The 72089-nt window shown below is 38.8% G+C and overlaps 1 protein-coding gene across 5 annotated transcripts; it reads right to left on the minus strand.

Annotated features, from left to right (window-relative positions):
• Positions 1 to 11664: 11664 nt before the first annotated feature.
• Positions 11665 to 54769, minus strand: PRRC1 (proline rich coiled-coil 1). 5 transcript variants are annotated; one of them, XM_033405827.2, is made up of 10 exons: positions 54411 to 54769; positions 53260 to 53470; positions 49874 to 50009; positions 48384 to 48773; positions 45878 to 46038; positions 43207 to 43309; positions 40759 to 40922; positions 34008 to 34111; positions 26922 to 27024; positions 11665 to 14615 (listed from the first exon to the last, which is right to left on the minus strand). In XM_033405827.2, the coding sequence occupies exons 3-10, from the start codon at positions 49986 to 49988 to the stop codon at positions 14406 to 14408; spliced, it is 1350 nt and encodes a 449-aa protein (XP_033261718.1). In that variant the 5' UTR covers positions 49989 to 50009; positions 53260 to 53470; positions 54411 to 54769; the 3' UTR covers positions 11665 to 14405. The 5 variants fall into 5 exon arrangements, with proteins under 5 accessions (XP_033261718.1, XP_033261717.1, XP_004279911.1 ...); XM_033405826.2 differs by having other exon boundaries at positions 53260 to 53496; XM_004279863.4 differs by lacking the exon at positions 53260 to 53470.
• Positions 54770 to 72089: the final 17320 nt, after the last annotated feature.

The raw sequence follows: 72089 nt of genomic DNA on the forward strand, positions 1-72089 counted from the left end.
GGTCTCTGCACGTGCTGTGAGTCCTGTGGGGACCACTCAGACTCTGATCTTGCCCAGTTCCTGCGTGTGTTGCCCCCAAAGTCCACAGCTACCTGAGCTAGACCATTTTCATTTGTGGGAACACTCATTGTCTACTCAGATATTCCATAGATGCAGGGTCTACCTAGCTGATTGTGGGGATTTAATCTGCAGCTTGTGGGGCTGATAGAAAGATTTTTGATCCTTTTCCTTAGTCGCCCCTTCCCTGGGGTTCAGCTTTGGTTTTATCCCCACCTTTGCATGTGGTCCACCCACAGGAGTCTTGTCCTGAGGCTGCCTTGGAGCTCTTGGGTCTGCCCCATTGAGGACAGGGCACAGAGGTGGTACGATTTCTTGGATCACATGAGCCCTGGCAATGTCAAATGTGCAGGGAAGCCAGCGGTCACGGGCACAAGAGATTTGGCCCTAGTGAGGTCCTTTTCTGGTGCCCACCAGAAGACGCATGAGGGCCAGCCCTGAGGGGGCTTTTTCTATTGCTCTGCAGCCAGCGCATGAGAGCCAGACCTGAGAGGGCTTCTTTTATTGTCCGTCAGCAGGCGCCGGCGTGTGGGGAGAGAGAGGCTACAATAGTGGCTCCTCCCCCTGTGTGTGACTAAGCAGCAGTACCCTGCTTCCCTGGTGCAGATTTCCTCCCTCCCATCCCCTCAGTCCATCTCCCCACAGCCAATAGCAGTTCTCGCCCTAGGTCTGTTCTCTAATCCCCATGCTCCAGTTTCCAGCCCCCTTGCACACCTGTGAACACTCTTCCCAGTCTGGGGCATATAGGGCTGTGGTATGGACTGTCTGTGTAGTTCTCACTCTGTCCCGTCTGCCACAGATCGGCCACTTCACCCACTTCCAACAGCATCAAATGCTTCCCTTCTGTCCCAGTCGATTTCCCCATCAGAGAGGGGGTTTCCCCGAATTCGGGAATCTCTCCTTTGCTTCAACTCCCCTGCCCTGGGGTGCACGTCTGGTCCTGCTTCCTCTCCTCCTCCTTCTCCCTTCTTTTTTCAGTCCTACTCAGTTACCCAGGGATCTTTATAATCCTTTCCAATGTCCAAGGTCACCTTCTAGTGTTCAGCTGGTGTTCTGTGAGAACTGTTGCAGCTGTAGATGTATTCCTGATGCATCCGTGGAGAGATGAACTCCACGCCCTCCTACTCCTCCGCCATCTTAACTCTGCCTCCAGGTTCTAAGAACATAAGATTTTGGAGGGGCACAATTCAGCCCCTAAAATTTCTGAAGATAACAAAACAAATATTAAGTTCAGTCTATTCTGCTACCATCCGCATTTCTTTAACAATTAGCATAAACAAAATTGGTAAATGGGTCCATGTTCTCTGTGTAAACTAGAAGTCTTATTGGTTCATGGAAATAAGCAATAGCACCTAAATGTAAAATCACAGAGATTGAAAAACGGAATCTCTGGAGTGTACTACACTGGTTTCCACTTAAGCAAATGTTTTTCTCTTTGGCTTAGATGAGACCCTTGCTCTGATTTGGAAGAGTTCATTGCATTGTTCTCCCTGACCATTCTGTATTTTGTCCTTTTTCCAGAACTCAGCCTCCCCAACCCTTTATTAGTCCCCTCTCTTTCCATCAAGCTACCTCCACCATTTTTTAAATTAAGATATAATTGACATATATATTATAGATAATTGACACTTAATAAACATATGATTTCAGGTGTACAACATAATGATTAAAAACTTGTGTATATTGTGAAATGATTACCACAATAAGTCTAGCTAATATCCATTACCACAGAGCTAAATTTTCTTCTTGTGGTGAGAACAAAGATCTATTTTCTTAGTAATTGTGCACTGGTACAGTATTATGAACTATAGTCATCAAGCTGTATATTAGGTCCCAAGTACTTACATATTATAACTGGAAGTTTTAACCTTTTACTTCACGCATTTCACCTGCTTCCCACCTCCCAACACTGGAAACCACCAATAAGTTCTCTTCATCTATGAGTTTGACTTCTTGGGGTAGTTTTTTTCAGATTCCATATGTAAATGAGAACATAAGGTATTTGTATTTCCCTGTACTTGACTTTCACTTAGCATAATACCCTCGAGGTCCATCTGTATTGTTGCAAATGAAAATATTTCTTTTATGACTGAATAATTCTCCACTATATATATATATATACCACTTCCTCTTCATCAGTGGGCACTTAGGTTGCTTCCATGTCTTGGCAATTGTAAATAATGATGCGAAGAATGTGAGGGTGCAGACAGCATTTCGCGTTAGTGTATTTGTTTCCTTTGGATAAATGCTCAGAAGTGGAACAGATGGATCCATGAAATAGTTCTATTTTTAAATTTGGGGGGAAACCTCCATACTGTTTGCCACAATGCCTACAGCAATTTGCATTCCATCTAAAGGGCACAAGGATTCCCTTCTCTCCACATCCTTGCCAACACTTGTTAATTTTTTTCCAGTTTTATTGAAGTATAATTGACACACACCACTATATACATTTAAGGTGTACACTACTACAGTGGTTTGACTTACCTATATTGTGAAATGAACACCGCAGTAAATTTAGTTAGCATCCCTCATCTCATTAAGAAACAATAAAAAGAGGAAGCAAAAAAGAAAAAAAAACTGTTTCTTTTTCCTTATTACAACTCTTTAGGATATAATTTCTGAACAAGATATATATATATATATATATATATATATATATATGGTATATATATACAGTGTTAACTATAATCACACTCCTGTACATCATATCCCTAGTACATATTTACCTTATAATGGAAGTTTGTCACTTTTGACCACTTAGATCCAGTTCCCCCTTCACTCAACCCCCTGTCTTTGGTAACCACAAATCGCATCTCTTTATCTATGAGGAGTTTGGTGGTTACTATTGCTGTTGTGATGGTGGTGATGGTAGTTTTGTGGTTCCATATATAAGTGAGATCATACAGTATTTCTATTTCTCTGACTTGTATTATTTAGCCTAATATCCTCAAGGTCCATGCATGTTGCTGCAAATGGGAAGTTTCCTTCTATTTCAATAGAATACTTTTCCATTTGCGTATATACACCACATCTTCTTTATCCATTCATTAATCCGTGGATGCTTCAGTTCCATGTCTTGGCTATTATAAATACTTCTATGAACATGGGGGTGCTATTGTAAACAGAATAATATTTTTCATTTCTTTTTCAGATAATCATTGTTAGTGCATGGACACATTATTGAATTTTGTATGTTAATTTTGGGTCCTGCCACTTAATTCAGGTGGATGATTAGATCTAAGAATTTTTTGAATTTTCTATATGTAAAATACTGTCACCTGCAAATAGAGACTTGTTCTTCCTTTCCAATTCCGAGGACTTTTATTTCTTTCTGTACCCTTTTTTCTCTGGCTAGGACTCCCAATACTATGTTAAATACAAGTGGTGAGGGAGCATCCTTTTCTTGTGCCTGGTTTTAGAGGAAAAGCTTTCAGACTTTCACCACTGAGTATATTACATATGGACTTGCCATATATGGCCTTTATGTTGACATGTGTTCCTTCTATATTGAATTTTCCAGTTTTTTTTTATCATGAAGAGATGTTGACTTTTGTCAGTTTTTTTAGATGATCATGTGCTTTTTTTCCCTTCCAATTTATTAATGTATTGTAGCACACTGATTGCTTTTTGTATATGCTGAACCATCCTAGCATCCCAGGGATAAATCCCAACGGATCATGGAGAATGATCCTTTTAATGTGCTGATGAATTCAGTTTGCTAGTATTTAAGTAAGCATTTTTGTACCTATATTCATTGGGGATATTGGCCTGTACATTTCTGGTAGCATCCCTGTCTGGCTTTGGTATCGGGGTAATGCTGGCCTAAAAACATGAGATTGGTAGTGTTCCTTCTAAGATCTTTTGGAAGAGTTTGAGGAGAATTGGCATTGCGTCTTCTTTCAATGTTAGGTAACATTCGCCAGTAAAGACTTCTGGTCCTGGGCTTTTCTTCATTCAGAGGTTCTTCATTGCTGATTCAGTCTGCTTCCTGGTCTGTTTAGATGTTCTGTTTCTTCATGATTCTGTCTTGGTAGGTTGTATGTTTCTACGAATTTCTTCTTTTCTTCCAGATGGCCAGTTTGTTGGTATACAGTGGCTCATAGTAGCCTGTTAGGTTCCTTTGTATTTTTGTGGTATCAGTTGTAATGTCTCATTTTTCATTTCTAATTGTGTTGATTTGGATCCTCTCTCTTTTTTCCTTTGTTAGTCTAGCTAATGGTTTGTCAATTTTGCTTATCTTTTCAAAGAGCGAACTCTTTGTTTATTCTTTCTATTGTTTTCTCATTCTCTATTTCACTTATTTCTGCTGTAATCTTTATTATGTCCTTCCTCGTGCTAATTTTGGGCTCAGTTTATACTACTTTTTCTACTTCCTTAAGGCAGGAGTTAGGGTGTTTTTTTGAGATCTTTTGTTCTTAAAGTAGGCACATATTGCTCTAAAATTCTCTGTTCAATCTGCTTTTGCTTTATCTCATAAATTTTGGTATGTTCTGTTCCTATTTCCATTTGTCTCTAGACATTTATTTCTCCTTTAATTTCTTCTTTGATCCATTGGTTGCTCAGAAGAGTGTTCATATCTATGCATTTGTGAATTTTCCCATTTTCTTCCAGCTATTGATCTCTAGCTTCATACCATGGTAGTCAGAGAAGATAGCTGGTGTGATTTATTTCTTCTTAAATTTGCTAATGTGGTCTCACACATGATCTATCCCCAAAAATGTTTCATGATCGCTTGAGAAGGATGTGTATTCTGATGCTGTTGGAAAGAATGTTCTATACATGTCTCCTAGGTAACTTTGGTCTCTAGTGTTGTTCAGATGCTCTCTTTGCTTATTGACTCACTGTCTGGATGACCTAAGCATTGTTGAGAATGGGGTATTAAACTCCCATTTATGATCAGGAGGTAGTTCTATTTTTAAACTTGGGGGGAACCTCGACAGTGTTTGCCACAGGGCCTTACAGCAATTTGCATTACCATCAACAGTGCACAGGTGTTACTTCTCTCCACCTCCTGGCCAACACTTGTTAATTTTTTTCCAGTTTTATTGAGGTAAAATTGACATACACCACTATGCACATTTAAGGTATACACCATTACAATGGTTGGACTTACCTATATTGTGAAATGAACACAACAGTAAATTTAGTTAGCATCCCTCATCTCATTAAGAAACAATTAAGAAGAGGAAGCAAAAAAGAAAAACATATACTATTTTTTTTCTTATGATAACTCTTTAGGATATACTTTTCTTAACAAGTTTTATATATATCACCCAAATGTGTTAACTATAGTCTCCTTCCTGTACATTGTATCCCTAGTACATATTTATCTTATAACCAGAAGTTTGTCCCTTTTGACCACTTTGATCAAGCTCCCCCTTCCCCTAACCCCCGTCTGTGGTTACCACAAATCTCATCTCCTTTTCTATGAGGAGTTTGGCAGTTGCCGTTGTTGTTCTGTGGTTCCATGTATAAGTGAGATCATACAGTATTTCTCTTTCTCTGACTTGTATAATTTAGCATAATGCCCACAAGGTCCATCCGTGTTGTTGGAAATGGCAAGATTTTTCTTCCTTTTAAATGGAGTAAAATTCCATTGGTATATACGCCACATCTTCTTTACGCATTCACCCGTCTGTGGATGCTTCCGTTGTTCCCTGTCTTGCCTATTAGGAATCATGCTGCTGTGAACATAGGGGTGCTGTTGTGAACGGAATCATTTTCTCCATTTCTTCTTCGGATCATCGTTAGTGCATGGACACATTACTGAATTTTGTTTGTTAATTTTGTGTCCTGCCATTTAACTCAGGTGGATGATTAGATCGAAGAATTTTTCAGACTTTCTCTATATAAAATACTGTCTTCTACAAATAGAGACAGTTGTCCTTCTTTCCAATTCCAAGGCCTTTTACTTCTGTCTATAGCCTTATTTCTCTGACTAGGACTTCCAATACTGTGTTAAATACAAGTGGTGAGGAAACATCCTTTTCTTGTGCTTGATTTTAGAAGAAAAGCTTTCATCCTTTCACCACTGTGTATGATATTACATATGGACTTGTCACATATGGCCTTTATGTTGAAGTGTGTTCCTTCTATACTGAATTTTCCAGAGGTTTTAATTTTTTTTAGTTTTCCAGTTTTTTTTTAAATCATGAACAGTTGTTGGATTTTGTCAGTTTTTTTAGATCATGTGCTTTTTTTCCCCTTCCATTCTATTAATGTAATATAGCATATTGACTTATTTTTGTGTATGCTGAACCGTCCTTGCATCCCAGGGATAAATCCCAGTGGATCATGGTGAACGACCCTTTTAATGTGCTGCTGAATTCAGTTTGCTCATATTTAATTAAGCAATTTTCAGCTATATTCATCAGGGATGTTGGCCTGTACATTTCTGGTAGCATCCCTGTCTGGCTTGGTATCAGTGTAATGCTGGTCTCACAATATTAGTTTGGTAGCGTTCATTGTAAGATTTTTTGGAAGAGTTCAGTTAGAACTGGCATAGAGTCTTCTTTAAATGTTAGGTAACATTCACCAGTAGAGCTGCTGATGTATAGCTATTCCTGCTGTTGTATTCTTTCTGGGGTTTTTTTTGGCTACCATTTGCTTGAAATATCTTTTTCCATCTCTTCCCTCACAGTCTCCGTGTGTCTTTAAAGCAAATATAAATCTCTTATTGGCAGCATATCATTTTTCCAAGTTTTTTATCCATTCAGCTATTTAATGTCTTTTGATTGGAGAATTTAATCCATGTATGTTTAAAGTCATTATTGATTGGAAAGGACTTACTATTGCCATTTCCTTCATTTCTTCTTGCTGTGGTGTAGACTCATTCCTGGTTTCTTATCCTGTTGACTGTTTTTTTCTGATGTCTTTTGGAATCTGTATGCTTGACCTCTTTATCATGTTCTTTTGTGCAGTTACTATAGGTTTCTCCCTTCTGGTTACAATGAGTCTTACATAAAATATCTTAAAATTATAACAGCTTATTTTAAACTGGTAACAACTTAACTTTAATAGCACTCCTAAACTTTACACTTTCTCCTCCCCTCCACACTTTAGGTTATTGATGTTACAGTTTACATATTTTTTCTCTTCTGTTAATACTAACAAATTATTGTAGTAATTGTTATTTGAGTTATGATTATTGAGTTATTTTAACTTTTAAACTAGAGTTTAAGTGCATTAAGCACCTCCTTTTCATTGTTACAGAATCTAACTCTTTGACTATATACTTACCATTTCAGTTAGTTTTACACTACCTTCTTATTGTTTTATGACATTAATTGGCCGCATTTTACTTCCGTTCAGGGAACTCCCTTTAGCATTTCTTGTCAGCAGGTCTAGTGGTGACAAACTCCCTCCACTTATGTTTGTTTGGGAAAGTCTTTATCTTCGTCATTTCTGAAGGACAGTTTTATCAGGTGTAGAATTCTAGGTTGATCAGGTTTTTGATTTCAGTATTTTGAACATACCATCCCATTCTCTCTAGGCCTGAAATTTTTCTGTTGAGAAATCTGCCTGTTACCTTATGGGGATTCCCTTGTATGTAACTTCTTTCTCTTGCCATTCTCAAAATTTTCTTTAATTTCTGCCAATTTAATGATAATGTGTTGTAGTGTAGCCTTATTCAGGTTCAACCTCTTTGAGGTCCTTTGTGACTCACAGATCTGGATGTCCATTTCTCTCCCCAGGTTTGGGAAGTTTTTGACCATTACTGCTTTAAATATAATTCCTGTCCCTTTCTCTTTTCCTTCTGAAATTTCCTTCTGCCATCATGCAGATATTGTTTCTTTTGATGGTGTCCCATAATTCCTGAAGGTCTTTTTCATTCCTTCCCCCCTCCCAACTCAATAATTTCAATGTCTTGCCTTCTAGATCACTGATTATTCTGCGTGGTCAAGTCCGCTTATGAACCTCTCAATTTAATTGCTCAGTTCAGTTATAGTATTTTCCTGCTCTAAGATTTCTGGATTTTTTTAAAAATTTATTTATTTATGTTTGGCTGCCTTGGGTCTTCGTTGCTGCACGTGGGCTTTCTTTAGTTGCATTGAGTGGGGGCTACTCTTTGTTGAGGTGTGCAGGCTTCTCATTACAGTGGCTTCTCTTGTTGTGGAGCATGGCCTCTAGGTGCACAGGCTTCAGCAATTGTGGCTCGTGGACTCTAGAGCGCAGGCTCAGTAGTTGTGGTGTGTGGGCTTAATTGCTCCGCGGCATGTGGGATCTTCCCAGACCAGGGGTCAAACCCATGTCCTCTGCATTGGCAGGTGGATTCTTAGCCACTGCACCACCAGGGAAGCCCTGGATTGTTTTTAGTGGTTTTCATGTCTTTGTTGAACTTATTTGTTCATGCATTGTTTTCCTAACTTGGTTTAGCTGTCTGTGTGTTTTTGTAGTTCACTGAACTGCTTTGAGGGTTAATTTGAATTATTGGTCTGATTGTTCCTAGATCTTCATTTCTTTAGGGTTAACTTTTGGATCTGTATTAGTTTCCTTTGGTGGTGTCATGTTTACCTCCTTTTATGTGATCCTTGATTCCTTACATTAGAATCTGTGCATTTGAGTAAGTGGTCCTCTCTGCCAGACTTTACAGGTTCCCACTGTCAGAGAAAAGTTAATCACCGGTCAGCTCAGTCTGGGCTGCTGGGCATGTCTGCTGGTGATATTCTTGGGCAGGTGGTGCTTGCTATCTTGGTATATTTTTGGGTGTGACCGCTGCCAAGTTCTGAGGTTCAAGGGGTGGGTGCCACTGGCTGAAAACAGTTGCATAAAACTGCTGGCTTGATTCTCTGCTCAAGTGAGGCTAGAGGATGGGCTCTGCAGTTACCTGAGTTCTCTGGTCAGGCTTACTAGGCAGTCAGGATTGGGTACTATACACAGCAAAGGTGGACCTATGAATTAGCTTCCCTGCTCCGGCAGGATAGCAGGACTGATCTCAGGGCCTGCACAGCTTGTTTTCCGGAGACCCGAATCAGGTGACTATGTACTGAATTCCCTGGTCAGGTGGGGCCAATGGTTTTATTCTGCAAAAACCATGGGATGTGCTGTGTCAAGCTCTACAGCAAGCATGGCTGTTGGATGGGCTCTACAGCTTCCGTGTGCTCTAGTTAGGTTCCCTATGGGTAGGCTGAAGGCTGTATTCAGGAATTGGTGGGGCTGCAAATGTTCCCCTGTTGGGGCACAGTGGGAGACCCAACCGCAAGGCCAGTAAGGCTCTTTGCGGTCTTGACTCAAGTCATCCTGTGCCCCAAGTTCTCTGGCTGAACAGGGCCACTGGATTGCTCTACAGACTATCAACTCTGCCTACTGATCCTCTACTTGTGCTGCTGGGCTGTGCAGCTTCCAGGCATTCATGCCAGCCTTTCTGGTTAGGCAGGGCCAAGAGCTACACCCAACCTGCCAGCTGGCCTGTGGCTAAGCCCCCCTGCCTGGATTGGGGCAGAACAGGTTCCACAACTACTGAGGCGCTTCATTTGAGGGCCTGAATCAGATAGACATGTACCTGCCAAGTTCCTGGTCACATTGCTCCACTGACTTGGTTCTGCAGATAAGCAAAGCTGCTGTTGGCACTTGGGCACTGCAGGTATGAACTCAATCTCTCAAGATCTGAATGCTGGTGATTTTAAGCCTCTCCGCCTTCTCCATCACAGTCAGATTCCCAGTGGTCAACCCCTGAAGATTCTCCTGCACCCTCCATTGGAGACCAGAATAGCAGCTCCCACAAAGCAACCCACAGTGCTGGGTGTCACCTGGCCTCTTTTTTTTCCACGACAGGCTCACAGCAAGGTGCTGCTCCAGCCTGCTGGGGGGAGGGGGGCGGGGGGGGGGACAGTGCAGTCAGTGTGTATCCACTCCTCTTAACCATCTAATGTGGTCTGTCTTGGTCTCTGTGGCACTGGGAGATGCTTAAGCCTCATCTCCATGGCCTGGAATTCCCTCAGTGGCAGCTTGTCCATGAATAGTTGTTAGCTGGCCTTCTTGTGAGAGGGAGCAAAGTCAGGAACAACCTATGTTGCTACCTTGGTGACATCACTCTCTCTAAAATACCTTAGTATATGCAGAATGAGTCAGGATTTGTATTACAGCAGTGGTTTTCAAAGTGTGGTCCCTGAAGCAGCCATAAGTATTTTTACAGTATTTAAAAACGTATGTGGTCAGTACCTTGCTTGAAGACTAGCTTAACAATAATGACATCTCTGGCTTTTATCCTAAAAATACTAGAAGGTAAACCTAGTTTATGGTTTCTCAATTTTGGGAGTTAGAATAACCAGTTATCACAAATATATTTTCATACCAGCAGCAAAGCCAAAGCAGCCCTCTCACACTAAAATGAAAAGCAAGGCATAAAATAGTTTCCCTTGAACATAATATTGTAAACTTAAAAGTATACTAGGGCAAAGTCCTCATGCCACTATTTGAATTCAGTTAAATTCAAAAAATAATTATAAGTGATTTACCCATAACTTCCTGAAGCAAATATTCAGGACGTTTCGGAAGAGAATATGGTTTACCAAGTTACACATTCCATTTGACTTCTATCTCTGTAACTTGTTTGCTGGGATGATCCTGGATAAGCAGCTTAATCTGATTTGGTTATGTCATCTATAAAAATAAGTGCCTACTCCATTGCCTAACTAACAATAGGTACTTATCACATAAATGTTAGCTTCTCTTCCCTTTCTTACTGCTTTAAATCCTTAAAATGAGTTCACTTTATGGATAGTTCCAAAGATTTCCTTCATCCTTAAATTTTTTAATTTCCTTGATAATGACCTTTTCCAATTTTGTTTCTGTTGCCATTTTTTCCCCTCTTCCAGTTAATTCTGAAACAAAGTATAAATTTAACAGGGCTTTTCCTGAGCCCTAAACTGCGTTTTTCTTGTCTATTGAAAACTATTAATAGTTTGTCTTTTGGCAAATAAATCCCCAAATCAATATCCTACTGTCTTTTGGCATGTATCCCTTCCCCCACCAAAACAAAAGAGAAATCCCTCGTCTGGAGACCATAGGCTCAGAATAGCAAAGAGTAATGAGTAAATATATATATATATATATATATATATATTTTTTTTTTTTTTTACAAGAAAAGATACTCCTGAAGGTCAAGGGTAAATTAAACTCCCCACTGGAGAGGTTTCCTTATGAACACAGGCCTTAACTTCCTGCCTATTACTGCCAATGTATCCTCTCCCCCAAATATTCTGAGTTCTTTAACCTTGAAGTTAAACTCTGGTACACAGTCGACCCTTGAACAACACAGGTTTGCACTGTGCAGGTCCACTTATACACAGATTGTTTTTCAATAAATAAACAGAACAGTATTACATAATCAGTGGTTCGATGATCTCTGATGTGGAATTATGGATATGGAGGGCTAACTGTAAAGTTGTACGTGGACTTGAGACTGTACAGAGGGTCAGCTCCCCTAAACCCTCATTGTTCAAGGGTCAACTGTATTTGAATGGTACAGTTCCACTTGAAAGATGATGTTTGAAGCTGCTATTACATAATTCTTGGCATCCAGTAGCCAGTTGAGACAAAAAGGAATATGGGTCCTTCTAATATAATATGAATATGATTAGCATTAAAAAAAATCACTTGGGATATAAGTCGAGGTATTTTTTATTTATGACATATGTACATACGTACAAAATTGGCTTTATCCAATACATCATCCTGCATAGTATCTTAAAAAACAATACCATATTCTGGGAGTAAAAATCTAAGTTTCTTAATTTATGTATGACCTAACATCTTTTAGAACACAGAATATTACCAATTTGGCTTCACAGAACACAAATTCCTGTTTAGAATTTTTTCTAGCCAAGGAACAAAATAAATTCAACAACATCTTAAATTAATTTAGCTGACCCTGAGTATATTACTAATTTGCATAACTTAAATTAATGTATATAATACACTTTCATCTGTACTGTTATCTACTTATATTTATCATACTACCATTTTGTCTATATCCATTCATCTCAATTTTCTACCTCATTAATCCTTGAGAGAAAGAACAAAGAATGGGGAAGTAATAATAAGAAATTCAGAGGAGAAAACTACAGGTATTAGCTCAAACTTTTCCACCCAGAAGTCTGGGGCCCAGCTCTAAGTCCAGGGTTACCTGATAAACTTAATAACAAGACGATATTGATCTGAGTACCTTCTGTCAATTGAGGCTGATGTAAAATTACTCTTCCTGCATTTCTTCCTGTTCTCTTTCACAACACTTAATTAAAAAGTATACAAACTGAGCTTCCCTGGTGGTGCAGTGGTTGAGAGTCCGCCCGCCGACGCAGGGGACACGGGTTCGTGCCCCGGTCTGGGAGGATCCCACGTGCCACGGAGCGGCTGGGCCCGTGGGCCATGGCCGCTGAGGCTTGCGCATCCGGAGCCTGTGCTCCGCAACGGGAGAGGCCACAGAGGTGAGGGGCCCGCGTACCGCCAAAAAAAAAAAAAAAAGTATACAACTTATCAAATTCAGTAAGTAGTTCTGGGAGCACTTCAAAAGAAAAGAAAACACAAACATGACCAAAATAGTAGTGGCAAAGAACTGTGTTAAAGATCGGTTGTCCCAAGATGCTTGAGGGTAAAACTCCCCAGCTCAACTCTCCCAAAAAACGCTAGTGCAAGAATTATAAGGAAACAAGCAAGAAAAGGACAGGGCAGCTGGATGATTGGTGAAGGGAGCCGTGGCCTTAGGTTGATGACCAGCATATCTCATACCAAAATACCAACAGTAAAAGACCTCCTGGCTCACGCTGCCCTGGTGTGTGAGAGGTAATGAGTTACTTTTCTTGCCCCTTGTACAAGAGGGAAATCCAAGAATGAAAAAGTAAACAAGAGGCTGGGAAAGTTGACTGTGGAGTCAGTCATGCACTGATGCCTACATCTCTCTTCTTTCTCTCATTACTTTTAATGACACAGAAGACTGAATGACAACTATACAGTGCATAGAAATTAACACATAACACAGATGGAAAATTAGTACTTAATCTTCTCATCCTCAGGTAAAAAAAATAGAAATCAAACAAGTACTTGAAATATTAATACAAAGCAAACATTACATGAAATGACAGCACAGGATAACAGCTTCAATACCTTAAAAGATTTTATAAGATTGTGCTGATTCTTTTACATCTAAAGAATTATATAGAAGAGTAAATAAAAATTAAATTATGTTCATATAAGAAACTATCTTCAAAAAGTTATTTGAACTTTCAAATATAGAGTTCAAAAGTATATGATGAACTATTTTTGATTTGTATAAATCCCAAAATGGTAAAATATATTATCTGGGGGAAAAAGAAGCTTTCATTAAATACAAACATAATGGACTAAATAAACCAGGTTCACTATAAAACAGTTTCTTGGAAAACTTCCATAAAAAGTAAAGGCAGAATGGCACGAAGTTAGAAAAGCTGTGTTTAAGGCAAACTAAATAAGTAACCTTAAAGTAAGTCATATGATCCCATAAACAACAAAGTAATTTCCTCTCAAAAATTTCTCTATTACAGTCGGAGAAATGAATTAAAGCAGAAATAATGGCTGTTGTCAGAGTTACTTGGAAGCACTGAATACCATTATGCAAAAAAACCCAAATGCTTCTAATTTAAATATGCTTGACTCATTTGCCCCTTAGTTGTCATAGAGCAATGAAAAGAATAAAATGCATTATCCCAGTGTTCATCATACAGTATGAATGTGAAATGCTGAAACATTAAAAAAAAATGGAATTTTTCAGGCTATGTGTATAACATGATAACCAAAAAGAAAATGATCGATTCTGTTATTCTGGCCTATGTTAAAAATATGCATAGACAAGTGCACCATCTCCCTACAAGTAGGTGTGTTAGAGTCTCTTGTTGAGCACACGGCTTAGCATCAGACCTGTGATCACATGGACACACGAAAAGCTTCCAAGATGGACAGGGAAGAGATTAATCATGAATTAAAAGAAACAATGCTTTTAAACAGTGTTCAGTAAACATGTTCTTTAGTCAACTATTTCTTAAAAAACAAAATAATCAAGTACATATCATTAAGTTAAATATCTTAGCACATGAACTTGCACCTTATAAATCTGGTGTATCAAACTGTCCTATAAAAATATTTATATATTTTTTGAGAACTATGGTACGTGCAATTATATAATCAGAAAAAGGATCTGTTTCTTTTCATCTACTGGAATGACACCATGCCTTTCTAAGAAAAAAACTGCAGCCTACAGGAAAATGATCAAAACAGCTGGACTGACTGAAGTTGTCCAGTTTAAGAAGGGACTGTCTCTTCTCCACCAGCAGCTCAAAGTTAGCAAGTGTCAGTATCCCAGGCCAGCCTTCTCACATGGTCCCGGGGGACAGGCGCTGTTTATACATGCCTGCTACTGCTTTGGCTGCACTGTAGATCATCTGCCGACGAGACATGCCAGTGAAAGTCATATGCCAATCAGTCCGGCTGACATTGAGTAAGCTCTTCTCCAGGACTTCGCCCACTGTCACCAAAAGGCCCGACCACCTCAGACTGTAGTCCTGGGGAGTTAGACTTTGAGCCTAAGGAAAAAAGAAATCGATATTTTAATACATTAAAAAACATCACTGGAAGTAGTTATGTCATAAGTGACATTTCAAAGTCTCTCAGGTTACTTCTCATAGAGATTATGACAGACCCTGAGAAACACAGCTATGCTGCCAAATGTATGAAGTTACAAGGCTACAAAAAAAACACAAAACAATATTGCACGCATGGACTTGATTTACAATGTCCACACTAAGCTCATTTTGTTGTTTAAATACAATCTAAGTCTTAAAGCTAATGACTCTATCTAACAGCTCAGTGTCAGAGGGCCTAAGTGTCAGTTCTATATTCAGTGTCACTTTAGGTTAATAAGATTAGTGCTAAAATAGAAATGTTACTTTTATCTTTTTACAGTAATAAAATTCCTTACAATTACAAGAAAGAGATAATACTGCATATTAAGGCTTCAACCCTATCAGAAAAGAATTGTTAAATTAATCTGCAGAAGAGTATTCCTGGAAACTTCATTTATGTGTGAATAAGTTAGTACCAATATATATCAAATAACATCCAGTCCAGGAGAGAGTATCAACCACTGTTACATCACTTGTACTTGACCCAGCCTACTTCTGCTCCATGGCAATCATTTATTCACCTACACAGGAATGAAAAAATAAACTCACTGCCTGATATCCAAGAATGATACAGTTTTTTGGCTTTAGGGTGGTAAGTATAGTCCAGAGGAGTATACCCATATGTAGAAAGGATCCATGCAGTGATTCCCAAATGTGCTACATATTACAATCGCCTGAGATGCATTTTTTTTTTTTTTAACAAAACCACTTTTCATGCTCCACCTAAGACCAATGAATTGGAAACTCACAGATGGTTCCAAGAGAAAGAGCACAATACTTATAAAATAGTTTCTGAGAAATTTTGCTGGGGAGCCTGCTCTGTCTTCCCTTCCACAGGGTACACTGCACTATCAGTATTCTACTATGTTTTAAAGAGAGACAGTAGATAAACCACTATGGTCCTCAGAACTGTGTTTCTCAAGTGTGATGTGCACAAGAAGCATCTGGGGAGCTTCTAAAGTTGCAGATCCTAATTCCATAGCCTTAGGTTAGGGCCCAAGAGTACTTTTTTTTTTTTAAGACTAAATGGGCAATGCACAAATCCTTTTTTTCCAGTTTTGAGATAAAACTGACATATATCACTATTTAAGTTTAAGATGTACACCACAATGGTTTCACTTACATTTATTGTGAAATGATTACCATGATAATCATCCCATATTCAGATACAATGAAAAGCCAAAAAAAACCTTTTTTCTTTATGACAAGACCTCTTAAGATCTACTCTCTTAACGACTTTCATATAGCATACAATAGTGTTAACTACAGTCACCATCCTATACATCATATCCTCAGTACTTATTTCTCCCGTAACTGGAAGTCTGTACCTTATGACCACCTTTCTCCTACCACCCTTCCTCAAGCGTGCATTTTTAACAAGTTCCCAGGTGATGATTATGATGCTAGGCCTAGGATCATACTTTTGAGGATCAAAATACTTGACATTATCAGCTAACATCTAGAAACTGGGTTTTTAATTGGGGGAGGAGGGATCATTTATATTTGTTTAACCAGCATAAACTGTATAAAAATTTTTCCTGATTCTCACTAATATATTGATATATGCTGATTATAATCCCCTTAAGGGCTGATTTCTAGTCTCTTAAATTCTCTTAAAAAATTTCAACTACAAGGGAACATAGAATTGAACATCTTGCAGTGGATAAAACAAGAAACAGCGTAGAACTGAAGAGCAAGGACAAGAGGAAGGAATCTCAATACCTATACTTTTGTATCTCAACTTTGTACCTTGCGAAAGAAATGAAATGACAGCAGAAATGGCAAAACAAAAAGCAAACAACACTCTTTGAATACCACTGTTCACAGTTAACCACATTAAGAGCCTGTGTGTACTTTTCCAGGCCTTTTTGTCCTATTCATTTATATACATTTTAAAGTATATATGGGTATATGTGTGTGTGTGTATATATGGATACTACATGCAGTTTATTTTCACTTAGCAATGTCACAGACAAATTTGAATATTAGTATATATAGTTTTATTATTATATATACTTCTGATGCTTTGTTCCTTGAGCATAATGTCTGTTTCTTTCCAATATATATATTTAAAACAGAATAAAAATTGTCCTTGCAGTGATCAGACATCTAGCAAAAGAGTCACCAACATTTTCTGAAAAGGGTCACGTAGTAAATATCTTAGGCTTTGTGGGCCAGACAGTCTCTACAGCAACTACTCAATTCTCCTGCTGTAGCAAAAAAGCAGCTGTAAACAGTATGTAAACAAACGGGCCCAGGTATGTTCTCTACAAAAAAACACTTCTTTACAAAAACAGGGGTCAGGCCAGATTTGGCTGTAAGACTTTTTTCTTTTTTTTGTGCTAGTCCCTGATTTCAAGCAATGTAAGAATGACAGTGACAGAAGCAGCCTTAGAATTACAAGGTTCCTAATGTTTTACCATTAGATCTGATTTTTGCTTTGACTTTCCAGTATACGCATACCCTTCTAATCCTAATTAGCTAAGAGTTATTAGCACGGTTGTAATTTCTTTTTTTTCTTTTTAATTTTTATTGGAGTGTAATTGATTTACAACGTTGTGTTAGTTTCAGGTGTACAGTGAAGTTAATCAGTTATACATGTATCCACTCTTTTTTAGATTCCTTTCCATTATAGGCCATTAGAGAGTACTGAATAGAGTTCCCTGTGGTATACAGTAGGTTCTTATTAGTTATCTATTTCATATACAGTAGTGTTTATATGTCAATCCCAATCTCCCAATTTATCCCTTCCCCCCTACCCCCCCCCCCGCTTGGTAACCATAAGTTTGTTTTCTACATCTGTGACTCTGTTTCTGTTGTAAGTATGTTCATTTGTACCCTTTTTGTATATTCCACATATAAGCTATATCATATGATATTTTTCTTTCTCTGGCTTACTTAGTATGACAATCTCTAGGTCCATCCATGTTGCTGCAAATGGCATTATTTTGATCTTTTTTATGGCTGCATAATATTCCATTGTATACATGTACCACATCTTCTTTATCCATTCATCTATCAATGGACATTTAGGTTGCTTCCATGTCCTGGCTATTATAAACAGTGCTGCAATGAACATTGAGGTGCATGTATCTTTTCAAATTATGGTTTGCTTCCAGATATATGCCCAAGAGTGGATTGCTGGATCATATATTAGCTCTATTTTTAGTTTTTTAAGGAACCTCAACACTATTCTCCATGTGGCTGTACTAATTTACATTCCCACCAACAGTGTAGGAGGGTTTCCTTTTCTCCACACCCTCTCCAGCATTTATTATTTGCAGACTTTTTGATGATGGCCATTCTGACTGGTGTGAGGTGGAACCTCACTGTAGTTTTGATTTGCATCTCTCTAATGATTAATGATGTTGGGCATCTTTTCATGTGCTTTTTAGCCATCTGTATGTCTTCTTTGTAGAAATGTCTATTTGGGTCTTCTGCCCATTTTTTTTATTGGGTTGTTTGTTCTTTATATTGAGCTGCATGAGCTGTATATTTTGGAGATTAATCCCTTGTCAGCTGCTTCATTTGCAAATACCTTCTCGCATTCTGAGGACTGTCTATTCATTTTGTTTATGGTTTCCTTTGCTGTGCAAAAGCTTTTAAGTTTAATTAGGTCCCACTTGTTTATTTTTGATTTTATTTCCATTACTCTAGGAGGTGGATTGAAAAAGATCTTGCTGTGATTTATGTCAAAGAGTGTTCTGCCTGTTTTCCTCTAAGAGTTTTATAGTATACAGTCTTACATTTAGGTCTTTAATCCATTTTGAGTTTATTTTTGTGTATGGTGTTAGAGAATGTTCTAATTTCATTCTTTTACATGTAGCTGTCCAGTTTTCCCAGCACCACTTACTGAAGAGACTGTCTTCTCCATTGTATATCCTTGCCTCCTTTGTCACAGATTAGTTGACCATAGGTGCATGGGTTTATCTCTGGGCTTTCAATCCTGTTCCATTGATCTATATTTCTGTTTTTGTGCCAGTACCATACTGTATTGATTACTGTAGCTTTGTAGTATAGTCTGAAGTCAGATAGCCTGATTCCTCCAGCTCCGTTTTTCTTTCTCGAGATTGCTTTGGCTATTTGGGGTCTTTTGTGTTTCCACACAAATTGTAAATTTTTTTGTTCTAATTCTGTGAAAAATGCCATTGGTAATTTGATAGGGATTGCATTAAATCTGTAGATTGCTTTGTATAGTATAGTCATTTTCACAATATTGATTCTTCCAATCCAAGAACATGGTATATCTCTCCACCTGTTCATGTAATCTTTGATTTCTTTCATCAGTATCTTACAGTTTTCTGAGAACAGGTCTTTTACCTCATTAGGTAGCTTTATTCCTAGGTATTTTATTCTTTTTGATGCGATGGTAAATGGGGTTGTTTCCTTAATTTCTCTTTCTGACCTTTCATTGTTAGTGTATAGGAATACAAGAGATTTCTGTGTATTAATTTTGTATCCTGCATCTTTACCAAATTCATTGATTAGCTCTAGTAGTTTTCTGGTAGCATCTTTAGGATTTTGTATGTATAGTATCATGTCATCTGCAAACAGTGACAGCTTTACTTCTTCTTTTCCAATTTGGATTCCTTTGGATTCCTTTTATTTCTTTTACTTCTCTGATTGCTGTAGCTAGGACTTCCAAAACTATGTTGAATAACAGTCGTGAGAATGGACATCCTTGTCTTGTTCCTGATCTTAGAGGAAATGCTTTCAGTTTTTCACCGTTGAGAACAGTGTTTGCTGTGGGTTTGTTGTATATGGCCTTTATTATGTTGAGGCAGGTTCCCTCTATGCCCACTTTCTGGAGTTTTTATCATAAGCACGTGTTGAATTTTGTCAAAAGCTTTTTCTGCATCTATTGAGATGATCATATGTTTTTTATTCTTCAGCTTGTTAATGTGGTGTATCACACTGATTTGTGGAAACTGAAAAAACCTTGCATCCCTGGATAAATCCCACTTGATCATGGTGTATGATCCTTTTAACGTGTTGTTTGATTCTGTTTCCTAGTATTTTGTTTAGGATATTTGTGTCTATGTTCATCACTGATATCGGCCTGTAATTTTCTTTTTTTTGTGATAACTTTGTCTGGTTTTGGTAGCAGGGTGATGGTGACCTTGTAGAATGAGCTTAGGAGTGTTCTTTCCTCTGCAATTTTTTGGAAGAGTTTCAGAAGGGTAGGTGTCAACTCTTCTCTGAATGTTTGCTAGAATTCACCTGTGAAGCCATCTGGTCCTGGCCTTTTGTTTGCTGTTAGATTTTCAATCACAGTTTCAACTTCAGTACTTGTGAGTCATATTTTCTATTTCTTCCTGGTTCAGTCTTGGAAGGCTATACCTTTCTTATCTGTCCATTTTTTCTAGGTTGTCCATTTTATTGGCATATAGTTGCTTGTAGTAGTCTCTTATGATCCTTTGTATTTCTGTGGCATCTGTTGTAACTTCTTTTTCATTTCTAATTTTATTGATTTGCACCCTCCCCTTTTTTTCTTGATGAGTCTGGCTAAAGATTTATCAATTTTGTTTATCTTTTCAAAGAACCAGCTTTTAGTTTCATTGATCTTTTCTGTTTTTTCTTCATCTCTATTTTATTGGGTTGGCCAAAAAGTTCTTTCAGTTTTAAGTAAAAATAAACGACACAGTTTTTCATTTTCACCAAGAATTTTATTCATTTACCATTATATTATTTACTACTATTATTTACTACTATTTACTACTATTACTACTACTATTATTTACTATTTTATTTATTTACTAACCGAATGAACTTTTTGGCCAACCCAATACTTATTTTTGCTCTGATCTTTATGATTTATTTCCTTTTGCTAATTTAGGGTTTTTTTTTTTTTTTTTGGTTGTTGTTCTTTCTCTAGTTGCCCAACAAGGTGGAAATTTTAAAAAGTTATGAAGACGTAGGTGAATAAAGTAAATTTTGATTGGGATGAAACAGAGGAAACAGGAGATTCACAGAACTTATCCCAGCAGGGTGGAAATCTTCAGATGGCAATTAAGAAACAGGATGAATAAAACAGACATAGGTGGGATTAAAACAGGTTTTAACACAGCACTACCAAAGGTTGAGTGGGACTCCCTGTTGGTTCCCCAACACTGAAGGGCCCCAAATAAGTCTGCTCTATTTATCCTAGTTAGGAGAAATTTTAAAAGTCTGAAGGTAGAAATGACAATGAGAAATTTAAGCAGCAATCAATTGGGGCAGTGACTAGGCAGATTAATCAAGATAAAGACTGACAAATGGGTCAAAACCCCTTGGCTCAATCCCTAGCTGGGGACCCAAAGACTTTTGTACAAGAGTGAGTAAAATGGTCAGGAGTGGAGAAGAGAAGTTTCCCTTGAGCTGTGTTACCAAAGTCCACTAGTGAAGGCCTGATGTGTGCTACAATTAGACTGAAAGAAAGTAAAAATGTAATGGGTGATAGGATTATGAAAGTCGACACTTCCCCTACCTAGTATTACAAAACCAAAACCCACTGATGAAGTCTCAATGGGGGCTACAGTGAGGAACATAAGTGATGATGGAATTACAGTATAAGTCTGTAGGAGACTTGGTGTGTTTGAACTGGTTTCATGTGAAGTGACGGTGTTTTTTTTCACCTGATTGTATTTTGGGGATGGACACTGTATCTCACTGGGGAACGTTTCCCTTATCTAGTATTGTAAAACAGAAGGGATGGAAAGCCACCCTTCAAGCATTATTAACTGGACATGCTCTATGGAACCAGTAAGATTGTCTGAGCCTTCAGTGTGGAATAGAAGTTGGAGTGCTGGTAGGGACAAAACTCTCTGTGCCACAGCCCTATGTGGAACGTAGACTGAGGCTTATGGCAAAAATCTGTGAGTGCCTCCCAGCAATGACTACTTGAACTTCGAACTACAGAATTTCCATTTGAGGGGTGTTTACTACCTAGCCACTGGACATTAATTGAAGCTACTCATATGACTAAAGGGCATAAAATGATACTGAAATGTGAAATACCCAAAACGTCTGGGATGATGGAGAAACACCCTAATAGGGATGGCAGTGCCCGGCAGAGTTCCACCATAATGGAAACGGTTTATACAGGAACATGCTGTCTGGGGAATACAGGGAGGAGACTAACAAGCTCGGTGTCTCTTTTCCTCTAGGACAGATTTTGGAGTCACCCGAGAAGCTGCCGGAACCGACTGCCATGTAGACAGTGCCCTATGAACAGCTCTTAACTGGCCAACCAAGAGCTGCTTGGTTTATGGGTAGCAGTTCCAAGGTGGATGGATAACATACTATTTGGAAGTCCACTGCTCTGACTGAGGAAGGTAAAAACAAATCAGACAGGCAAGGCTGAACTGCATGCTGTTTTCCCAGCAGTGATGAAAGAATTGAACAGTGATATAATCTCTTATCTTCTGGTTTTTACTGAGTCATGGGCAGTGGTCAATGGCCTGGCCATATGGTCAGGCAGGAGGGCAATGGAAACCTGGCCTACTAAAAGGATGCCCATATGGGACACACAACCCTGTGGAAATCACTGTGGGAACTGGAGGGATGCATTAAACTAGAACATGTTGATGCCCATCAGAAGAACTCCTTTCCAGGCTTGGAAGGTGAATGGAATCAACAATCAGATATCCCCCTGCTCTCTCTCAAGATGGCCACCTGGGTCCATGAAGTGAGTGAATATGGGGTTAGTGCAGCAATGCAGAGATGGGCTGAATCTAGACCCATTCTTCTTGTACACTCTGAGTCACAAAATGCCAATAAAAACTGTTCTGTCCACCAGCAAAAAAGACAGAGACTGCAGATGGCTATGTGACAGATTTCCTGTTAGGAAGGCCCTGAACATAGCAAGTTAGTTGGTAGCCCTGGAGGACTACAAACGGTTCTTTACAGGTAGAGACAGTGACTCTAGGCAGGGCTTTTCTTACCCAGTGGTAGAGGCAAATGCTCAGTTACAGTTTCTGGTTCAGCACTCTATGTTGTTGTTGTTAACACCTTTATTGTAACTATGTTTTTAATCTTTGTTACAACTCCTAAGGGCCTTTAGGGCAAGATGTGCCTTCACTCCATCTGAAAAAATGGGGCTAACAGTGATTGCTGCTATATGGGCTGGTGGTAAAGACAGCCCACCTGTTCTGCACCTATGTAACCTTAACTTATCTGAATAGAAGTGGATGAGGGGGAGGCATCTGCTAGCCTAGTATTGCTGTCTGTAATCTAGACCAGCACAGTTGCTGAACCTAATGTCCCTTCCAAAGGTGGAGAAGTTGGGATATGAATGGAGAAAAGGGGAAAAAAAAAAAAAAAAGGCTCAGAGCAAGAGATGATACCATCTCTTAGCTCTATTATACTACATGCCTGAAAGGGTGAAGCCATATACTGTATCTCTGACACCCCTCCTGCTGTTTTTTTAAATTGAAGTATAGTTGGTTTACAATGTTGGGTTACTTTCAGGTATACAGCAAAATGATTCATTTATACATATGTATGTACAGATCTATTCTTTTTCGGATTCTTTTTCATTATAGACTACTACGAGATATTGAATACTGCACAGGAAACTGTAAGTCCTTGTTATCTACTTTTTATATAGTATTGTGTATTTGTTAACCCCAAACTCCTGATTTATCTCCTTGCCCCACGCCGCCACTATCCCCTTTGGTAACCGAAAGTTTGCTTTCTATGTCTCTGAGTCTATTTCTGTTTTCTAAATAAGTTCATTTGTACCATTTTTTTTTTTACATATAAGTGATACGTATTTGTCTTTCTCTGTCTTACTTAGTATGATAATCTCTAGATCCATCCATGTTGCTGTAAAATGACATTATTTCATTCTTCTTAATGGCTGAGCAATATTCCATTGTATATATGTACACCACATCTTCTTTATCCAGTCATCTGTTGATGAACATTTAGGTTGATTCCATGTCTTGGCAATTGTAAATAGTGCTGCTGTGAACATAGGGGTGTACGTATCTTTTCAAATTAGAGTTTTTGCCTCTTCTAGGTATATGCCCAGGAGTTGGATTGCAGGATCATATGATAGCTCTATTTTTAGTTTTTTTATGGACCCTCTATACTGTTCTCCATACATTCCCACCAACAGTGCAGGAGGATTCCCTTTTCTCCACACCCTCTCCATCATTTATTATTTGTATACTTCTTGATGATGGCCATTCTGACTGGTGGGAGGTGATAACCTCATTGTGGTTTTGATTTGCATTTCTCTAATAATTATTGATGTTGAGCATCTTTTCATGTGCCTGTTGGTCATCTGTATGTCTTCTTTGAAGAAAAGTCTCTGGGTCTTCTGCCCATTTTTTGATTGGGTTGTTTTTTTGTGGTAGAGTTTTATGAGCTGTTTGTATATTTTGGAGATTAATCCGTGTTGGTTGCTTCCTTTGCAAATATTTTCTCCCATTCTGCAGGCTGTCTTTTCATTTTGTTCATGGTTTCCTTTGCTGTGCAAAAGCTTTTAAGGTTTAATTAGGTCCCATTTGTTTATTTTTGCTTTTATTTCCATTACTCTGGGAGAGGTATCCAAAAAATATTGCTGTGATTTATGTCAGAGTCTTCTGCCTATGTGTTCCTCTAAGAGTTTTATAGTATCCAGTGTTACATTTAGGTCTTTAATCCACGTTTGCGTTTATTTTTGTACATGATGTTAGAGAATGTTCTAATTTTATTCTTTTACATGTAGCTGTCTACTTTTTCCAGCACCACTTATTGAAGAGACTATCTTTTCTCCATTGTATATCCTTATCTCCTTTGCTGTAGATAAACCGACACACCTGTGGTCAATTAATTTCCAGACTTTCTATCCTGTTACATTAAATCTGTGTATTTTGTGCCAGTACCATACTGTTTTTGATGACTGTAGCTTTGTGGCATAGTCTGAAGTCAGGGAGTGTGATTCCTCCAGCTTCATTCTTCTTAAGATTGTTTTGGCTATTAGGGGTCTTTTGGTTTCCAGCCAAATTTTAAAATTATTTGTTCTAGTTCTGTGAAAAATGCCATTGGTAATTTGATAGGGATTGCACTGAATCTGTAGATTGCCTTAGGTAGTATGGTCATTTTAACAATATTGATTCTTCTATCCAAAACCATGGTATCTTTCCATTTGTTTGTGTCATCTTCAATTTCTTTCATCAGTCTTAAACAGTTTTTGGAGTACAGGTCTTTTGCCTTTTGCCTCCTTACATAGGTTGATCCCTAGGTATCTTATTCATTTTGATGTGAATGGTAAATGGGATTGCTTCATTAATTTCTTCCTTAATTTCTCTTTCTGAGAACTTAAGAAAACAATTTTCCACTCCTGCTTTTGAAACCTGCAAACCCATGTGCCCTCATGCTGGGAGACTTTCTCATGATATGACAATGTACTAAATAGTTATTAATGACAAACTGGGATGCCAGGTATCATTTAACATTTATGACTGTTTTACTATATGGGATACATGTTCAAAGACCAGGGAGTGGCTTGTGATATTTTGATTTATAAAGTATAAAGGATAGGGTTTAGACAGTTTCTTGGTTGGTGAAGGTGTGGAGATTTGGAGAGAGTGGAGCACTAGGAGAGGGTATGGAAGCTCCACCTCCTTTCTCCATAGCTTGCCCTATGCATCTCTTCCATCTGGCTGCTGCTGACTTATATCCTTTTATAATAAACCTGTGATCTAGGGTGAAGTGGGTTTCCTGCATTCTGTGAGCTACTCTAGCAAATGAGAATCTCTGATTTCCTCTGATATACAGCCAGTCAGTCAGAAGTTCAGGTAACAACCTGGACTTGTGATTGATAGGTGTCTGGAAAGGAGGGGTGCAGGCAGTCTTGTCGGACTGAGCCCTTAACCTGTGGGATAGGTGTCAGAATTGAGTGGAATTATAGGATATCCATAGGATATCCAGCTGTTCCTAAGAACTGCTAGGTGGCATGGGGAAAACTACCCCCCCACACACATGTTAATGTTCTAATAAATACATTTCAAACTTTTATTAGTTTTACTGTTTACTTAAATGATACTGACTGTATTATATTTTTTCGTTAGGTTACAAGCTAGTCTCACAGAATAAAATAGAAAACTTTCTACCTCTACGCACGAGAATCACGTATTCTTTGAATACCTTGTAGACCTCACAACACCATTAAAACTCAGTGATTTTTTTGGAGCTAGATGAAACTCTTGCATCAAAAGGCTTCACTAAGATAATTAGGTTAAATCATATGAAACTGCCAAAATGTGACTGGTTTTGATCAACCTAATGGTTATAAACTGCCATTGTTGATTCAAGAATATTTTCCTAGAAAATCAACCGTTTTCTGTAATTTTTCTAAATTATTGTATAATAGCGTACAATCTTTTAATCACCTTCACACAGGAGTGAGTTTAATAGTACCATGTATAAAAATGTCTTCAACTTCTGAAGAGAAAACTTCTGAAGAGAAATTTTGGTAAAATTATGGTATAAGTAAGTAAAGGTTCAATAAACTTAAAAATTCCAAGCATAAATTCTTATTCCCCATCTAACCTGTAAACCCCTAAGAAGGCCACAGGTTGCTTTCAGGGGCTCTGTAAACATGTGAGCCAAATTTATATGTGAGGGCATACATCATACATGCATGCTTTTGGGGGAGAACCCAGTAGCTTTAGCAAATTCTCAAATACTTAAAGTCCCAAATAACTTTAGAGAGTTTTGAAATGACATTTAACAAGGTACATATATAAAAATGTGATGGAAATTCTATTAAATGGAAGACAGGAAAAATACCATTTCAGAGTACCAAGATTCCAATGTAAACAAACTTACATTCTATTTCATTTAAGGATTAAAAGTACATAAAAAGATAGAAGGAATGAAAACCATTTTATATTAATGCTAACATTCTTCTGGAAACTATGTGGATAGGTAGACATTTTTCAACAAACCGAAAAGACATGTGACTTTCATCCAAGGTTTGTAAACTTCTAAATGTGTTTCTACATGTTTTTAGAGCTGAACAAACTAAAGAGGAAGATGAGGACAATAGAGTAACAGCAGAAAATAAAATGTGAGATAAAGGAGACAGTTAATGAAAGGTGAACACAAATTTTTTTTCCTATCACAAGGTAGTGAACACAATCATAAAAGACCGCTGGAAAACGAAAGTAGGGAGGTACTGAAACAACATGGAAGGAATAGAAAATTGAAAAGCAAAGAGAAAAGGATAAAACTAACCTGTTGTACAAATTCCAAGGGTACTGGTGTGGCTTGTGTAAATGCTTCTAGATGAATACCATGCACAGGGTCTTCAACTATCAGACAGCCAATGTCAAACCATCTGCAACAGAATGTATGAGTTTCACATTGTGTATGTGCTAAATGAGTTATGGTGAATAGATAAAGTACTAACATTCCGATAAAACATTACCAGATTGACTAGAAAAACATTTCCTTGAAATTTTCAATAGGACAATCTATAAAACAACATAAAATTATCCTGTTGGCTTAATTCAGAGAAGGAAAAACAACAAAGAAAAAATAATTGAAATTACTCATGGAAAGTTCCTTTTCTTGCTAAGATTTGGAGAAAAGAATGGCAATTAGGGGTGCTCAAATATGCAACAGATAAATCTACTCATTTGAAAATTCAAATAACATCATAATTAAAAATGTCACTTGCTAAAATATGGGAAAATTTATATTACCAACTCTATAATTAATATATAGGCAAGTTGCAAAGTTACTATAAAAATAAACTCATTCAGGAAATAACAAATCCTCTCCTCATTCCTGATAATTCCTTCTAATCACACTTTCTGAATTGTTCACAACGAATCAGTTTGAAAACAGCCTCATGAAATCAAGAAAACTTTCTTCAATTTAAAGATACACGTAAAAAGTGCTAGTTAAAAACTGACTTAGGTGAGGTCATCTGTAATATCACTAGCATTTTAACTAGCCAGAATCAGGAAATCATGAGTTTAAATAAGATACAGAGCAAGAAAATTTTAAAATATACAGATTAAAGTGCAATGAAATACAATATGATTAGGAAACTTATTTACATATTCAAAGAAACAACAAAACAATATGTAGAATAACTTTCAGTGTTTATAATGTTTGTAGTATTCACATCCTAAAATTTTCCTTTAAATTAAGAACCTTAAATAGTTATTATATGAATCATTATTTTAAATAATTTATTTGGTATATGATGAATCAGTGTTTTATTTTATATGATTTGTGTGTTATGCAGATGGCAGAGAATAACTGTAGTGACTAAGCTTCCAGGCACAGCACGGACGTCCTGAAAAGCAGCAACCCTGAAGGTACGAGCAGTCTCCCCTACAATGCTGGTGATCACATGAGAAAAACTCCCCTTCCTCTCCAAACTACTGTCACGCTCCCGAGCGTGTCAACCTGGATATCCCATCCTTCTCATGCCCACCGAGACCTCTTCCATTTCCCTGACTAGTGCTATTGGCTGAGGAAACGCTGTCTTCTCTCTCCTTCCTCCTGTCCTTCCACCCCACTCCCACTCCCCACCCAGCAGGAGGAAAAGTGGTGGTCTCCACTGTTCACACTCAAAGACAATTGCTAAAGAATGCTCTCCTTCTCCTCACCCTCTCCATGCGGTTGGGGAAATAAGACAGACTCGACCAATCCCATATGGAAGCTACTTAGACTTAAAAAAGGCTTAAGAATGGTGGTTCCAAGACATTTAGATTTCATGTAGCAGAAAAAAAATCAAAATAGCACCTGAGGAGCTGACACAGGTAAGCCAATTTGTGTTTTATCAAAGAAAGACCATCCACTACCACCAGTCACTTCACAGAAGGACATTTTAACCCATTTCACACATAACCCTTGGTTTTAGAACTTGATAGGTTAATCTCAGAATAAGGACAATTCATGTTCACACAGGTTATTTTTCCATTTTGGTATAAAACATGCTAATTTCCCTCATGTAACATGAACTGATGCAAAGTTTATCACAAATAGCTAGGTCTATACTGGCTTTACTATTAGGAGGCAAACACCAATGGTCTTTTCTTGACTCAGTTATAAGCATGTATTTTCCTGACTATCTTCTGTCCATTTATTTTTCATGGGAACACCACAGAGAGAAGTAGCCAAAGCAAACGATCAAGTGTTTGTTTTGGGTCATGGGTTTGCTGTTTGTTCTCATGTCCTTCCTCTAGTCCCCTTCTGTATCTTAATATTACAGCCTTTTCACCCTCTCCTCCTTAAACCATACTGGAAACCATCCACAGACTTCCTAATACCAATTACTATTCCTAATCTTCCTTATTTGCTAGTCTTCTGCTCAAAAAAAGATAGGAAAAATAGCACATCTAGGTATGATGGAGCAGTTGATGGCAGACCAGTGCTCCCAATGAAAAGCTGGATTAGTACACAAGTCATATCTAATGGCATCCAAGAGCTGTAGAAGCAAGGAAGACAAAATGGAGTAACATTCTGGACAGGGACAACCTTTCAAAGGTATGCTGAAGACTTTCAGCTGACCCTGAGCACAACCCAGCCTGCACTCAGGTCAGTCTATCTAAAGTGCACCAAACTACCCCTTCCACACACCTCACTACTCTGTTTATTAGAGGGAAGAGTGAACCTTCTCAAAATTACCTCTTATAAACAATGCCTGGCTTTCAAAGATTATGAGGCATCCACAAAGACAGCACCTTATCGTCACACCAAAAGGAGGCTAAAAGAGGCCCACACGCTGGATTCAGTAGACAAAAGATCTTAAAATAAATATGACTCATATTCAAGGAAAGAGAGAGGTAAAGATAGTCGAAATAGAAAATACAGGTATTCACTAGTAAATTAAATCTACCTTTTTTAAAAAATCAATGTATGGGCTACACAGCAGAAGAATCAGAGTGAGGAAGTAGGGGACTGACCACATGAGAACTCTGAGGCACAGTCAGAAGGTGAACAAGCATGTAATTATAGTCCTAGAAAGAGAAGAGAGAAAATGGGCCAGAAGCCAATTCTGAAGATCCAATGGCCAAGAACTTTCCAAAACTGATGAAAGACATAAAATCCTATGAAAGAAAGAATCAAGCTCAGGGAATCCACAAAAATTCAATACCTAAGCAAACACACGCCTGTACCTACCATACAAAACTGCAAAAATAAAATGACAGAAAAAATCCTAAATGCAGCTAAACAATACATTCTTTTCACAGAAACAAGCTGGATAGCTGATGTAACAGAAATGATGGAAGCCAGAAAACAGTACAACAGCATCTTTAAAGTACTGAAAGAAAAGATCTGCCAATCCAGACTTCTACATCCAGAAAAAAACACCCTGTGAAAATAAAGGTGCTTTACAGGCACTTTCAGACAAAAGCTGAGAGAACTCCTGGCTAAAGTCTTCCATCACAATGTATATGTACTAAAGGATGCTCTTTAGGCAGAATGACAATGATCCCAAACAGAAAAACCAAAAATGCAGGAAAGAATTCAGAGAATAAATATAAGTGAATAGAGTGTACAAAACTATACTAATATCTTAGGAGTTTAAAATATATACACAATTAAGATACTTAATACTGCAAAAGATGAAGGGGGTAAATGGTATTGAAAGTAGTTCAGTATTATCAAAGTCATAATTTTTATTGAAACATAATACGTGGAAAAAGGCACAATGGAATCTAAGGTAGCCCTTAAATGAATATTTCAGTGTCCCCCTCTGTTAACCTTTTAATATTCATCATCACTGGATGGTTGCTTGGTGCTTACATAGAAAGTTCAAACTTCCCAACCTAGCAATCAAAGCTCTTCAAGCTACTTTCTGATTTCCTATCCAACAGTGTTCAGCCAAGCTGCTAAAATCACTGACCCCAGAACACATCTTAATCATCTGCACACTTCTCCTCCATGCAGAATGTCCTAGCTATTCTTTTCTACTTAAACAAATAATTCAGCTCAAGTCCCAATCATTCACGGATCTTACCTGACACCATCTCCACATCAAGTTAATTCCATTGAAAATGTACATAGCATTTTATGTACAGCCCACGTGCAGCAACGAAGACCCAATGCAGCCAAGAATTTAAAAAATAAAAAAATATGTTCCTCTACTGACAGGTGTTTGGTGATACCTATCAGTGTGAAAAGACATTTAAAAAAAAAAAGATGAATTATGTTGCTGGAGGGTTTTTCCAAACTAAATAGATGAGAGGTAGTGTTCAACAGAACTCAAACCTAGTGACTGCCTCCAGGCCCTCTTGCCATACCTTCCATTACTCTGAATGACTGTGTAAATGATTGTTACTGGAGGTCAACATCCAAGCCAATAACTAAATCACTGTATCATATGTAATTGATTATTAACACAATCTTAGCATGCAGGGAACACAATGTCCATTTCATAATTACAAAGGAGAAACGAGCAGAAAGGTGAGCTGAGCTACACAGGTCACATAGCTAGTTAGATGACAGAGCTAGACCAGAACGTAATTTTCTCTCTGGTTCTAAAATAGGATACATTTTTTTTACTAGATGTTCAGTGTAAGCAATCATATTTTGCTCCTAAGAGAAACATAATCCTGTTATTGAACCATTATAAGCCAACAAACTGGACAACCTAGAAGAAATGCATAAATTCCTAAAAACACACAACCTGAATCAAAAGAAACAGAAAATCTTAACAAATGGATGACTTGTAAGGAGACCGAATCAGTAATCAAAAACCTCCCAACACACAAAAGTCCAGAACCAGATGGTGTCACTGGTGAATTCTACCAAAGATTTAGAGAAGAATTAATACCAATCTTTCTCAAACTCTTCCAAAAAATAGAAGATGAGACACACTTCCAAACTCATTTTACAAGGCCAGCATTACCCTGATACCAAACCCAGACAAGGACACTACACAGAAGAAAATTAAAGGCCCAATATCCCTGAAAAACAGAGATGTAAAAATCCTCAGTGAAATACTAGCAAACCGGATTCTACAATGCATTAAAAGGATCTATACCATAATCAAGTGGGCCAGGGATGCAAGGATGGTTCAAAATGTGCCAATAAATCAATGTGCTACACCACATTAACAAAATGAAAGATAAAATCATACAGTCATGTCAACAGAGCTATAAAAAGTATTGGACAAAATTCGACACCCATTAATGACAAAAACTCTCAACAGAGTGGATACAGAAGGAACATACCTCAACATAATCAAAGTCATATATGGCAAGCGCATAGCTAATATACTCAACAGTGAAAAGCTAAAAAGCTTTTACCTAAGATCAAGACAAGAATGCCCGCTCTTCCCACTTTCATTCAGCATGGTATTGGAAGTCCTAGTCAGAGTAATTAGGCAACAAAAAAAATGCATCCAAATCAGAAAGGAAGAAGTAAAACGGTCACTATTTGCACATGACATATTATATACAGAAAAACCTAAAGCTACCACCAAAAAACTGTTAAAACTAGTAAATTCAGTAAAGTTGCAGGATACAAATTCAATACCCCAAAATTTCTTGTATTTCTATACACTAATAGCAAACTAACAGAAGAAAAAAATTTTAAATACCATTTACAATTAGATCAAAAAGAATAAAATAGTTAGTTAGGAATATATTTAACCAAGCAGGTGAAAGATGTCTACTCTGAAAACTGTAAGACATTGATGAAAGAAACTAAAGAAGACACAAATAAATGGAAATATATTCCATGCCCATGGACTAGCAGAATGAACATTGTTAAAATGTTCCTATTACCCAAAGGAAGCTACAGACTCAGTGCAATCCCTATCAAAATTCCAGTATTTTCCACAGAAATAGAACAAACAATCCTAAAATTTGTATGCAACCACAAGACCCTGAATAGCCAAAGCAAATCTTGAGAAAGCAGAGCAAAGCTGGAGGCAATATGCTCCCTGATGTCAAATTATAATACGTAGCAACAGTAATCAAAACAGTATGGTACTTGCATAAAAAACAAAAATATAGATCAATGCAATAGAGCCCAGAAATAAACCCATGCATTTATGGCCAATTAGTTTATGACAAAACAGCCAGGAATATGCAATAGGGAAAGGACAGTCTCTTCAATAAATGGTGTTGAGAAAACTGGACCACAATTTCACACCAGAGATAAAAATTAATCAAAATGGATTAAATACTTGAGCATAGCATCTGAAACCATAAAAAACTAGAAGAAAACATAGGCAGTAAGCTCCTTGATATCTGTTGTGGCAATGATGTTTTCTGGGTTTGACACCAAAAGCAAATGCAACAAAATCAAAAACAAGTGGGACTACATTAAACTAAAAAGTTTCTGCACAGCAAAGGAAACTATCAACAAAACGAAAAGGAAACCTACCAAATGACAGACAATACCTGCAAATCATATATCTGATATGGGGCTAATATCCAAAATATATAAAGAACTCATACTAATCAACAGCAAAAACCAAACAAACCAATAAAAAAATGGGGAGAAGATCTGATTAGCCTCCTTTTCCAAAGAAGACATACAGATGGCCATACGTGAAAAGGTGCTCAACATCACTAATCCTCCAGGGAAATGCTAATCAAAACCACAATAAGATAACACCTCACACTGTTAGAATGGCTATTATCAAAAAACAAGAAATAAGTGTTCACGAAGAGGTGGAGAAAAGGGAACCCTTGTGCACTGTTGGTGGGACTGTAAATTGGTACAACCACTATGGAAAACAGTATGGAGGTTCCTCACAAACGGAACTACCAAATAATCCATAAAGTTCACTTCTGGGTATTTATCCAAAGGAAACGAAAATACTAACTCAACAAGACATATGCATCCCCCTGTTCACTACAGCATTATTTCCAACAACCGAGGCATGGAAGCAACTTAAATGTCTGCTGATGATAAAGAAAATGTGATTTATACACACACTCACACATAAATATGTATGTATATATACAATGAAATATTATTCCATTGAAAAGGAAGGAAAACCTTGCCATTTGCAGCAACGTGTATGGACACTGAAGTCATTAAGCTAACCAAAGTAAGTCAAATAGAGAAAGACAAATACTGTATGATCTCACATGTGGGGGGAAAAGCAAACTCACAGATACAAAGGAGAGACTGGTGGATGCAGAGGCAGGGGTGGGAGGGGGAGTAAAATGGATAAAGGGGATTAAAAGGTACAAACTTCCAGTTGACATGAGAATATAATGTACAGCATGGTGACTATAGTTAATAATACTTTTTGTACATTTGAAAGCTGTTAAGAAAATAGATTTTGTCTTGTAAGTTCTCTAAAAAAATTATAACTATGTTAAAAAAAAATCCTCTTACTTGTCAGGAAGCAATTCTGCAATGAAGTTTTCTACTGACACAGCAGTCTGTTTTTCATGGATCACTCCAGTTCGACGCAAGCTATCTATCCGTTCCTGGGCACCCTGAAACAGTGTACATTAGAAACTATTTTAAATTATTCGGTTTTAAACGTACTAATTTATGACTGTATAAGTAATATACATTTATACACAAACACATATATATACTCACTGTAAACATGAAAACAATACAGAAACACACATATATACTCATTGTAAACATGAAAACAATACAGAAGCACAGAGGGTAAAAAGTGAAAAAGCCCCACTGTATTCCCCTCAGTATTAAGAGTCTGCAGTGCATCTTCCAAATTATTCCTATATGCATTATTATTTTGATTGCTATCACGAAATGGATAATTTTTATATTACATGTTCTAATTGGTTATTACTAATAAAAGGAAACTGTGCTTTTTAATGTTGATCTGGCAAGAGGCCATCTTACTAAATAAAAATCATTTATCAATTCTAGTAGTTTTTTAGTTGATTCTCTCTTGAATTTTTCTAGGCAGGCAATCATATCAATAGCAAATATGTTTTTTCTCTTTCTTCTGATTCCTTTTATATATAGCCTTTAAAGTTTGCACCAAAATAACAGTTATTTTAACTTCAAATGTATGCATTACATCAAAGCTTATTCAAGAAAATTAGTACCATTTATGAAACAAAATTCAGGGGCTGACAACACTATATAGATAACTCAAAATCATGAATTAAATATATACTTATGGCAGAAAACTAAAAGCTGGATTAATGAGGACAAGGGGGGTTGTTTACTACTTTTATTTGAATCACTTCATAAAAGTGATCATGAATGATATGATGAGAATGTGTTCAAAAAGCAAGATAAAGCTATTTCTGAATAAAACTAGTCATGGATAATACCCCTATTTTTATCATGAACAGCAGAGCTAAGCAGTGAATGAGATTAAGGGGTCAATTCTTCTTCAAATGAAAATGAAGAAAGCTAAGATACTTCTAGAGACAACTGAATTTATTTCAGATAAATAAAGAAGTGACAACTGCATGAGAACGTGTAGGCCAATCTGTCATTAGCTTATAAACATGAAAGATGAAAGAAGGTATGAGTTAAACTACAAAAAGGTCAAGCTGTATTTTTGCTTACTCTTGTATCTCTGGTACCTAGCATAGTGTCTAACCTAATAGGCAGCCAGTGAGAACTTACTACATGAAAAAGTGAACAAGGGAAAAACTAAGGGCTTCTGAAGGCCTATATGGCTAATATTAGGAATCTAAAGAGTGTAAATATGGCATCGCCAAATCTAATAGTGCACGAGGAGGTCACTGTTGAATCTGAAAGAAAATACAATAGCTAAGATGAACCTAATTCTTTGTACTGGATAATGTAAATCTGTTCCGAAAAGTAAAATAATTCCCTCCTCCCAAAAGGTAGTTATGTCTAATTAAAGAAGTTTAAATAAATGTTAATTCAGTAAAAAACTATTAGGGGATTAGTGGGATGTTTAGAGATTCATTCGCAACTCTTCAAAGGTGCTATCTCAGCTACACACTACAACAAAATATTCCTAGATTTTATGCTCCCAGGAAACAGAAACTAAGTTGGTTCATTTTTTACTATCCTACAGCACAGGGCTTTATACTTCATAGGGTTCACAAAATACTGAACTGAAATTAATTAGCACCTATAAAGATAGGATAATGAGTTAGGTAGACAAGTGTAATGCTTGTTCTTATGGAATCCAGAAGAGAAAATGAAGAGGGGGTGAATCAGCCCCTTTCCTCCTCTGACCACAACATTACTTAAGTGTGGCATCTTTTGGCGTCACAGAGACACTTTGATATTAGTCACTACCAATGTTTTGGGAAGGGAATTTTAACTTTATTTTTCAGCAGTGTAGGGTACCAAAAATTAGGTAGGTTAGAGGCCACACTGAAGTAACTGTCTCAGAACTGAAGTAAGATGCAGAAAGGCCTCTAGAGCTTATACTGTACTCTGAGAGCTTATACTAAGCAACTTGGTTCAGATAATCAAACTTCCATGCTTCTTCAAAAATTCTTACAGATATTAACTACATTTTTCTTGACTATACGCTATAAAACAATGGTCAGAAATATAATTGGCTTTTCAGTAAAATTAATACTTGGCATTGGAGAAGTTTCAGAAGCTTCCTAACTTTAATTACAGCTGATTTATTTCCTTAAACAATTTCATATGTTTAAAGGAAAACTTAAGTTTAGCCAAAAAAGACATTCACTTCAAATAAAATCTGACGGGGAGAAAAAAATCTGGGTTGAAATTTTAATATTCTACATTGTTTTCTTTTTGTTAGTTCCCTCTACTGCTTCTGAAAAAAAACAAACAGCTGGGAAAATTACAAATCACTTTCCTATATATATCAGTTTCAATTAACTTCAATTTTAAGCTTGTATTAAAGATTGTGGAAAAAGAACACTTTTCTAAATTTGAAGGGCAAAAACCAATACTAAAACAAATCTGTCAAATACTAATAAAATCACAATATAAACTGAACTATTAATATTCAGAAAATAAGATTTTTCTAACAGAAAAAAATCTCCATCAGCCTTTCAAGTTCAGTTTATACCGATCTGAAGTGTCTTTTATGCAATGATATTTAACATAAAATATTTAAGACTGTTTTAAAAACCATAAATTTTGAGTTATGTTCCAAAAATCATGTGGTGATCTATCATCAGAAATTATGAATGACAACCCTATCAGTTTTTTTGAGAACAATTAGAAACCACAGGACTTGCAAGAAGATTTTACCGAGTCATTATGTCATTTGCATTCTTAACATCTAAAACATTATTTTGAATTGTCCCTTCGTATGACACTCAGAAGGATTTTAGGTTCCGAGGCAATCAGTGGGTGAGCGGTATATCTTTATTTTCTAATGGGAGAGGTCAGAGCTTATGAAGAGGAGATGAGAAAGGAGATGGCACGTTGCTTCCATTACAAGTATGTATTCAGGCAGAAAATTTTAGGAAAGCATACATACGGAAGTTGAGGAAGGAGAAGCTGAGTTCCTGAAAACTATCTGGGTCTACCTGGACCTTGTAAAATCTTTGCATGTCACCAGAGGTACTTATACACAAGTCTGAAGACCGCTGTTTGATGGTAAAGGTACTATCAAAGTATAGCAACAGGTGGGCAGCTAGAGCTCTGTTAAGGGGAAAAATCTCTATTCTCATATGGCTGACATGTTGTTAAACCAAAATTCAAAACAGATCCCAGAGTGAAAACATCTTCTGCATTAGACTGCTTACTTGAGGAAATAAATTATTAATTTAAAAAGTTTACCCTAGCACTTTAAATTCTATTGTTTGGGGTTTTATACCAATATATCTCAATAGGACTGCTAGATATTCATTTTAAAGAACATGAAGCACTATTCTAAAAGTTTATATCTGTAAACGAAACAAAGATCTCTGCTCTTGTAGCACTTAATTCTAGTGGGAAAAAAGTATTAAAAAATAAAAATAACATCAACGTACATTATATGGTAAATCAGAAGATGCTGGCTGCTATAGGAGAAAGATCAGAGGAGGGCTAGAGAGATCAGGAGTGCAGGGCAGGTAGGTGCAGACTGCAGTACTGAACAGGGCGGTCAGGACAGGCCCCACTGTGGAGGGAAGATTTTAGTGAAGACTTGAAGGAGGTCAGGGACTCAACCAAGTAGATAACTGAGGAAAGAGTGGCTCAGAGAGAGCTGTGAAAAGGCTGTGAGAAGAGAGCAGCCTGTCAGACAAGCGCAAAGACCTGCAAGGAGGCCAACGTGGCTGGCGTGGAGTGAGCAAGGGGGAAGACCAGAGAAAAGCAGAAGGCCGCTGGTGCAGCCACTGTGGAGAACAGCATGGAGGTTTCCTAAAAATCAAAAATAGAGCTGCCATATGATCCAGCAGTCCCACTCCTGGGCACATACCTGGAAAAGATGAAAACTCTAGTTCGAAAAGATACATGCACCCCACTGTTCACAGCAGCACTATTTATAATAGTCAGCTCATGGAAGCAAACTAAGTGTCCATCGACAGATGAATGGATAAAGATGTGGTGTGTATATACAATGGAATATTACTCAGCCATAAAAAAGAGTGAAATCATGCCATTTGCAGCAACATGGACGGACCTAAAGATTATCACACTAAGTGAAGTAAATCAGAGAAAGACAAATATTTTATGATATTACTTATACGTGGAATCTAAAAAGATAGTACAAATGAACTTATTTACAAAACAGAAATAGACTCACAGACATAGAAAACAAACTTATAGTTACCAAAGGAAAAAGGGTGGGGGTATAAATTAGGAATTTGAGATTAACAGATACACACTACTACATATAAAAGATAAACAACAAGGACCAACTGTTGTACAAGGAACTACTGTTGTACAACAAGGAACTATACTCAGTATCCTGTAATAACCTATAAAGCAAAAGAATCTGAGAAAGGATATATATATATACACATATATGTGTATATATATATATGGTGTAACTGAATCACTCTGCTGTACACCTGAAACACTGAAAATCAACTAGACTTCAATTTAAAAAAAAAAAAAAATAGAAGGCCAGTTCAGCCAGGCCACATGGGGCTGTGGAAGCCTTGGTAAGGAATTTGGATTTTACACTCAGTGAAATATAAAGTTCTGAAAAGAATAGTGAAATGGTTTGATCTTGTGTGTTGAAAGAATTACCGTGGCTACTCTGTTGAGGATAACATATAGGGCCACAAGGGTAGAAACGGGATGACCTGTTAGGAGGTGAACCCAAGATTCCAACAAGGCTTTGTGGTGGCTTCACCCAGGGTAGGAGCAATGGAGACAGTGACAAGCAGTCAGAGGCTGGATGTATTCTGAAGGTACAGTGAACAAGATTTCTTGACGAACTGGACATGGATAACGAGAGAAGTCAAGGATGACTCCAAGGTTTCTCAACTGAGAAAACGGAAGGACAGAGCCGTCATCAACTGAGATGGAGAAAGCTGCGGCGGGGGACAGGTTGGAAGGAAAGAAAAGCAGTTGAGTACTAGACATGATAAGTTTGAGACATTCAAGTAAAGGTATTAAAAAGGCAACTTTTATATTAACCTAGTTTACATGAGAGGTCTCTGCTGGAGATACAAACTCGAAACTGTCAGCACACAGCTGGTATTCAAAGCCATGGGACTGGTTGAGATCACTGAGTGAACGTAGATGAAGGGAAGGAGACCATCAGGAGGTTGGGGAGAAAAGGAGCCAGCAAAGGAAGCACAGAGGAATTTGTGAGGCAGGGAAGAAACCAAGTGTGGCATCCCCAAAGGCAAGCGTAAAAGACATTACAGAGGAGTCTCAAAGCCAGTGGTAGGTCAAACAAGATGCACAACATTGGCGACCTTGAAAGCATTCTCGGTGGAGGGGTGAGGGTGAGAGCCTGGCTGGGGTGGGTGTAAGAGACTGAAGAGAAGAACTAGAGATAAAACTGTTGGCAACTCTCTGCAAGTTCTGCTGCAAAACGAAGTGAAAACCTAGGGTTGGAGGTGATGGGGAAAGTAAAGTAAAAAAATTTGTTAAGGTTTCTTTAGTTTATTTTTGTTTTTTAAGGTGGGAGCAGTGTTTACATGCTGATGAACTGTTCATTTGTTTTTGCGTGTTTGTATACTGATGGTAAAAAGTGTATGAGAGGGAGGGCAGAACTCTTGGAACTTTAGCACTTAGCACGCAAGAGGGGGCCAGGTCTACTATGGTAATGGGATTGGCTTGTGTATGTGACAAATTTTTTAATGGTAACAGTCCAGAAGACAAAGTGTACAATATTCAAGTGGTGGTGTGAGTATGCAAGTGTGTGAAATTTGTTTTCAAAATAAGCCATTCTATTATCTGTCACTATTACATAGGGATTATATAGGTATCTATAGACTTAATCACAAGGTCTTCTTCCCTCACGACCAAAAACTATGGCAGTGTCTTCCTTTGGTAAGTGCATTACTACTGGTAATGTAATTTAATAGGTCTCTATATGCTGATGAGACCTTGGCACACTCTGGTTATATACAGGCTTTGTGCCTATAACATGCCAGCTAGTCAGGTCTCTAAGGCAAGGTAGTTAAAAGGACAGGGAAAGGGAAGACTCAAAGAAAGTAAGTTAAGAAAACTTTCTGGAAGAGCGCCGAGTCCCCTCATCAAGTACTGGCTTGGCCAAAAAGTTCGTTCGGGTTTTTCCGTAGCGGAAAATACAAGGGAAAAGGGGGACTTTGTCAGGTGTATTTACAACCTGCTTACTAGAACCCCATTACTACTCTGGAAACTTCCAAATATATAAGAATCCCATAAACCATGAAGAAATACATAAAGTGTAAAGTATTATTAATAGTGATAGTAATAAAAAGCTTACGGGATTCAAGGGATATTATAATTTCAGTAATGGATTTAAACGTTAATACTGGGTTAAGAAGATCTCTGTCAGGACTAAAACTGCTGCTCTCTTTCTGTGCTCTTGGCATGTGGTTCCTCCCCTCCCCCGATAATCAAAACCTACTTTAGGTTTCTTTAAATTAAAACTCCACTGTATCTTCCTAACACTACAGAATTGTCTAATTAAAAACCAAATCAAGATTTCAGTATGTAAAAACCCAAAAGCTCCATACAGACCATAGGATTATCATTAGAAATTTTAAAAAATGAACTGCCAGATACTATATCCCGGAAAAGATGCTCTATTACTCACTTTTAATCCAGCTGCATAACCCACTGGTTGTGGGGCAATGCTGGACTGCCCAGCTTCCCCTATCACCACAGCTAAGCCGAAGACCTCCTGGAAGGCATCTCGGACAGCGGCAACTTTTACTTCTTTATTTGAGGTCACTACAATGTCCAGTTCACCTCCGGATTCTACAAAGACCAGAAGAAAATTTCAATTCCAAATTAAAATAATGAAATTCTCATAATTACTACCATGCACTAACATTTTATTACATAATTACTCTTAACCTGGCAAAACAATGCAAGCTATAGATTACCTTTTTATTGGCCGAGGAAACTGAGGCTGATAAGGTCTCACCCAAGGTAACACAGCTACTTAGCAATGATGTCAGGACTCAGATCTAGGTCTGTATCTTTTCACTACACTGCCTGATGCAAGCAGACACATTTCACCCTGTCATCTAATGGCATCTTACTCTGAGATTTCTCAAGAAAGCTGTTTGTACTGTGAAATATTTTGCCCTAGAAACAATGCTTTTCCTCAGTTAAGTATCTTTTGGAACAGCTGAAAATATTTTCCAAATATCTGGGCTTTTTATTATGGATTTCTTTTTTCCTGATTGAAACAATGTTCCACAGATTCCATCTTTACTGGAATTTCTTAAATTATTAAAACCTAAAAGCAAGGGTTACCATAGGAAAGAAGAGGAAGACTACATGTTTTTCTTTTTTTTTTTCTCCACGTGGGACATATCTCTTAACCCTATCTAGCTAAGTACTGTTCCATTAGGCTTCAGCTCAAAAAGCTTTTCGGTTTTTTGTGATGACTCATGCCACTTTTAATGATTATAAAGGGAGAGCTAATCAAAAAAATGTTGAAACTGTGTTAAAGTCCATTTCTAATAGTTCTTGTGCTTTCTTGATACATTTGAAATTGTTATGGTGATTTCTAAAATATTTATATAAAAACATGGTAAGTTTTACTAGAGTTTTGTTAGACCCAAATGGTCTCGTTTTTGCTGCCTGTCAATAGCTTTTTCACACTCAGTATTACTGCTTTTTATAGGTGATGAAGATTATATGTTATTATATCTTCTAATAATAGAAATTTATTTTGTATCTTTCTCTCCCCGTTTTATTTTCCTTTTTCTGGAGGTCATGCAGAGTACTGGCCTGGGAAAAGTCTTTGGTTTGAGTCCTGATTTTATCACTTACTAGCTTCGGTACCTTGGGGAAGTCACTGAGCTTGTTTCCTCACAGAAAAGTTCCTGCCACCTCACAGGGCTTGCTCTAAGGATTAAATAAGGTAATTGATTTCACCATCTAACACAGTACCCATTAAAACAACAAGAGCTCCAAAAATACTAATTCCTTTCTTTTTCTCACTAAAAATAAGAGCTTGTGAAGAGAAGAAAATATATACTGCATTAATTATGTCAAACTTGATTATTATGAATATATGAAATCAGTATATATGGTAGGGCCCAATTTCTAAACCCTGGCAATTACAAACACAGAACAATTCAGCTGAGTTAATTCTTTGATTCAATTTTCCACTTAAAGGGAAGCAAAGAAGCTAAGTGTTAGCTCCACCACGTTGTGTAACCTAGGATAATAATAAAGCTCTCTGAACACAAGTTCCTCATCTAAAACTTAAGAAAAATAACACCTAGCTTGCAGAGCTCTTATGGGAATTAGTATCTGGCAGATCAAGCATTTAATAAATGGTGCTTATCATTATTAGGTCTTGCCCTTTGACATTTACTAGACAATTACCAACAGACTCAAGACTTATGAAAGCTACTGACTTTTTATTGCTACTGAAAATCTCTGTTCAAGTACCTGGTGCATAGCTTTGGCCACTAAATTGTTATCTTCAACAGAATTACTAATAATTGGTCACAAATCCTGCTAAAAGATTATGTTATTTCACTTACTGGATATGTACATAAAAAATTAATCCTCCAGTTAACCGTCTGGAGGATTCTTGGTAATGAGGGTTCAAAGGTGATTACAGTAGCTTTCCCAACAAATCTAGTAATGACATATTATTAGTAAATAGATTAACAGCCTATAAAAATTTTATTCCTGAGTTACACATAAACACATTTAATTAAAATAGATAACTGGAGAAATGTCAAAACCAAATATGAACAAAGCAACACTTCAAATGTCAGCAATGAATGGTAAAATTCATATAAAGCAACACTAACCATATTCATAATTAAAATCAGTAAGTATACTAATAATTCAAATCATTTTTACTCCTCCAAAGTTCATTCTGGGAAGTTTTCAAAATTTATTTAATGGTGACTAAGAAAAAGATGAATTAAAAGTATCAAAACCAAGACTGACAATCAATGTGAGAATATAGGAGGATTTTCACTAATTACAAGACCTGTGGGATTACACTCAGTGGCTGACATGAGCACATACTTTATATGGCAGATGCTGCTCTATTTTATGTACATACTGATATATGGAGCCATGCCAGGGTCCAGCGTTGTAATCATACTTTCTACTGAATGTTTTGTTTTATCAAGCACAGATTTCACCATAGGGTTCCCAGCCACACCCTGCACAGAACAAATTCACATTTAAATACTCATTCTAAGCAAAGAACACCATGATTACCGGATGGTGAGGAAAAAAAAAATTTTTTTTAAGTTTCCAATGCATTGCAGACCTATACTTTTGTCAAATATAAGAAAACTAAGGTTATGGTAATGTCAAATTGCTATGAAATTTCAAAATGCTTCCTCTCAATTTCTCTTCTCATCTCATCATAGATTGACAGCAATCTACTGACCCCACTTCGAGCAACACTGGCCTGGGAAGTATGTTTACTGCATATATATGTATGTGTGTATGTATATATGTTTATTTCATTTCTATGTATACCTATATTTTTATTTCATTTCATTACTATTTATTTATCTATATAAAAGACTAGGCAAAACTCGTCCATCAAGGTCCCAAATAAAGACTGCAATTGGATGTCTCTGAAGACTCATATTTTGTTCCCTAATATAAAAATAAAAACAGTAAAAACATTTCTTATCTTTATTTCCCAGAGTTACTTATTACCTTAATATATAATACTCTGTTCTATGAAAGTTTCTTTTTTCCTACTTCCTATTTGTTTTGTTCCCAAATTCTCCCTTTTAATAAAGCCAGACCTAGTCCTCTGAATTCCTAAAACCACACTATTAGACAGAAGGAACCAGATCTGAGTATTTCCTTCCATCTATGCTTCTTCCACAGTCAAAGAGACTTAGAGATGGCATCTGGCTAACAGGCCATGATTCCACCTGTCCCAACCTACTACTAAACTAAGGAGATTCAGAAAAACAGATGAGTTCATAACACTGATATTTAAGACTGTCCACCCATCTTATGCTGAATATTAGAAGAGTTATTTACAAGATCTGTAGGGTTGAACTGAGTATTACAACTGGTAACTGACATGCTGACACATGCTCTTAACGAGGAAAAGAAGTGACAGTCTCTACATAAAGAAGACCTTTAAAAAGCACAAAGTGATATAAAGAAGCAAGCTTAGAAAAATGCCATCTTTCTGATACATAAAACTCAAACGCTGTAAATCAGTTTAACCAGCTACCAATTTAAAAATATGTTTAACATGTAATTAAATTGCAGCCAAACCCTCAGAATATTGAGGGGAACTTGACAAAGCGATTCTAAAATTCATTAAGAAAAATAAATAGAAAAGACCAGCAAAGAAAAATTTTGAAAACAGCAAACTTACACAACCAAATGCTGATCTGCCTTTATGAATGCAGAGACTCAGAACTGACTTTTCTATCTGACTCATCTATGAATACTCTTCATCCCCACCTCAGCACAGAGTAGGCTTTCAATAAATATTGGTGTAATAAATAAACAGTTACAATAATTAAAATAGTGTGGTACTGTTGCAAGGACAGGCAAAGCAGTGAAATAAAATACAGAGTGCAGAAACTGAGGTTAACACACAATTTAGTAACTAAGGTAAAGGTAACATATCAAATCACTGGGATATGATTTTGGAACAGTCGATTAAGTGGTTGGAAAAAAATTAAGTTTGATTTCTACCTCATATAATATAGTAAAGTAAGTATCAGCTATATCAACTTCGTAAGTAAAAAAAATGAAACCACAAGAAAATTAGAAGAAATCATAAAAAAATAATTATCATATAATACAGTAGGTAAATGTGATTTTTAACATTTAAAAAAAATGAAAAAAAAATTGATAGAGATGACTCCCCAAAATTAAAAGGCTTTGTGTCAATAAAGCATAATAAAGTTGAAATGTAAGATAAAAATGGAGGCTACTGCAACATATGATAGCATATAATAAAATATTCTTCTTACATTAAGTTCTTATCAATTCATTAAAAAAGAAAATCATCCCAATTCAAAACTGAGCAAAGAACATGAATACAGACTTCACAAAATAAAAATACAAATGGCCAAAAATCACATTAAATAAAGTTCAAATTGAGTAACAAAGAAATGCAAATTTAAACAAGGTATTATTTTTTTGCCTATCAAATTAGAAAATACTACATTTCAATTAATAAAATCACTGCTGGCAAATGAATGATGTTATGACAGTGTATCTTGGTATAACCTTCCTGGAGAGCAATATGTATCAGTAATTTTTAAAATGTCCACACTGACATTTACCAAGAATTAACTCTGATAAAACAGAGATGCACATAAAGATTGGCATACAAGAGTGCTCATCACAATTTAATTAATAAGAATTAAATTAGAAAATGCCAATAACAGGTAAGTGAAATAAAACATGGGAAATAAATGCAATGACATGTTGGGCAAAGTAGCCTGAAGAATTATAGCTGGGAAGATATTCATGATACACGCTAGGTAGACAAACAAAAGACACAAAATTGTGTCCACGTGTCACTACTCCAGTTTGCTTTTCACTAAAAAAGAGATACATTTACATAGATATGCGCATCCAAAAGACAGAGGAACTATAGAAAAAGTGTAATAAGAATAAAAGGTATTTTAATTTTTCCTTACACCTCTTTGTATTTTCAAAATTCTCTCTAATGAATATCTGTTAGTTTTATAATTAAAATATTAAACGTGATTTTTAAAGTAAACACCCCTTACCTTAATAAAACCCCAGAGTCCACCAGCAGATGCTTCATCCTGCCCTCTACCAATTCTAGGATCTTCTTGCTGCTCTGGAAAAGTTATGGCTGATGCGGTTCCAGTTCCCTGTGCCAGAGACGTCAAACCAGCTTGCTGAGTAATGGGAGTTGGCAAAATACCTAGTTAATGGCAAAAATGTTAATATATGTAATTTATTCCATAAACTATTTCCTATAAAAAGAAGATACAACATATGAGATGAGTAGTTCAAAACAGCTTTAATAATGTAACTATATACTCAGGCATTTCAACACTGAGATATGAGCTCAAAGAATCACCTAAACCTTTATAAAATATACAAAATTCCAAAAAAAATAAAATAAAATAAAACAAAATAAAATAAAATATACAAAATTCCAAAGAAGAAATTTCTTTCCCTCTTCATAAGCTTACACCAAGTGCCCTGAAAATGGACAGAAAATATACATCCAAAAGTACTTCATGTTTGCCCTATGAGCACTTGGATGCAGACAGCTACAGTTTGAATCTCTTTAAAGCATAAAAATAGCTGATATGAGCACTCAAGCCCATCATACAAAAAGCATGTAAAAATTAGTAAACATATCCACATACCCTATTTTAACTCAAAAAAAATCCACATACACTTGGGTGTCATACTTGTACTCTCGAAAAATTTTTATTTGTTAAGGTAGACAAGCCAAGTTGGATTATAAAATCACAAAAAAATTGTTTCTTTTCCTAAAATGAGAAACAATAGGCAGAATATGACAGGATGAAGTTTTGATATTGATTTCCAATAACCATTCCTGGGAAGTCGAAAAAGTAGGTGTAACTGACCTAGAAAATAAAATAGTCCAATTCCACCAACTCATGGCACATACACTTATTTGTTTTTGAACTTTTACCTGGCTAAATAAAACTACTCCCTGGACCATTCAGTCCTAATAATTTTTTAAGTAAAGCTTTTAAAAAAACTCTCAGACTTCACCTTGATGTTTCTCTATAACTGCACAAAATGTTAGGACAAAAGTTTCAAATTCTGTCTGACATTCCACATACTAATCATGTACTAAGTTTTATATCATATAAAAATCATATATTAAGTAACATCAGCTTTATTTAAATAATTTAAATGAAAACAGGAAGCTCTGGAGATCAAGGAAAAGGGAATGAAACATTCATGCACAGTAACAGGACCCCTCATACACTGCTGGTGAGAAAGTAAAATGGTGCAGCTGCTTTGGAAAATAGTCTGGTAGTTGTTCAGAAGTCAGCAATTCTGACATGCACCCCAGTGTTCACAGCACAGCACTATTTACAACAGCCAAGACATGGAAGCAACCTGAATGTCCATCGACAAATGAATGGAGATATATATATATATATATATATACACACACACACACACACACACACACACACACACATATACAATGGAACGTTACTCAGCCATAAAAAAGAATGAAATACTGCCATTTGCAGCAACATGGATGTACCTAGAGATTATCATACTAAGTGAAGTAAGTCAGACAAAGACAAGTATCATATGGTATCACTTATATGTGGAATCTAAAAAACGGTGCAAATGAACTTATTTACAAAACAGAAATAGACTCACAGACATACAAAAAAACCTTATGGTTATCAAAGGAGAAGGAGGTGGGTAAATTAGGAGTTTGGGATCAACAGATACACACTACTATATATAAAACAGATAAACAACAAGGACCTACTGTATAGCACACGGAACTCTACTCAATATCTTGTAATAATCTATAATGGAAAAGAATCTGAAAAAGAATATAGATATATGTATAACTGAATAACTATGCTGTACACCTGAAACTAACACAATGTTATAAAGCAACTATACTTCAGTTAAAAAAAAAAAAACCCTCCAGGAAAAAAAAAGTCAGCAATTCTGCACCTAGGTATAAACCCAAGAGAAATGAAAACGTGTTCACATAAAACCTTGCACACAAAGGTTCACAGAATCAGTATTCACAATAGGCAAAAAGTGCAAACAACCCAACAGTTTATCAACTGATGAAATGCATAAACACAACGTGGTATATCCATACAATGGAATATTATTCAGTCTTAAAAGGGAAGTTCTGACACATGCTACAACATGGATGAATCTTGAAAATATTACACTAAGTCACAAAAGACACATATTATGAGTCCATTTATATGAACTGTTCAAAATAAGCAAATTCATAGAAACAGAAAGTAGATTAGTGGTTCTGAGGGCCATGAGGATTGGGAGGAAGTAGGGAGTGACAGCTAACAGGTATGGGGTTTCTTTGGGGCTGATTAAAAGGTTCTAAAATTGATTTTGGTGATGGCTGCACAACTCGATAAACACAGTAACAACTATTAAACTGTACACATGAAAGGGTTGAATTGTATGTGAATTATACCTTAATAAAGCTGTTTAAAAAAAAATAAAACATTCACCATAACCACTTGTTTCAAAGTTATCAGTGAGAGAGAGAATTACCTGTCACCGGAGGTGCAGAAAAAGACGGCATCAGGGGTGTCTGGGGAGCTCTTCCTGCATGTCCTCGTGTAATGTCATAGGCTGAGCCGACAGAGAATCCTGATGTGGGAGGACCCGAAGCGGGGGCAGATAAGAGAGTGTTTGGGGCAGAAGTGGAAGGTGGGAAGTGGGATAAAGGAGGGTTACTGAAGGCAGCAGCAGTTGGTGGAGAAACATGAGGTGGTAAAGAGGTAATGAGTGGAGGACCAGAAGGAACCGGTGAAGGAGGCACAAAGGGCAAGGGTGGCGAAGGCCTCACAGGAGGCAGGGACTGCTGAGGGGTGGAGAAAGTGTGTGGCGGCGGGGGCTGCACAGAGGACACGCTTGGAGAAGAGAAAGCGCTGGCCGCAGCTAGAAAAAGGAGCGCAGGAAAAAGTGCGTCAGTGAAATGTTTTTCACTTAGTTTTCAAAGTGTCTCATTACTGTCTTCTTGGAAAATTTTAAAATTTAACAGACCCTATCCCAAGAGTTATTTTTAAATGTGTGATGTGAAATATATGACTATGACCGAGTGCAAATGACTTTCAACTCCCATCAGTAAAAGCAGCAGATATGTAAAATTAAGTTATGGTATTGCAGACCTTTGTGTTTTTGTTTGTTTTGATGTGCTTTTAATAAAATAAAGCCGTTTTTCATCCCTGCTGATATGAGCATAAAACCTCACAATTTAAGGCTCAAACTTTGGTCAGAAGGTTAATCACCACAAAGTCACAGAACATTAGACAAAGCTAACACATACTTTTTAGGATATCTCTGTCATAACAAAGAAGATTTCTAGTCAGTATGAACATAAAAAATGAAAGTTAGGATAAAGCAAAACATATATGTTTTCTGTCTTTGGGCTTAAATTAAAAAAGGCTATCTCCCTTCATCCTGGCAAAGATTACAGAATTTTTAATATACAGGCACATCTCATTTTATTTTGCTCCACTTTACAAATTGAAGGGTTGTGGCAACCCTTGTGTGAAGCAAGTCTATCGGCACCATTTTTCCCAACAGCATTTGTTCTTCGTGTCTCTGTGTGACATTTTAGTAACGCTCACATTTCAAACTTTTTCATTATTATTATATTTGTTATGGTGATCTGTGATCTTTGATGTTACTAATGCAAAAAGATGACAACTCGCTAAAAGCTCAGATGATGATCAGCATTTTTAAGCAATACTTTAGCAAAGTTTTTACTTAAGGTACGTACATTCTTTTTTTTGACATAATATATTGCACACTTAACAGACTACAGTATAGTGTAACCATAGTTTTTATATGCACTGGGAAACAAAAAAATTCATGTGACTCACTTTATTGCAATATTCACTTTATTGTACTGGTCTGGAACTGAACTCACAGTATCTCTGAGGTATGCCTCTATGCCTTTTTTAAATGACTCTGAGAAAAGATAACAGTATCTTGACTAACCTCAAAACATACTGATGCTAGACAACTGCACGTACCTAAAGGGGCTGGGGGGGAAGACGGCTGTGCCGCTGTGGCAGCGACAGCCAGTCCTGCTGAACTTGGTGGAGGAGTCCCAGGTGGTGTTGTCTCTATTCCACTCTCTTCCATCATTTTTCTTCAATTACGGTAAAACTGTAAAAATATAATAAATATTACACAGTAATAAAAACTATATTTTTAAACCTTGTATAGTTAGAGAATAGTTTTTTAAAATAATCAACAGACAGATGTCTGTCTTTACTGTTTATAATGCCACTTATCTCCAGGTGAAGGGTTTGTCAAAATTCCTAATAGTCTGTGAGAATATTTAGCGTGCAAACAATCTGAGACATTTTCACACACCTAATCCATTACTGAGAAATAATTTTACGTTAACTAAGTAATTAATTACCCAATATATTTCAAATAGTAAATTAACTTAATTTCTGCCACATGGATGCATGGTAGATTTATATCTAGATTCCAGTCACTATTACTTTTAAAATAAAAATAAGTTATTTAAAGTATTCTTGAAACACTTCCTCTCTCATTAAGCAGTGTATGAGGGCTACTCCTGTTAACAGTAAAAAAAAATTTACTGTGTTCGATTCCCAGGTTTTCTTAGTCTACACTCTAAAATGTGCCCCATAATGGCTAAATGATATGTCTTGGGTTTTAGAAATTTTAACTGTAGCAAAAATGCCACTAGATAGCATTTTGACCTAACAGTCAAAAATGGGTTACAAAATGTGGGAAAACTTCCTTAAAAATTACAAATTTTCAAGCCTGCCTCAAGTATAAAATCAAAACTTCTAAACCTACCAAATTAAGTTTTTGAAGTTTTTACTCATTTAACAAATATTCAGTAACGGTCAACCACTTGCCAAGCACTGTACTGATGCCTCTGGAAATACAGTGTAAGCAAAACAAACGGGATACTTAAAGTCCGGTCCGGGAGACGGTCAAACAATGACAGCAACATAACAATGAACTATAGCCTGAATGATGTGCTCTGAGAGCAAGAACAACTCTGCTCGCTGGGAATACGGTTTTGACTTGCGGACAGAAAAGGGTTCCCCAAGGAAGTCACATATAAGCTGAGATCTGAGGGACGATCAGAATTTAATTAGGCAAGGGAAAGGAGCTAAAGAGGGCACATGCCAGAAAAAGTGAATACAGAGAAGGCATAAAGGCCCTGGAAGGTTGAGGGACACTGACACATTCAAGAAAACGCATGCAGCAGAAAGGAATAATGAGGACCGGAGACATGGAGAAGAACTCAGACTGCGCTGACACGTCTAAGCCAAATTAAAGAGCTGGGTCTTTTAAGAACAGAAACTCACTGTGGGGCATTCAAACTGGGAATGACACATTGGGTCTTTTCACTTTTTTAAAGAAATTTCAGATTCACAAGAAGATGCCAAAATAGAGCAGACTTCATGAGTACCTTAAACCCAGTTTCTGCCCATTATGGCATCCTACGTAACTAGACTACGGTGATAAAACCCAGGAAATTAACACTGGCACAATGCGAGTAACTGAACTACAGACCTTATTTGGATTTCACCTGTTTTTACATTCGTGTGTGTGTGTGTGTGTAGTTCTATGAAGTTTCATCATATGCACTGACTCATGTAGCTACCACCACAATCAGGACACAGAACTGTTCCATCACCCCAACGAAACTCCCACATGCTGCTCCTTGGTCACACCCTCTCATCAACGATAAGCTCTGGCAACCGACTGTTCTCTACCATTTTCTCATTTCATGAATGTTATGTAAATAGAATCATACAGCACACAACTTTCTGAGATTGGCTTTTTTCACTCCACAGAATGCTCTTAAGATCCATCCAAATTGTTGGATATATCAATGGTTGGTTCTTTATTGCTGAAGAGTATTCCATTTTATAGTTGTACCACTGTTTGCTTATCCATTTATTTGTTGAAGGACATTTAGGCGGATTCCAGCTTTTGGCCATTCATATTTGGGTTTTGGAAAAATTCCTCTGACCACAGTATGCAGTTTGTGCCTTAGGGCAGTCAGAGTAGATGCAGAGAGACCATTAAGAAGGATACAGAAGTAGTTCAAATAACGTCCTAGGTTAGTGATTCTCAAATGGGGAGTGGAGGAGGGTGATTCTGCCCCTCTCCCCCCAAGGGTCATTTGGCAATGTCTGGAGACATATTTGCTTGTCAGAACTAGGGGGTATTACTGGTATCTAGTAGGTAAAGGCTGGGGATACTGCTAAAAATCCTACAATGCACAGGATGCCTCCACAAGAAAGAGTTATCTGGCCCCAGACTAAAGTGATGATAGTGGAGATGGAGAGAGTGGATAGACTCAAGAAATGTTTAGGTGGTTAACACTCAGTGACTGACTGGATATGGGGTCCAGGAGGGGGAGAGGCATGACTTGCACAACTGGAGAGACGGTGGTGCCATTCAGTGAGACAGGGATCACTGGAGGAGGTCAAGGTGTATGTCCGACATCCTGGGAGAGGAGGGATTATGCAGTATTTAATACTGGACCTGCTAAGTTCAAGCTCCTTGAAACGTCCAAGTACTGGTGACTTGGTCTGCAGCTCAGCAACCACATAAATGCGGGCTTCATCAGTTTACTGATAGTCTCTAAAGCCATGTGCTGAAAAGAGATTCTATGAGAAGACCAGGAGAAAAAAGAAGATGGCCCAACGAACCCTTGAGGAAGAGCCCAGGAGGAAAAAAACAGCCTGCAGAGAAGAATGAAAGACCAGAAAGATAGGAAGAAAACCAGGAGGCTGTGGTGTCCAAAAGCCAGAGAAGAGTGTTTCAAGGTAGGAATGGGCAACAGTATCAAATGCTACAGAAAAGACAAATAGGATGATATATGAAAAAGTCAATAGATTTGCCAAACTGGAGATGAAACCTAGTGAGAGCCGTTTCCATAGGAGGAGTGGGGATAGAAGCCAATTTCAGCTGGACTGAGGTGTGAGGTGAAGCAAATGTGTACAGCACTTTCAAAAAGTTCTGTTGTGAATATAGAGGAAAGATCTATGGCAGTAAGTAGAAAACACGTATCCAGGGAAGCAAAATCCTTTCATTCAATACCTACAGACAAAGATAATCAGGGACAGAATGGCCTTCTGGGGACTTTATCACCCCCTGATAAAGCTACCTCTTTTCTTCATCTCATTTTTCTACTGGTTATTCATCTTCCTCCTACAGATGCTACCAATTCTCACAGTAATTAGTAGAAATCATATTTAAAGATAAAAATTAATGCATTTGCAAAAGAACCTGTACAATGCGTACAACCCATAAAATGGAATAATTGGGCAATTTCTTTCTGTCTTTAAAAGCCACACTATTTGAGAATTGGCTTAATGACAATATTGGGTAAATTTTGGATGCATAAACATACCTTTTACTAAAGAAAAGCTCTTGTGATAAAAGTAACAGCAAAATGTCAGAGTTGGTAAAGGTTCTAGTGCTCATTCTCGACACAAAAAGGATATTAATGTATCAGCATTCAACAAAAAGTGATGGGAAAAAAAGCGATGGAAATGGCTTGGAAAATTGAGTCCTCAGTCTCTGGACCGACCCTGATCTTCCAATTTGCTTGTGTCTTGGTTCTTCAGTTAAAAAAAGTAGGTGGTTACTTATAAAGATACAAGAAAAGGTTTGATAAATGTAAAAGCTTGTTAAAAGCGATTATTATTGTTGATTACCGGTTCAAAAGATAACCTCTACTACCCTTTAGTGAGCACTGCTACAGGAAGGTCTGAGTTTTGTCTCTGCATTCCCACTTCTTATCCCAAAATAACTTCCATAAACGTTCACTGACAAAATAGCAGCTGTACAGGGAAAAGACTGGAATGCCAAAATGCGTCACGTTCGCAGAAATCTACATGTTGTCTCTTAAAATAACTACTTGGAATGACAAAAACTCTCTTGGATTGGACAAATTCTGCCAATCTACAGAACAGGCTATCCGGCAAACTTGCCCGAAGCAGTTCCCAGGAACGAACAAAGAGACAGCACAGTCCAAAAGCCCTCTGGAGCGGCGCTAGGCACCGATGGGGGAACCCACGGGAAAGGAAGCTACATCCCATTGCCCGTCCCCGTTTGCTGACCTAGGAGTCTCCCAGGCGGTAGCGGCCTCTCCCCAAGCTCTGCCACGTCTCCAGGCCGCGCCGGGCCGAGCTAAGGTCAATGGGCTCCTGCCTCCTTATCTCCCCTCCGGCCAGCGCGGTGGAAGGTGGAGCCAAACAACCCGGGGCGCCGGCGCCGGTCCCGGAACTGGAGCAAAGTGCCGGATAAGACCCCCGGGCCGCACCCACCGTGTAAGCCGCGGCGGGAACAGCTTGCCTCTCGAAGCGCACCCTGAACCCTGCATGCACCCACGGGCCGCGCCCGGACTGCACGACGGCGTAACTCCCAAACTACCCTCGCTCTCGGGGCGCCTGCCGGCCCGCCCACCTCGCACCACGGCGCCCCTGGGCACCGGTTTGGGAGCCCGCGTCCCGTCCGGCCGCCCGCATGCACCCGCGTTACTGCCAGGCTGACGCTCACCTGCGGGCCGGAGACAGTGTCTGCGTGGCAGTGAAAAGCGCGTACTACGGAGGCTGAGCTGTAGGACTACGACTACGAGAAGACGAGCAAGATGCAGGAAACCGCTCGCCGCGCACGCCCCCGCCTCCAAGATGGCCACCGTAGGTGCACTTCCCTGCGCTGCCACGTCGGCCGCGCGCCGCCCCGCCCCGCGCCACGCCCCGTCTCGCTCGCCCGGAGCCCCGACCCGTGGCCGCAAATTTAACCTGCTGGAGTACTTGGGGCCAAAGATCCTCCTGCCCGCAGGGGTGGGTGCTGCCCAGCTCTAGGAGCATTCTGCAGCAGAGCTGCCCAACTTTCCACGCCGCAACCTCCGTACGCGAGAATGGAACCCTTGTTACCGGGTATAGCTCACTTACTCTGTGCCGTGGCCGCCCGCGGGGATGACGATGAACCAGCCCGGGTCGTCCAGTCCAGTCCCCGCCTCCAGGAAGGACCTTGCTCCGGAAACAGGAGACTTATCCTATGTATTTTCAAAGATTTCCAAATAATAGCGGTTGCATCAAGAAAGAGAGAGAGCACGGTGGCAGCTACCATACTGATTTCCCCCACAAAGTTCATGTATTACACATTCTTTTTTTTTAATGGAAAACCAAAGATTATCCACTTTCTTAACCTTACGTGCTGCCCTTAAAACAGTTCCTGAAAGTCGGTGCTCAATAATGTACACTAAATAAATCAATGAAGAGTGCAATGGAGGAATCTAAAGAATTTGCAATCAGAAGTCCTGTTTAGGTCCAGGAGTGCCCTAATGCCACTTGAGCAGTCATGGGACCTTGTATAGGCCACTATACAAGTGACCTTGTATAGGTCACTTATTCTTCCTAAGTCTCAATATTCCATCTGTAAGATAGGAATAATGTTGTTTGCCATCTCTAATCAAGCAGGTAACAGAGTTAAAATAAGACATACGAAAGCACTTTTTAAACTGAGAGGTAAACACATGAAAAACTTGTTTTTATTGTTCCCAAATTCCTTCAGGAACTCATTTGTAGATTTAGCATTAATATAATATCCCGGACTTGACAGCTGAAAGCATTTAAAAATTCCAATACCTCACTGAAACGTTAATACTATTTAACTATGCCCTAATTTCAGACAAAATGACTTGCAGCTGCAGTGGGTTGTTCCCTTTGGCAGTGACTCTTATCCCACCCACTGAGAATGTGTGTAGATGGCTGTCTAGGTTACTCACCAGAAAGTGCTGTTTGGGTTGGTGTTGAAAATAGTTAGCAACTCTATTCTCTTTGGTCTACACCCTTAATAGCTATAAGAACTGTTCCTTTCTTCATTCATTCAACAAATATTTATTAGTGGCTGCAATGTGCTGAGCATCAGTACTGGAAATGTAGCAATGAACAAGACAGACAAGATCCTTACACTGAGAGGCAGATCTTCTCACAGGAGAGGCAGGCTAATGAGCAGGAAAATAAAAGAACTAAGTACTGTTTGTGATGCGCACTTTGAGGAAAGTCAATAGGGTGATTATTATTGACAGTAATTGGGGTAGGCCACTTTGGATAGGACAGATGTGCAAGGCTTCTCTGAGGAGGTGCGATTTGAGTACAGATCATAAGGAAGCAGCCCTGTGGTTCTCTGAACAGAAGGAAGAGCGTGCAAAGGCTGTGAGGGAGGGTGACTGGCAAACTTGCAGAACAAGAAGGAAATCGGGACTGAGAGGGTGGTAAGAAATGAGGTCAGAGAGATAGCCGGGCCAAATCGTAGCCAGCCTTGTAGGCCATCTTAAGGCCTTCGGGTTATATTGAGAGAAATGAGAAGCAGGTGGAAGGTATTGACCAGAGGAGAGACAAGACTTGACTTCAGTTTTCAATCATATTCTGATTGCTGTGTGGACTGTAGGCAGGTGCAAAGACTAAAGCAGAGTGATCATAATGAGATGATGGTGCCTTAGAGGAACTAATGGGATGAGGGCAGAGCGGGTACATGGTGTGGACATATTTTGAAGGTTAAGCTGTCATGATTTACTGATCGATTGGATGTAGCTGTATTAGTTTCCTAAGACTGCCAAAAAAAATTACCACAACTGGTTGGCTAAAAGCAACAGAAATTGGGCTTCCCTGGTGGCACATTGGTTGAGAGTCCGCCTGCCGATGCAGGGGACACGGGTTCGTGCCCTGGTCCAGGAAGATCCCACATGCTGCGGAGCGGCTGGGCCCGTGAGCCATGGCCGCTGGGCCTGCGCGTCCGGAGGCTGTGCTCCGCAACGGGAGAGGCCACAACAGTGAGAGGCCCACGTACCGCAAAAAAAAAAAAAAAAAAAAAAAAGCAACAGAAATTTATTCTCACACAGTTCTAGAGACCAGAAGTCCAAACTCAAGGGCCAGCAGGGCCTCTCTGAAGGCTCTAGGACAGCACCCTTCCTTGCCTCTTCTAGCTTCAGGGGAGCCAGATGTTCTTTGGCTTGTGCCAGCCTGACTCCAATTTCTGCCTTTATGTCCACATGGCCTCCTCTCCTGTGTCTCTGTGTCTCAAATCTCCCTCTGCCTTTCTTTTATAAACATGCCTTTCACTGCGTTTAGGGCCCACCCTAAATCCACAATAATCTCATCTCAAGATCCTTGAGGATCTAGACCCTATTTCTAAATAAGGGTCTAGATTTCTTCCTATTCACAAGTTCCAGGTGGACGCGTCTTTTTTGTGAAGAACACTGTTCTACCCACTTACATGGGTCATGAGAAACAGGAGTCAACCAAATAAGCAGGATTATAAAATAGGTTTTGAAGTTAACCTTGAATTGCATTTATAAATTGTTTTACTCATCATGTCTCATTTAAACTTCAAAACAACTTCGTGTGGCAGGTATTATTATTATTCCAATATAAGAAATAAGAAAATTAAGGGTCTGAGAATTGTGTGTAGGCCTGGAATTAGAACCCAGAATTCTTCAGCTATACCCCAGATTCTTGCCTGCTTTTGGGGTGGTGGGGTAAGAAGATATGTTCTTAGACGGAGGGCATTGAGGGGAGTCAATGGAAGATTATAGCTTAATGACAGACCTACTTAGGTTTTTTGGTTTTAGCTAGCAGAACTCATCAAATTTTTTTGTACAGGAAGTCTCTAACACATAATAGAGTTCATTTCTGAGCTACAGTGCTATAGTGGAATTTTGCTTTTATTGCTCAAAACCAGAGGCAAACGAAATTACTTCCCACTTGAGGCTTTTTCAGCTCAATTTGTAGTTAATAGATCTATTCTTAAATAGTCTTAAAACAGTCCATAAAGTTTGTACTATTCATATGAATATTGATGTGTTTATCTCCAGGTGGAGAGGAGACCAGGCTGAGGCTCTGAGCATCTGCAGCATAACTGGGACTAGAGGCAGGGCTGAATCTGTCTGAGAGACCCTGGGCTCTGCTGAGACAACAGTCAGTGAGTTATACAATCAGGAAGGACACATCAGCAGATGTGTCAAGGGTACCGGCTCATGCATAGAGATCAGGGGCTCATACCCACATCCAACTCCTGCAAAGAGGAGATGTAAGTTCCTTTGGCACCTAGGAAGGAGGAGGATGGTTGTCCCAAACACTGCATGGGACATACCTGTACTAAGAAATTATTCATTGTTTATCTGGAATTCAACTGTAGGAGGAAAGCAAGCCATGACCGAGAGTCTGAGAGGCAATGTAGTGTAGATTAGGACACAGATATTGGTACCAGATGCCCTGGATTTGAATCCTGACTCTACACCTGCTAGGCCAACAGCTAGCCTTGGGCATGCCACTTAAACTCACTGTGTCTTGATTTTTTCAGCTATAGAATGAGAATTATACTCATACTTACCTCATAGTTTTGTTATTGTTGTTTCTTGGTTTTGTTTTTTTTTTTAATTTATTTTATTTTTGGCTGTGTAGGTCTTCGTTGCTGCGTGCCGGCTTTCTCTAGTTGTGGCGTGCAGGGGCTACTCTTCGTTGTGGTGTGTGGGCTTCTTATTGCGGTGGCTTCTCTTGTTGCGGAGCAGGGGCTCTAGGTGCCTGGGCTTCAGTAGCTGTGGCTCGCGGGCTCAGTAGCTGTGGCTGTGGGCTCAGTAGTTGTGGCTCGCGTGCTCTAGAGCGCAGGCTCAGTAGTTGTGGCACACGGGCTTAGTTACTCTGCGGCATGTGGGATCTTCCCAGACCAGGGATCGAACCCGTGTCTCCTGTATTGGCAGGCGGATTCTTAACCACTGCACCACCAGGGAAGCCCCTTACCTCATAGTTTTTTTATTTGTGGATTGAATAACTGAATATGTGTGAAGTGCTTAGAACAGTGCCTAAATCACAGTATTCTCTAGATAAGTGTTAGAGGTAATAGTCTCTATATATTCTTTGACTTTTAAATTGCCTAAATATTCACCTGACAATGACTGTTTTAAACCAAAAAGATTTTTATTTAGGTGGGTCTGAGTTGTAATTTCTAAATAAAGTTTTTATATGCTTCTTTGTTTGTTTTCAATGACAGAAAATTTAGTTTAGTTTTAAACAGAGTGACTCAACCTCTTGATTTGCCCAGGACACTCCCAATTTACTGCCATATTCTCAGCATAATTATTAAAAGCACCCACCTTTTACTCTCAAAAGTGTTCCAGGGCTTCCCTGGTGGCGCAGTGGTTGAGGGTCCGCCTGCCGATGCAGGGGACACGGGTTTGTGCCCCGGTTCGGGAAGATCCCACATGCCGCGGAGCGGCTGGGCCCGTGAGCCATGGCCACTGAGCCTGCGCGTCCGGAGCCTGTGCTCCACGGCGGGAGAGGCCACAACAGTGAGAGGCCCGCGTACCGCAAAAAAAAAAAAAAAAGTGTTCCAATTTGGACAATAAATCTTGTGCTTATCCTAGTTACAGAGATATTAAGATACCCTCGGGCTTCCTTGGTGGCGCAGTGGTTGAGAATCTGCCTGCCGATGCAGGGGACACGTTCGAGCCCTAGTCTGGGAAGATCCCACATGCCGCAGAGCAACTGGGCCCATGAGCCACAACTACTGAGCCTGCGCATCTGGAGCCTGTGCTCTGCAGCAAGAGAGGCTGGGATAGTGAGAGGCCCGCACACCACGATGAAGAGTAACCCCCTCTTGCCACAACTAGAGAAAGCCCTCGCACAGAAACAAAGACCCAACACAGCAAAAATAAATAAATAAATAAATAAACTCCTACCCCTAACATCATCTTAAAAAAAAAAAAATTTACTCTCTTTGCACATGTGAGTTACAGTGTGGAAATGTCAGTACCTGCTCCTCACCTGAACACACGTAATCATCATTACCAGAGTCCACTACAGTTTGCTTCAAAAAACTAACTTATCTTTCTAAAATATGGATTTATAAAAACACTCTGACTCCTCATTGCCTGCATGGTAAAATCTTAAAAACTCAACTTATCCTTATTTTCTAGACTCTTCTCCTCTTCCTGCATCTTCCTCCATATTCTCCAGGCACCAGCCTCAAGGATATGCCCCCTCCTGAAACCATGTGCCTTTGCTCTGATCAGTCCCTCTGCCTGAAATGCCTTTTCCCTTTCCACCAAATGAGGAATCCTCATTTTTCAAGGACTAGCTCAAAGTTTTCTTCCATTATAAACCTTCATGCGTTGCATTTTTATTGATTTTGTCTATATTCACTGTTCATTTTTAAGCTCCTTGATGGCAATAACTTTGTCTTTAAAATCCCAATATATTCACGTTTACATAGAGTGACATGTTATCTGCAGACAGTGACATTTTTACTTCTTCTTTTCCAACCTGCATTCCTTTTATTTCTTTTTCTTCTCTGATTGCTGTGGCTAGGACTTCCAAAACTATGTTGAATAAAAGTGGAGAGAGTGGACATCCTTATCTTGTTCCTGACCTTAGAGGAAATGCTCTCAGTTTTTCACCATTGAAAATAATGTTTGCTGTGGGTTTGTCATATATGGCCTTTATTATGTTGAGGTATGTTCCCTCTATGTCCACTTTCTGGAGAGTTTTTATCATAAATGGGTGTTGAATTTTGTCAAAAACTTTTTCTGCGTCTATTGAGATGATCATATGGTTTTTATCCTTCTGCTTGTTAATGTGGTGTATCACATTGATTGATTTACATATGTTGACGTATCCTGTATCCCTGGGATAATTCATGGTGTATGATCCTTTTAATGTGTTGTTGGATTTGGTTTGCTAGTATTTTGTTGAGGATTTTTGCATCTACGTTCATCAGTGATATTGGCCTGTAATTTTCTTTTTTTGTGTGATATCTTTGTCTGGCTTTGGTTTTGGGGTGATGGTGGCCTCGTAGAGTGAGCTTGGAAGTGTTCCTTCCTCTGCAATATTTTGGAAGAGTTTCAGAATGGTAGGTGTTAAACCCCCAACAGCCAAAGCAATCTTGAGAAAGGAAAACAGAGCTGGAGGAATCAGGTTCCCTGACTTCAGACTATACTATTTTGATGACTGTAGCTTTGTAGTATGTATGGCACTGGCACAAAAACAGAAATATAGATCAATGGAAGAGGATAGAAAGTCCACAGATAAACGCATGCACCTATGGTCACCTAATCTATGACAAAAGAGGCAAGAATATACAATGGAGAAAAGACAGTCTCTTCAATAAGTGGTGCTGGGAAAACTGGACAGCTACATGTAAAAGAATGAAATCAGAACATTCTATAACACCATACACAAAAAAAACCTCAAAATAGGTTAAAGACCTAAATGTAAGGCTGAACGCTATAACACTTTTAGAGGAAAACATAGGCAGAACACTCTTTAACATAAATTGCAGCAAGATCTTTTTCAATCCACCTCCTAGATTAATGAAAATAAAAACAAAAATAAACAAATGGGACCTAATTAAACCTAAAAGCTTTTGCACAGCAGAGGAAACCATAAACAAAACAAAAAGACAACCCTCAGAATGGGAGAAAATATTTGCAAACAAATCAACTGACAAGGGATTAATCTCCAAAATATACAAATAGCTCATGCAGCTCAATATCAAAAAAACAAACAACCCTATCAAAAAATGGGCAGAAGATCTAAATAGACATTTCTCCAAAGAATACATACAGGTGGCTAAAAAGCACATGAAAAGATGCTCAACATCACTAATCATTAGAGAAATGCAAATCAGAACTACAATGAGGTATCACCTCATGCCAGTCAGAATGGCCATCATCAAAAAATCTACAAGCAAGAAAGAAAAATATTACATGATATCACTTATATGTGGACTCTAAAAAAAAATGGTACAAATGAACTTATCTACAAAACAAAAATAGAGTTACAGATGTAGAAAACACACTTATGGTTACCAGGCAGTAAGAGGGGGGAGGGATAAATTAGGGAATCGGGATGGATGTATACACACTACTATATATAAAATAGATAACTAATAAAGACATACTGTATAGCACAGAGAACTCTACTCAATACTCTGTAATGGCCTATATGGGAAAAGACTCTAAAAAAGAGTGGAGATATATATATATATATATATGGATACATATAACTGATTCACTTTGCTGTACAGCAGAAAGTAACACAACACTGTAAATCAACTATACTCCAATAAAAATTTTTTTAAAAAATCCCTACAAACAGTAAATGCTGGAGAGGGTGTGGAGAAAAGAGAACCCTCCTACACTGTTGGTGGGAATGTAAATTGGTACAGCCACTGTGGAGAACAGTATGGAGGTTCTTTAAAAAACTAAAAATATAGAGCTACCGTATTATCCAGCAATCCCACTCCTGGGCATATATCCAGAGAAAACCATAATTTGAAAAGGTACATGTATCCCCATGTTCATTGCAGCACTATTTACAATAGCCAGGACATGGAAGCAACCTAAATGTCCATCGACAGATATATGGATAAAGAAGATGTGGCACATATATACAATGGAATATTACTCAGCCATAAATAAAGAATGAAATAATGCCATTTGCAGCAACATGGATGGACCTCGAGATTATCATACTAAGTGAAGTAAGTCCCACAAAGAAAGACAAACATCATATGATATCGCTTATATGTGGACTCTAAAAAAATGGTACAAACGAACCTATTTACAAAACAGAAATAGAGTTACAGATGTAGAAAACAAACTTATGGTAAGAGGGGAGGGATAAATTGGGAGATTGGAATTGATATATACACACTACTATATATATAATAGATAACTAATAAGGACCTACTGTATAGCACAGGGAACTCTACTCAGTACTCTTTAATGACCTATATGGGAATAGAATCCCAAAACGAGTGGATATATGTATATGTATAACTGATTCACTTTGCTGTACAGCAGCAACTAACACAACATTGTAAATCAACTATAATCCAATAAAAATTAATTTAAAAAACAAATGTTTATATGAGTATTCTATGAACTTTTTTGAATTGATTTGAACTTTCTATGAAGATCCATGTGTAGAACACACATTGCAAAAAGTACTTAAAATCATCTCTTTTTTTCTCCCCTAAATATTATTTTGCTAAAAATAATCATGTAGGTGGCTGAGCAAATATGCTTCCTTTGGAAAATTTGAAATTTTACTTTGAACAAGAAACCATGCAACTGAAATGAGTTATCTGGCAAAAACAAGAACAAAAACAAAAAACACACTGATAATATGCAGTAACATATTACAAAGGATTCTAATTTTTTTCTAGACTTTTTTTTCTTACAAAGTTTAGTTTGCATAATTTTAACTAAGTGTTCCCGAAGCATAATAACTCCTAAATATTTATGCCTGTAGTATTGATTCTCAAGTCTTTGGATTTACAGAACACTCCACTTTTCCCCTCTAGGTTTTATATCATAGTTTAGAAAAGAAAAGGAAATATAAAACAGTTGTTCTTACAAGCACATTCATTTTCCAACAATGTTTAAAACTCAGAACTTGTATTCATTCTTTTGGCAATTCAGCATTTTCTCTAAGGCTTAGAATTGAAATTTTGGGAAGACAGCCTAGGAGATTAATGACTCCAGTTCACATACCACATACCAACCCAACTGCATGTACACAGCCATTTGGTGTCTTCCCACTTGCACTTCTCTTAGAACTGCTGCTGAGCAGGTCATCAGGGTAACGTGGAAAATGCACTAGCTTAGAAATCTAATACTGCCATTAATTAGCAGTGCAACTCTGGAGTTACCTTCCCTGCTCTTCAATTTCTTCCCCTGACAAGTGAAGGATAGATAAGTGATTTCCGTACTGGATGTTAATTATGGTTGGCTTCCTAACAACACAAGAAAAGAAACTGATAAGACATTGTACTTACCAACATAGATGAAAAGTCCTAGATGAAATGTTAGAAGATGGAATTGAGGAGGATACAATGATGATGATGATGATGATGATATTGATATACATTGTGATTAACTAGGTTTTTTTCCCCCAGGAATGCAAGAGTGGTTCCATTTCAGAAGAAAGTACTGATGATTTAATAAATTTTAAAAGAAAATGAATCTGATAACACCCATAGATACGGAAAAAAGCATTTGATGAAGTTCAACTCTCATTCATGATAACTCTTGGTTAACTAGAATTAGAAGGCATCTTTAACCTGATAAAGGGCATCTGCAAAACAGCACAGAAAATATCATAGTTAATGGTGAGCTATTAGAAGATTTTACTTAAAATAAGTAATAATGGAGAAAGAGATTAAAATTTTTAACAGGGAAAGTAAAAACCAATACTGTTCTCATTTGCAGTAAAACTTCCTATTGAAATGATCCAGTACTTATTCCTTGCACCCCTTTTTCAATTTTAGTGACTAGTCCATGGCTTTAAAAACCATCTATATTCCAGAGATTCTCCCATTTATGTGTCCAACCATAAATTCTCTCCTAAACTCTAAACTACTTAATAGCTTTAACTAGGAGTCTCATCAGGAGGCAAATTAAAACTCTTGATGTTTCCAAAATAACCCCACTCCACTTACACTCTTCGTGCCCAGTGAATGGCAATTCTGCTTTTGCATTTGCTCTGGTAAAAAACACCTTGGATCAGAGTCAACATCAACAGTGGTAAGTCATGTTGATAGAATCTGCCCTCGATATGATGTGATGAAAATGGCACTTTCCTCTGTAGTCTTCCTCCCCAAGACCCATAATCCTGAGGGATGGTGAGAATAAAGATATATTCTATGGGGTAAGACGGGAATAAAGACACAGACCTACTAGAGAATGGACTTGAGGATACGGGGAGGGGGGAGGGTAAGCTGTGACAAAGCGAGAGAGTGGCATGGACATATATACACTACCAAACGTAAAATAGAGAGCTAGTGGGAAGCAGCCGCATAGCACAGGGAGATCAGCTCGGTGCTTTGTGACCACCTAGAGGGGTGGGATAGGGAGGGTGAGAGGGAGGGAGACGCAAGAGGGAAGAGATATGGGGATATATGTATATGTATAACTGATTCACTTTGTTATAAAGCAGAAACTAACACACCGTTGTAAAGCAGTTATACTCCAATAAAGATGTAAAAAAAAAAAAAAAAACCCGATATATTCTACAACATCCCTGACCACTATTCCTCAGAACTGTCAGGTTCATCAAAAGTAAGGAAAGTCTGAGAAACTATTACAGCCAAGAGGAGTCTAAGGAGACAACGCCAACTAAATGTAATGTGGTGCGGAAACAAAGGCCACCCAAAGGAGAACAAGAAAAGGCTCTTTACTCAGAGTTTGCAAGGGAGTCAGCCATCACCACTGCAGGCAGTGCAGTAGAAAAGCTTTTAGGGGAAAGAAGGGAAGGCTTCAGGTATGCCCTGATTAGAGGCTGTGGCATGAGGAAGCTGTAGGTGAGATATCTAGAAGCCCAACATTCTATGTGATTGGTTAGGAGGACATATTTGGCTTTCTCTGGTTGGTCCTAAATTGGAAGCTGTCAGTTATTAATCAACTCTGGGTCATTTGGGGCTGATTGCTGCAGGGGTTACTATTTGGCTTCCTGGGCAGGTTGCTATAGGTTGCAGGTCAGAGTTCTATTTTTATATGTGGTCTCGCCGTTGTCCATTTTTATATTCAGTCTCTCAGAAGTATCCTGGATGAGATCTTGGAACTGAAAAAGGACATTAGGTAAAAACTCAGGAAACCCAAATAAAAGCATGACTTTAGTTATTGGTTCATTAATTGTGACAAAGGCGCTGATGTAAGATGTTTCAGTGGCAGAGGAAACTGGGTGTGGGGTATAACAGAACTCTGTACTATCTTCTTAATTTTTCTGTGAATCTAAAACTGTTCTGAAAACTAAAGTTTATTTAAAAGCAACAACACCTTAGAGATATCCTTGACTCCTCCCTTCCCTCACCCTCCACATCCAATCCTTTCGCAAATTCTTAGTATCGACCCCACCCCTCTGCTGTACTGGTGTCACCTTAGCCAACGTCATCACCTCTGCCTTGGAAATCTTCACTAGTTCCCTAAGGGCCCACCTGCTTCCACTCCAGGCTATGCGATACTTTTCCACAGAGCTTTACTGTGGTCTACAAAGCAACGGAAAGCTTCAGCAGGTTTGGGAGCCCGATGAATACAGTTGGTGGAGGAAGGAGAGCTGGCAAACCGTATTTCTAATGACTGGATCAAATACAGTCCCTATAAAAGTCAGCAGTTGGCTCTTTTCAGGGACTGGACCCTACAAGCATAGCTCTGTCTCACTTAGCAAGTATAAATTCAGATTTTTATTTCAGATGCTAAACATTTTTTAAAAGTTTGAGTCGATATGTTTTTTTCATTAGTAATGTATACACACAGTACAAAATTCAAAGGTATAGAAAAGTGTGTGATGCCAAGTTTCTCTCATAAGTCTATACTCTAAACCTCATTGTTCTTCTCCTTAGAGACAACCACTGCTCTGAATCTCACAAGCACATGTAATGCATACTCTTTTTCTTGTGTTTTTTACCCAACTGGAAATACACCACATATACTGTATTATACCTCAGTGCTCGGTGTGTGTGTGTAAATACTGCATGCACATGAGTGTACACACACATGTGTACGAGGCAGGCCTGGGACCCTTTGCTGCAGTGCTGCAATGCTTACACCTGGATAAACATCGAGCAACAAAATACAAAGAAACTATAAGGGACTAAAAATAACTGTGTGCAGCTGGGGAAAATTATGGACAACAAAATACAGGAAAGACCAAAAAGGCCAACTGCCACTTCTGAAGAGTCAGGAGCAAAAGCACGGGGTCGGGAGCAAAAGCAGGGTACTGTGCATGCCCCCTGCACACACCACCACAAAGGGGTGGGCAAACCATCTAATCTACCCCTCTGGCCGACCCCTGGACACACTCCTACCCTCACCCCTTATAAGGAACAAACTCACCCCCACTCAGCGAGCGAGCAAGAAAGGGAACCTGTTATTTGTTCTTGCTCCCCCCAATAAATTTGAATTTGAATTTATTGTCTGGCCTCTGATCAATTTCTACTGATTAAGGAGGCCAAGAACACTGGTCAGTTAACATACTTGGTGGCAACCACGAAGGGACAATTGTCCCCTTCCCAGGAGAGACTCTGGGCACCTCCAGGACCACTGAACGCAGATTCCCTGTGGGTAGCAAGCAGCCTCCTGAACCTCTTGTTTCAACATCACCACGTTTGGTATGTCTGCCTACCTGGCCCCTGAGGACCTTAGTACCCTCATTCAGGCAATGCTTTCCCCCTCTCCTTTGTTCTTTTTTCCCTCACCATCCCTTTCCCTCTCCTGAAAACTCTACTTCTCCTCTCTGTCCTCTCCTACTTCTATCCTATTCTTCCGAGAGAGTGGATGTCGGACAGCTACAGCATCACTCCTCTCAGCTTGTGAGACCCGCTCCCTCTGGCCGGCAGTGGCTCACCTTGACAGGTGACAAGCAGAGGTGGGAGAGGCTCGCCTGACACCGTGCAGATCCTGGTCCAGCAGGCTCTCCCTGACCTGAGATCTAAGAGAGTGATAGAGGTTCAAACCTCATATCATGTAGTGGCTGGAAGTCTGATCACCCCAATATTCTCAGCTTTATTTTCCTGCCGCTAAGAGAAGTCCTGGTGGGAACGGGCTGAAGCAGCAGATTTCTATACACTGGTGTATGCCTGGGTGAGAGTCCCACCTGTGGGTTAGAGTCCCACAGATGACGTACAACTGACTGGTTTCTGGGCTTGATCACACCAGTGGGCAGTGGACAGGGTGCTCCCTCCTTCGCTGGCCCTTTCTGGAAGCACACAGGTTGGTGCCTGAATAGACACCCACAGGGGGCGGATTGAAACAGCAATCTCTCTCTTTCTGCCTCTCTCTTTTTCAGTCTTTTCCGTTCCTTCTCCCTTTACCTCTCCCTTGGTCCTCACCCCTACACTCCCATCCCCTTCATCCTGAAGACTCCTTGTTCATGTCTTTAAGTTTTGGCATTGGCATCTTTGTTTGTGACATAGTTCTGTCTGTCCAGCTGCTCCGGCAAGTCTCTGCTGACATCGTGGGGCACAGTGCAGTTCTTAAGACTTGAGATACAAACACAGCTCACATTGCCTGTGACTCCAGCCTTGGTTTACTTAGTGGGATTTTAAAGAAAAAAAAGGAAAGGAGAGGGGCTTGCATCTCTCTCCTCTGCCTTTGCAATGTAACTATTCTGCCTGGGCTCTCAGGAACTACCTGATTCATCTGTAATCCCCCAGACGGAGGGGAAAAAAGGGCCATTTTTAATTCAAGTGGGAAAACTATGAGATCTCTAGTTCTGTAGAAATTGGCTTTTTTGGCTTCATTTTGTGGGCTTACTTAATACAGACCTGTCTTTAGAGTCATCAACATTAAGTACAATACATTCATTGTACCTAAGATTATTGCAAGTCAGTAAGTACATATTGTTTCTGTTATCAAATCTGTCAACAAGAAAAATTGTCTAATATGATTAAACTTTTAAGTAAACATAACTGGGATAAGAGCTTTTTGGTTAACTCTATAGGAATAATTATGTTTTGGAAATGTCCATCTAAAATAGTCTCTCCAAATTTTGGTAACTTGAAACTAAAGTAAGTTAAATGATAGGAATCCATTGCATATCCAGGCCATTTCAAGTAAAACGAAATACTGGAACATTAACTGCTAAGCAGGTCTAAATTGACTACTACCACTTTTGTTTTCTTGTAAGAGGGACGCTAAAGATGTTTGGGTTTATTTGACACGTCTTGAGCCACATTAAGGAAAGAACTTGTGCTTTGGGAAGATACATGTTTCTAGAGGTTATGGGATATTCCAATCAGGGAATGCTAATATAAAAGACAGTTCATGGCTGCTTAAGGAAAGTAGGATGTGTGTTTTCATAAAAGAAGGTATGAGGAATGGAAATATATTTTGTTAAAAGGAAAAAGGTGACTTTTTGTCCTGGAACTGGTTATTTCTGAATCGAAAGAATAAGGGACAGGATAATATGGCTACAGAAAGTTGCAGAAGGTTTGCAGAAAAGGAATATTGGGAAAAGAATTTTTTATGTGGTCAGGACTTTCTGAGGTTGGATTAATTTAATTAGTAAAATGGTTTTTATTAAGAGTATGCTGATGCAAGACTGTATTTGGTTTCTCTCTCTCATAAGAGAACAAAGTTTTCCTGGAATGCGGCTTTTTATAACAGATCTTGTGAGTTCCTGTGCCTTTAAGTGATCTGTATTTACTTTTGAAATCTTTTTTCACCTTAGCTCAAGGCGTAAGTACTGTTTCACAGCTACCTATGATCCTATCTGACCGGGTGTTTTAAAACTTTCTGAACTTTTTGACAGGCTTCCCAAATATCAAATTCTAATTAAAGTTCTTTTGACTTCCAGTTAACTTTGGGATGCTTCAAGGGGCCCCTGGAGCATCACAAAGAGAGATCCTAAACTAATTGGGTTCATTTGTTATGTAAAATTACATGGGACACATTGTGAAAACTTGCTATTGCCTGTGTCAGATGGAGTCATCAGGCTCTCCCCAATTTTATGATAGCCGCGAAACAGATAGGGGATAGCCGCTAATATCACACCTTACTCTTTGTCCAAAAAAAAATCTCCTGTGGGAATACTCCCACCTCTAGGCCCTCAGGTCCTGACCCCCATGGCATTTTCCAATTCCCGACTCCAATTCCTCCAGGAGTTCCTTTTTGCACCTCTAGGACCCTCTTCACTTCAGGCCTTGGCAGCCCAGACACTGTTACAGGTTACATATTGGGCTGGCCACTTCCAAGCAGCCAACATCCTAGGTTTTATAGATGCTCAATCTCAAGAAATACCCCCAGCATGGGGAAACATTATAGGACAAAAGCCTCCTGGTAAATGTTTTCAGGATGCTGGACATCATTTCTAGGAGCACTCTTTCTCTGTTACAGGTTATTCAACATGGGAGGATCCTCTTCTAAGCCAGAAGAAGCACCTCTGAAGCGTATCCTTAAAAATTGGAAAATTTTCAAAACAGATGTGCTGAAAAGAGAAAAACTTAAACTCTACTGTAACATTGCCTGGCCCTTATATAAGTTGGGGAATGGAGAAAAATGGCCTGAAAATAGGTCTCTAAATTATAATACCATCTTGCAATTGGATCTGTACTGTCACAAGATGGGAAAATGGACTGAGGTTCCCTACATTCAAGCGTTCATGGTCCTTTACCAAAACCCCGTTCTATGCGGCTCCTGTAATCAAAAGCCTGAGGAATCAGAAAACACTCCCGATGTTTTAGGTGATCCCCTTCTAACTTTCCCCAGCTCTCAGGAGGGAAACCAAGCCCCACCTACTTCCCTGGAGCCACCTACTTCTCCCGGTCCCTCTGACCAATCCCAAACTCTGCCTCCCTATGTCCCTTTATATCCTCTCTTGCCCCAGGAGGGAGAGATTAGTCCCTCCAGGGTAACTTGTAGTGGAACTTCCTGTCACCTAGGATCAGGTTCAAAGTTAGCCCCCATCTCTGCCCCACAAGGTCTTTACGCCCTTCGGGAAGTAGCTGATGGGAATGGAGGGATTACTAGAGTGCATGTCCCCTTCTCAATGGGAGACTTAGGAATCTGTAAGAAGTCTGGCAGATTCACAGAGAACCCTGACAAGTTTATGGACAAATTTATCAGGCTGGGTTTGACATTCTCTCTAACCTGGCAGGACATCATGGTTATTCTAGCCCACTGTTGCACCCTGGATGAAAAGGAGCATATACTGAGAAAGGCCAGGGAACACACAGATGGCCTACTGGTCACCCATCCACACGGTCGACAATTTATCCGGCAGGTGGGGATGGAATCCCAGAACATGACCCGCCCTGGGAATACGAAGATCTCCAGGCTAGGATGAGACATTACATTCCTAGTCTATCAGAAGGAATGAAAAGGTGCATGGTGAAGCCTGTAAATTATGATAAGGTCCAAGAGGTTACACAGGAAAAAGATGAAAACCCGGCAGTCTTCCTGAGCCGAGTGACAGAAGCATTCAGGAAGTACACCAATACAGACCCTAGGTCCGCAGAGGGGAGGACACTGTTGGCTATGCATTTTATCAGCCAGGCTACTCCTGATAGCAGGAGAAAATTACAAAAGCTTGAGGCTGGGCTCCAAACCCCATTGTCAACCTTGGTAGAGGAGGCCTTCAAGATCTATAACAACTGAGACTTAATGGAGGAGGTCAGTAAGTATAAGAGGCTAATAAAGAAAAGGCAGCTTTTGTCTGCTCTAATCCACCCACCACCTCGAGACGACCCTGGAGGGCCGAGAAGCCTGGACAGACCACCAAAGGCTGGACAGACCACCAAAGGGCCTGAACCAATCTGCCTTTTGTCAGTGCCGCTTGAGGGGGCATTGGAGGGGAGAATGTCCTGAGCGCCCTCCTGTGGGATACCCGAGGGGCAAACCCGGCTGGCCCCAGGTCCTTGCAAATCTCTCGGATGAGAGATGCCCGCACGCTGACTGATGGGGCCCAAGTGCCTGCCCGGCTCCAAATCCCACTCGATCCATCCTCATCACTCCAGTGGCGCCTTGGGTCACCCTCAGTGTGGCAGGTAGGAAAACCAAATTTCTTGTAGCCACTGGGGCCACCTGCTCTGTGCTGACTTGGCCAGCTGGTCCCCTCTCCAACCATGACTGTATTGTGAAGGGATTTGATGGACAGCCAAAGGCAGGGCGATTTACGTCTCCCCTTGCCTGTGGAATCAGGTCCATTATTATTACTCACTCTCTTTTGTGTATGCCAGGATGCCCTGTCTCCCTCCTCGGAAGAGATGTGCTAAATAAATTAGGAGCCAGTGTATTCTTAGGACAGGGTGAAACTCAAGGAGATAGAGAATTCAAACAGAATGCACCTATTGATAGCCCCAGGTGACCCACCTGCTGGTCATCAAAATATTCCCCAAGACATCCCCCAAGAAATTAGAGAACGCGTAGATCCTACATTTGGGGATACCTTGGTGCCAAGAAGGGCAAAACGTCTTCCCTCAATAAAAGTAAGGTTAAGGCCTGGGGAAAAATACTCCTGGAAAAGACAATATCCTTTAAAAGTCTGAGGCCCTGAGGGGAACCCACTGCTGCTCAGCAAATTCCTAAAACACGGACTCATTAGGCCTCGCCAATCCCTTCGGAACACCCCGATCCTCCCCGTTCAGAAGCATAATGGTTAGTATTGGTTTGTGCAAGACTTACAAGCAGTGCATGAGGCAGGCATCCCTATTCACGTATCGGTGCCAAATCCACGC

The sequence above is a fragment of the Orcinus orca genome, chromosome 3 (assembly GCF_937001465.1).
Source record: "Orcinus orca chromosome 3, mOrcOrc1.1, whole genome shotgun sequence".
Classification (NCBI taxonomy): domain Eukaryota; kingdom Metazoa; phylum Chordata; class Mammalia; order Artiodactyla; family Delphinidae; genus Orcinus; species Orcinus orca.

Bases quoted from the DNA above. Each gene is read 5' to 3' on its own strand.
- PRRC1 (XM_004279863.4), bottom strand. From the start codon at position 49,988: ATGATGGAAGAGAGTGGAATAGAGACAACACCACCTGGGACTCCTCCA. The intron at 48,774-49,873 runs GTACGTGCAGTT...TCCTTTTTCTAG, and splicing joins TTCCCCCCCAGCCCCTTTAG to CTGCGGCCAGCGCTTTCTCT. The intron at 14,616-26,921 runs GTTAGTTTTATC...TTTTTTCCTTAG, and splicing joins CCTTGGAATTTGTACAACAG to GCTCAAAGTCTAACTCCCCA.